The sequence below is a fragment of the Bombina bombina genome, chromosome 1 (genome assembly GCF_027579735.1).
Source record: "Bombina bombina isolate aBomBom1 chromosome 1, aBomBom1.pri, whole genome shotgun sequence".
NCBI lineage: Eukaryota > Metazoa > Chordata > Amphibia > Anura > Bombinatoridae > Bombina > Bombina bombina.
Genome location: NC_069499.1, coordinates 1493765972 through 1493836124, shown reverse-complemented (window position 1 = coordinate 1493836124; position 70153 = coordinate 1493765972). Strand labels below are relative to the sequence as shown.

The 70153-nt window shown below is 40.8% G+C and overlaps 1 protein-coding gene across 1 annotated transcript; it reads left to right on the top strand.

Annotated features, from left to right (window-relative positions):
* The first annotated feature begins 16913 nt into the window (after positions 1-16913).
* TEFM (transcription elongation factor, mitochondrial) lies at positions 16914-33231 on the top strand. Its single transcript, XM_053696395.1, has 4 exons — positions 16914-16977; positions 25854-26305; positions 27011-27160; positions 32783-33231. Exons 1-4 carry the CDS (start codon positions 16920-16922, stop codon positions 33218-33220), a joined length of 1098 nt encoding a protein of 365 aa, XP_053552370.1. The 5' UTR covers positions 16914-16919; the 3' UTR covers positions 33221-33231.
* Positions 33232-70153: the final 36922 nt, after the last annotated feature.

Below are 70153 nucleotides of genomic sequence, written 5' to 3'. Positions count from 1 at the left end.
GAGAGTTGCAAGTTGACAAACTACAAGGGGATTGGGACAATATTTTAACCTTTTTTTTATTTTTCCTGCAGAATGAATAGGGAAGATACATTTGTAGGTTTAAATGCCCTGCATATGGCAAATACAATGCTTAAGCACCAATAAGGTATACTCCTGCAGAGATAGAAATAAATCTTGTACCAGTTATAAACTGAGCATAAAAACACACACATCATTATTTGTAGACTTTATTTTTGCAACCAGTTAAACTGGAATGTGACTTGGTTTTGACTTAGTTTACAGAGGCTATTAAAGGAACATTAAAGTATTTTTTTGTATCTAAAAGTTGATATTTTAAAATGGTTACATGTTTAATGCAGATGTTGTCATTAATCAAGTTACATTATCTTTTCATACTAGTGGAAATGTCTCCCTATTCCCCAACAGATCTGTGTGAGCCGTCTTCATCAGCCAGTGTTCCATCAGTCCCTAGTGTACATTGCATGTTATTTTTAACATGGTATAAGTCTAGTCAAAATTAAACTTTCATGATTCAGATAGAGCATGCAATTTCAAGCAACCCTCTAATTTACTCCTATTATCAATTTTTCTTCATTCTCGTCATATCTTTATTTAAAAAGCAGGAATGTAAAGCTTAGGAGCCCGGCCTTTTTAGGTTCAGCACCGATAGCGCTTGCTTATTGGTGGCTAAATTTAGCCACCAGTAAGCAAGCATAACCCAGGTTCTGAACCAAAAATGGTCTGGCTCCTAAGCTTAACATTCCTGCGTTTTAAATAAAGATAGCAAGAGAACAAAGAAAAATTGATAACAGGAGTAAATTCGAAATTTGCTTAAAATTGCATGCTCCATATGAATTATTACAGAAAATAATTGGGTTTAGTGTCCATTTAACTTTTATTATGCAAAAATAATTTAAACAATACAAATTAATTGTTTAATTGCTGCTTTCATAGAAATGATAAAAAATTATTTTAAGTTTTTGATACATTGCAGGTCATACAAATATAAACTACAATGCACCTGTTCCTATTCATAGCAAAATGTATGAAATGTGTAATTAGATGGTATATCAGGATATAGAATATCTGGAGAAGTGGGACTGGGTGTACTGAGAGAAGGAGCTTGAGGTTCGTTTTCCATGTAAGCCATGAATGGCAATCTACAAATAATTTTACAACCAATTACAAACACAGACAGAGGGTTCACCCAGTAATATCCTCTCATCTGACATCATGTGTCAGCAATATAAAGGCTGTGACACACTGCAAGCGATGTGGCACGAGACGGCACGTCGCATCACTTCTGAAGTTCAAATATTTCAACTCTGAGCCCTCAGCTACGTGACCTGACGCGGCTGAGCGCACAGAGATGAAAACGCAGGACACACTGAGCGTGCAGAGCCGCATCATCACGCTGTGCACCGCTTGCAGTGTGTCTCAGCCTTAAGGGGACACTGAACCCAAATTTTTTCTTTTGTGATTCAGATAGAGCATGCAATTTTAAGCAACTTTCTAATTTACTCCTATTATCAAATTTTCTTCATTCTCTTTGTATGTTTATTTGAAAAGCAAGAATGTAAGTTTAGATGCCGGCCCATTTTTGGTGAACAACCTAGGTTATCCTTACTGATTGGACAGCACTAATAAACAAGTGCTCTCCATGGTTCTGAACCAAAATTGTGCTGGCTCCTTAGCTTAGATTCCTTCTTTTTCAAATAAAGATAGCAAGAGAACAAAGAAAATTGATAATAAAAGTTAATTAGAAAGTTACTTAAAATTGCATGCTCTATCTGAATCATGAAAGAAAAAAAATGGTTTCAGTGTCCATTTAAGGTTAAATTACCATAAATTAGTTTCCTCTTATTGTGTCCCCAATTACTTTTTATTCCAGCTATATAGTATTAAAGACGGGGAAGTTCACCTTTAGGTTTACTCTTGCAAATTAAATAGCTGTTTTTGCTTATTGAAACCACCACCCATATTAAACATTTAAACAGACACTATAGTCAAAATTAAACTATCATGATTGAGACAGAGCATGCAGTATTGAGCCACTTTCCTATTTACAGTACTTCCATTATGAAATCGTGCCCTGTTCTTTTTATATGCACACTTTCTGAACCACTATTGGAAGATAGGAGAAATAGAAAACTAGGACTTTACAAATGCAGATACATACAGGTTAAAAAAAATAGAAAAAGCTAATGGATGTAGTAAGTATCACATTCATAACAATAATATACAGATGCATCAATAAGTCAAAGTAAATAAGCTTTATATTGCCTGTACCCACAAGATCAACCTCCTTTATGCCATATAGTCAGTCAGGTGTTGACCAATAAAAACACAGGTCGCCAAGGTTCTCTTTGTGTAAACTGCACACATGAGAGCAGCTACTAAAATGTTAAGGCTGTCTGACTTGTGATGGAATTAGAACAAAACAGCTCATGGAAGCTAATAATAAAAAGTCCTAATAAACATAATCAAATAAAGACAAAGATATTATTAATCAATATTGCCTATTTGTTTAGGTTCTGCTATTAAGGACTGTGATGAAAGTGGGAAGTGACGTCACCAGATTGGGGGCGGGGCTTAGCTCCGTTTGTCTGTGTCGCAGTTACTTAGTGAAATCAATGCTACCATATGTATGTTTCCATGCTCTACAACAAAATAGAGTTGTACCATCTTTGCTGTGTCCTGCATGTGTCCTGCATCTCATGACATGGTGTCAGAAGTTCTTGCCTGCGCTTCTGTTTCCTGATTGTTTACCCCTCCTGAGCCTTTTGACTTCTCTCAGCCTGCAGCTTGGCCCACATGGCGTCAGCGGTTTCAGCGCTTCAGGATTGCTTCCAAGCTGGACAAGGAGAGTGGTGAAGTACAAGTTAATTCTCTTTTATACTCTATGGGGAAAGATGTGGAGCCAGTGTTCAATGCCTTTACTTTCCAAGAAGGGGAAGAATTTAACTTTGAAATAGTTATGAATAAACTCAGTGCTCACTTTGTGCCCAAAAGAAATGTGATTCATGAGAGAGCTTGTTTTTACAAACATGCTCAGCATGTAGGAGAATCTGTGGAGTCATTTGTGCACAGCCTGTATGAACTAGCTGAATTCTGTGAGTTTGGTGTTGCTAAAGAAGAGCAAATCAGAGACAGAATAGTCATAGGAATTGCAGATGCTGAATTCTCACTGAAGCTACAGTTAAAGTCTGATTTAACATTTGATGGGGCTATTAGGATGGCCCGCCAGAGTGAACTGGTGAAAAAGCAAAGTGCTGAGCTGAGGTCCGAGAGTATTGTGGATGAAGTGCAGCAGTTCAGGAGAGCTGCTAGTGAAAGGCACAGTGTGAGCGGTAGATCAAGGGCAGCAGATAGGCCCAGAAGTGGATGGGTGCAGCATGCCCGATGCAGACGGTGCAACCGTACCCATGATCAGAGTGTTATATGCCCTGCTAAAGACAAAATATTTAGAAAATGTAACAGGATGGGCCATTTTGAAGTGGTGTGTAAGACTGAAAATATTAAGGAGATGCAGGAGGATAGCGACCAGGAGGGTCAAGAAGTGTCCTTTGTGGGGTCTGTTGTTGAACGGCTGGGTTCAGAACAGAAGATGATTGGAGGGTTACTCTTACTGTAATGGGAGCCAAAGTTGCCTTTAAGATTGACACAGGAGCAGACATCACTGTAATGTCTCTTGCAGCATTCATGAAACTGCCTCGACAGCTCCAGCTGGCGAAAGTTACAACAAAAGTCCATAGTCCTGGTGGCCGCATTGATTGTCCGGGGAAATTTCTTGCCAGCTGTGTGTACAAGCAAAGGAAATTCACCACGTGGGTGCATGTGATTAGAGGTCAGTGTGTTAACAACTTATTGAGCAGAAAAGCAGCCTATGGTTTGGTCCTAGTAGCCAGAGTGAATGAAATCTCAGAAGATATGTTTGGTGAATTGGGCCTACTGAATTGCAACCCAGTCCGTATATCACTTAAAGGTGACGCAGTCCCATACAGCATTACCACTCCCCGTAGAATTCCGTTCCCGCTCATGCCTCAAGTGGAGAAGGAGCTTCTGCGTATGAAGAATATGGGGGTTATTGAAGAGGTTGTTGAAGCAACTGACTGGTGTGCCCCCATTGTGCCTGTTGCGAAGAAAAACGGGAAGGTACGCATATGTGTAGACTCGAAAAGGCTGAATGAGACGGTGAAGAGAGAGAGATATATGCTGCCGACACTTTAAGACATAGCTCCGAAATTGGCTGGGGCAAAGTTCTTCTCTACATTGGATGCTTCTAGTGGCTTCTGGCAGATACCTCTAGATCCAAAGTGCCGCAAACTGACTACCTTCGGTTTTGCTTTTGCAGACTCCCCTTTGGGATATCCTCTGCTCCTGAAATCTTCCACAGAGAAATGAGTTCTTTCCTAAGAGACCACGTGGACATGGCAGTCGTCATGGACGACATCTTAGTGTATGGGTCTACATTGGAGGAACATGATCAGCGATTGAGCTGTGTGCTGCAGACTATTAGAGAGTCCGGGCTGAAGCTAAACAAAGAGAAATGCCATTTTAGGAAAGCTGAGTTATGTTACTTTGGGCATATCATCAATGGGGATGGCATCAAGCCAGACCCCGAGAAAATTTGTGCTATTGAACAGATGAAAAGTCCTTCTGATGTACATGAGCTGAGACAAATATTGGGCCTTGTAAAATTATGTGGGCAGGTTCCTTCCAGATTTATCCACAATACTACCCCCTATCACAGATTTGCTAAAGAAAGATGTTGCCTGGGTCTGGGGACCTTCACAGGAAGAATCTTTTATGCAGGTCAAGTCCCTGCTGGGGTCTGCCCCAGTGTTGGGGTTCTACGACCCTTCCAAAAAACATAATTTATGTAAGAACTTACCTGATAAATTCATTTCTTTCATATTAGCAAGAGTCCATGAGCTAGTGACGTATGGGATATACATTCCTACCAGGAGGGGCAAAGTTTCCCAAACCTCAAAATGCCTATAAATACACCCCTCACCACACCCACAAATCAGTTTAATGAATAGTCAAGAAGTGGGGTGATAAGAAAAAAGTGCGAAGCATAAATATAAGGAATTGGAATAATTGTGCTTTATACAAAAAAAAAAAATCATAACCACCACAAAAAAAGGGTGGGCCTCATGGACTCTTGCTAATATGAAAGAAATGAATTTATCAGGTAAGTTCTTACATAAATTATGTTTTCTTTCATGTAATTAGCAAGAGTCCATGAGCTAGTGACGTATGGGATAATGACTACCCAAGATGTGGATCTTCCACGCAAGAGTCACTAGAGAGGGAGGGATAAAATAAAGACAGCCAATTCCGCTGAAAAAAATCCACACCCAAAAATAAAGTTTAAATCTTATAAAGAAAAAAACTGAAAATATAAGCAGAAGATTCAAGCTGAAACAGCTGCCTGAAGTACTTTTCTACCAAAGACAGCTTCAGAAGAAGAAAACACATCAAAATGGTAGAATTTAGTAAAAGTATGCAAAGAAGACCAAGTTGCTGCTTTGCAAATCTGATCAACCGAAGCTTCATTCCTAAACGCCCAGGAAGTAGAAACTGACCTAGTAGAATGAGCTGTAATCCTTTGAGGCGGAGTTTTACCCGACTCGACATAAGCATGATGAATTAAAGATTTCAACCAAGATGCCAAAGAAATGGCAGAGGCCTTCTGACCTTTCCTAGAACCGGAAAAGATAACAAATAGACTAGAAGTCTTTCGGAAATTCTTAGTAGCTTCAACATAATATTTCAAAGCTCTAACTACATCCAAAGAATGCAATGATTTCTCCTTAGAATTCTTAGGATTAGGACATAATGAAGGAACCACAATTTCTCTACTAATGTTGTTGGAATTCACAACCTTAGGTAAAAATTTAAAAGAAGTTCGCAACACCGCCTTATCCTGGTGAAAAATCAGAAAAGGAGACTCACAAGAAAGAGCAGATAATTCAGAAACTCTTCTGGCAGAAGAGATGGCCAAAAGGAACAAAACTTTCCAAGAAAGTAATTTAATGTCCAATGAATGCATAGGTTCAAACGGAGGAGCTTGAAGAGCCCTCAGAACCAAATTTAAACTCCAAGGAGGAGAAATTGACTTAATGACAGGTTTTATACGAACCAAAGCTTGTACAAAACAATGAATATCAGGAAGATTAGCAATCTTTCTGTGAAAAAGAACAGAAAGAGCAGAGATTTGTCCTTTCAAGGAACTTGCAGACAAACCTTTATCCAAACCATCCTGAAGAAGCTGTAAAATTCTCGGAATTCTAAAAGAATGCCAGGAAAAATGATGAGAAAGACACCAAGAAATATAAGTCTTCCAGACTCTATAATATATCTCTCTAGATACAGATTTACGAGCCTGTAACATAATATTAATCACAGAGTCAGAGAAACCTCTTTGACTAAGAATCAAGCGTTCAATCTCCATACCTTTAAATTTAAGGATTTGAGATCCTGATGGAAAAAAGGACCTTGCGACAGAAGGTCTGGCCTTAACGGAAGAGTCCACGGTTGGCAAGAGGCCATCCGGACAAGATCCGCATACTAAAACCTGTGAGGCCATGCTGGAGCTACCAGCAGAACAAACGAGCATTCCTTCAGAATCTTGGAGATTACTCTTGGATGAAGAACTAGAGGCGGAAAGATATAGGCAGGATGATACTTCCAAGGAAGTGACAATGCATCCACTGCTACCGCTTGAGGATCCCTGGATCTGGACAGATGCCTGGGAAGTTTCTTGTTTAGATGAGAGGCCATCAAATCTATTTCTGGAAGTCCCCACATTTGAACAATCTTAAGAAATACCTCTGGGTGAAGAGACCATTCGCCCGGATGTAACGTTTGGCGACTGAGATAATCCGCTTCCCAATTGTCTATACCTGGGATATGAACCGCAGAAACTAGACAGGAGCTGGATTCCGCCCATACCAGAATTCGAGATACTTCTTTCATAGCCAGAGGACTGTGAGTCCCTCCTTGATGATTGATGTATGCCACAGTTGTGACATTGTCTGTCTGAAAACAAATGAACGATTCTCTCTTTAGAAGAGGCCAAGACTGAAGAGCTCTGAAAATTGCACGGAGTTCCAAAATATTGATCGGTAATCTCACCTCCTGAGATTCCCAAACCCCTTGTGCTGTCAGAGACCCCCACACAGCTCCCCAACCTGTAAGACTTGCATCTGTTGAAATTACAGTCCAGGTCGGAAGAACAAAAGAAGCCCCCTGAACAAAACGATGGTGATCTGTCCACCATGTCAGAGAGTGTCGTACAATCGGTTTTAAAGATATTAATTGAGATATCTTTGTGTAATCCCTGCACCACTGGTTCAGCATACAGAGCTGAAGAGGCCGCATGTGAAAACGAGCAAAGGGGATCGCGTCCGATGCAGCAGTCATAAGACCTAGAATTTCCATGCATAAGGCTACCGAAGGGAATGATTGTGACTGAAGGTTTCGACAAGCTGATATCAATTTTAGACGTCTCTTGTCTGTCAAAGATAGAGTCATGGACACTGAATCTATCTGGAAACCTAAAAAGGTTACCTGTGTCTGAGGAATCAATTAACTTTTTGGTAAATTGATCCTCCAACCATGATGTTGAAGAAACAACACAAGTCGATTCGTATGAGATTCTGCTAAATGTGAAGACTGAGCAAGTACCAAGATATCGTCCAAATAAGGAAATACCACAATACCCTGTTCTCTGATTACAGACAGAAGGGCACCGAGAACCTTTGTAAAAATTCTTGGAGCTGTAGCTAGGCCAAACGGCAGAGCCACAAACTGGTAATGCTTGTCTAGGAAAGAGAATCTCAGAAACTGATAGTGATCTGGATGAATCAGAATATGCAGATATGCATCCTGTAAATCTATTGTAGACATATAATGCCCTTGCTGAACAAAAGGCAGGATAGTCCTTACAGTTACCATTTTGAATGTTGGTATCCTTACATAACGATTCAAATGACGCAACTTCCGGCGACACGTATGACGCCGGAAACAGAAAAAAAAAAATTTGCGCCAAAAAAGTCAGCGCCAAGAATGACGCAATAAAATGAAGCATTTTCAGCCCCCGCGAGCCTAACAGCCCACAGGGAAAAAGTCAAATTTTAAGGTAAGAAAAAAATTGATTTATTCATATGCATTATCCCAAATATGAAACTGACTGTCTGAAATAAGGAATGTTGAACATCCTGAGTCAAGGCAAATAAATGTTTGAATACATATATTTAGAACTTTATAAAAAAAGTGCCCAACCATAGCTTAGAGTGTCACAGAAAATAAGACTTACTTACCCCAGGACACTCATCTACATGTTGTAGAAAGCCAAACCAGTACTGAAACGAAAATCAGCAGAGGTAATGGTATATAAATAAGAGTATATCGTCGATCTGAAAAGGGAGGTAAGAGATGAATCTCTACGACCGATAACAGAGAACCTATGAAATAGACCCCGTAGAAGGAGATCATTGAATTCAAATAGGCAATACTCTCCTCACATCCCTCTGACATTCACTGCACGCTGAGAGGAAAACCGTGCTCCAACCTGCTGCGGAGTGCATATCAACGTAGAATCTAGCACAAACTTACTTCACCACCTCCATAGGAGGCAAAGTTTGTAAAAACTGATTTGTGGGTGTGGTGAGGGGTGTATTTATAGGCATTTTGAGGTTTGGGAAACTTTGCCCCTCCTGGTAGGAATGTATATCCCATACGTCACTAGCTCATGGACTCTTGCTAATTACATGAAAGAAAGACTGTGGTTAGTGCTGATGCGAGCAGTTATGGATTAGGGGCCGCCCTCCTGCAGCTGAATGAAAACAAACTACAGACCATCGCCTACTGTTCCCGCACACTGACGGCTGCTGAGTCAAAATAGGCTCAAATTGAGAAAGAGTGACTGGCCGCAGTTTGGGCCTGTGAGCGCTTTCAGCGTTCCCCTTGGGTTTAGAGAAATTTAGTCTGGAGACTGATCATAAACCGCTAGTCCCTCTAATCAACTCCTATGATATTGACAAAACACCCCTAAGATGCCAGAGACTTCTAATGAGGCTGCTCAGGTTTAACGTTCAGGCAGCGCATGTGCCGGTGAAACAACTGGCTGTAGCGGATACACTGTCCAGGCTCCCGCTGGCTGCTGCTGAAGAGTCTTCAACAGAATCGGATGTGAAAGTGTATGTAGATTCAGTTCTGGCCATTTCTTCAGGGAAACTAGAACAAATAAAGAAAGAGACATATTTAGATACAGACCTTCAAGAAGTTATAAAGTACATAAAAGAAGGTTGGCCTGAGAGTCGGGCAGCCTGGATGTCTTTAAGTTCTAACCAGTCAGAGAGGTCGCAGCTCACGGAGCTGGATGGGTTGGTGCTGTTCCAGGACCGCAATGTTATTCCTGTCAGCAGGAGATGTTAAACAGGATTCACGATGGCCACTTAGGCATTACAAAGTGCAGAGAAAGGGCAGCTACGGCTGTATGGTGGCCTGGGATCAGTTCCGACATTGCAAGCCATGTATCTAAATGTGCATTTTGCCGGGAACGCCAGCCTACTCAGAGAAGGGAGCCCTTGATTTCTATTCCGCTGCCTGCAGGCCCGTGGCAGAAAATAGCTGCTGATTTGTGCGAACTGCACAGGAAAAAGTTCCTAGTCCTGATCGACTACTATTCCAGGTATTTGGAAATTGCACCTTTGAATCAAATCACAAGTCAAGCCGTTATCACTCGTCTCAAGAGCTTGTTCGCCCCGGTGGGGCATACCAATGGAGTTGGTGAGTGATAACGGAATGCAGTTCACTTCAACAGAGTTCAGTTCTTTCAGCAGAGAATATGATTTTATACATTCCACGTCAAGTCCACATTACCCACAGGCTAATGGGATGGCTGAAAGGGCAGTTCAAACAACAAAATTCATTTTGAAGCAATCTGAGCGTACCTGGCGCTCTTGTCCTATAGGGCGACTCCCATTCAAGCCATGGGGTTTAGCCCGGTACAGCTGATGCTAGGACGCCAGATTTGCACCACCTTACCCTCTGTGGGTGTCTTCCAGCCAACTAGCTCTATTCCTCGGGACAAAGTCCTTAAAAGGGATGAAGAGGCAAAAAGGGGCTATTGATTCTTCTATGACAGGAGACATTCTGTGAGGCCCTTGCAGGAGCTGAATGCGGGGCAAAATGTCAGAATTAAACTGGATGATGAGAAGAAATGGAAGACGCCTGCTACGGTAATTGGACGCTCTCCAGAACCAATGTCTTATGTAGTCCTTACTGATGGAGGGACAGTTACATGCCGTAATTGAAAACATCTTTAGCCTGTACCTGAGAGTTTGGAACTGGATGCCTCAGTACCACCGCCGGTGGGATCCCCTGTTTTAAAAGTGGTGCCTTTCCCTCAGCAAGATCACAGCGGGGATATGTCTTTGCCTCCAGCAGACTCTCAATCACCTTCTTCTGTATCAGAGGACAGTTCATGTAGAGTTACATCAAGTGGAAGAGTGGTGAAACTTCCGGCCCGATATCGGGATTAACTTTAGTTAGAACAGTGACCGGAAGTATGGGCAGAATAATCCCATGGTCACTGTGGACTAGGGTAGTCTACCCCGATGTTCAAGTCAGGATGTAATTCATGTTGTTTATATTTTCTGTAACTTGTTATTTGTTATATACTATACAAAACTGTTGTTGTATACCTTGTTATTTGTTATATTCAAATGAAAAAAAAAAGTATGCTTCGTCCTTTGAAAAGGGGGAAGATGTGATGAGATTGGGGGCGGGGCTTAGGTCCGTTTGTCTGTGTCGCAGTTACTTAGTGAAATCAATGCTACCAGATGTGTGTTTCCATGCTCTACAATAAAATAGAGTTGTACCATCTTTGCTGTGTCCTGCATGTGTCCTGCATCTCATGACAGGGACTAAGGCCAGTATCATCCCTCATACAGAATTAGGTAGCCTACCTCACAGAATATAAATATAGATGAAGAGAAATGAAAGGAAGACTTCTGCTACAGTCATGGCCAGAAATATTGGCACCCCTGCGTTTCTGTCAGATAATGCACCACTTCGCCCAGAAAATTGTTGCAATTACAAATGTTTAGGCATGCTCATGTTTATTTATTTTGTTTGTATTGGTATGACATAAAAAAGTGGAGACAAAAAAGCCAAATCTGACAAATTCCATGCAAAACTCCAAAAATGGACTGGACAAAATTATTGGCACCCTCAATTTAATATTTGGTATCACACTCCTTGGAAAAAATAAGTCATAAAAATATACATATATACATTAATATACATCTTTAGACATGTATATGTATGTATCTCTATGTTAAAGCCCTTTACCTGCCTAACTTTTTTAGTGCAATATTTTTTAAAATCATTTTATTAGATAATATTATTATGAGTGTAACTTTACTGTAATGTATTTTTAACGTATTTTGTGACACTTTTTTGTTTTGCAACAAACCAGAGCTCTGAGGTCGCGATATCCTGATGCGTTTTTTTATTTCAATTAAGCTCAAGCGATTGCGTTTACTTTCAACTTCTAATACGCGTGCTACAACTGACGCCCAAACATCCGTGATAAACCCGATATCGCTTGCGTGTAACTGTTAGCACATCACTTGTAATCTGGCCCATAATGTTTTGATCATTGCTATGTCCCTACATAATATTAATTTTGAGTCTGTTCACAGTATGGGACATGCAAGATTGTTCTTTACATTCAATGGGAGGCAGATTACATTTGATATATAGATGTATCTATAAAACAATACTAAATTACTAATCAAATTGTATTTATAATTATTTATTTGTGGTTTAATTAGTAGGTTACTGGTTCTGCAAACCCTTATTTGAAGACAGCTAGACTTTCCCACCTTTGTGAGCATACCTGGTACAAGAATGAAGTATTTGATATTTTTGTTTATTTTGTAAGTGACTATCAGTCTGCTAAACAGGTTATGTGTACCCCTTGTCTTTCCCTTTAGTGAACTTCCTTAGTCACGAATACTGAGCAGAGTTCACAGTAGTGATTATCTGTTAGTTAGGCTCTGGTATCCAAGATTTTATCTCAAAGGAATTTACAAATAAATCCAAATATAGAATTTCCCTCTTTATCTTTTAGTTTGTTTATTTTCTTTTGGTTTGTTTTCATTTTGTTTTTTTTTTGTATATGTAACTACCTGTCAAAAAAACTACTGCTCTGCAGAATGCAGGAAATCTAAACCAGTGACATAAAATGAGAGGGAAAAAGTTTATAGGGGGCTGAAGGGATGTAGAGAGGGGGATAGTTGTAAGTTATCTAGGCACCTGGACCCTGTAATCCTCCTGTCTCAGTCTACCTTCCTTGTCACGTGTATTTATTGTACTCCCTGTATAGCGCTACAGAATGTGTTGTTGTGTCATAAAAAAAAGTTAATAAGACGGTGAAATAGAGAGAAAAATGTAAGTGGGAAAAGAAAAATTAAGGAGACAGGAAAAGAAAAATCTTCTATTTCATTAAAAAGATTGTTACAGAATACCATACTTCCATATATTTAACTTTCTAGTTTACTTATATTACCACATTTGCTTTGTACTCTTTATATCCCTTGTTGAATAGTAAACATAGGAAGGCTCAGGAGCATCCATGTGTCTTAAGCACTCTATTAGAGGAGTGTTTGTAACAATGTAAAACGTTGCTACAAACATTTTTGCAAACACTACTTCTATGGAGTGCTAAAGACACATGCACACTCCTGAGCACCCATGAGCCTACTTAGCAAATTTGATAACAGAAGTAAACTGGACAGTTTGGTAAAATTGCACATCTGAATAATTAAAGTTTAATTTTGACTTTAGCATCCTTTTGCATACAGAGTCAAACTCATGCACTAGAGTACTCTGTATACCCATAGAAAAGAATGTGTGCATATCAGCCAATCAGCTGCCATGATGCAGCATCTCATTGGAAAGGTGCATTATTGATTTACTTATATGTTTAAACTGTTATCTATTTAAAGGGACAGTCTACACCAGAATTCTTATTGTTTTAAAAGATAGATAATCCCTTTATTACCCATTCCCCAGTGTTGCATAACCAACACAGTTATATTAATACACTTTTACCAATGTGATTATCTTTTATCTAAGCCTCTGCAGACTGCCCCTATTTCAGTTCTTTTGACAGACTTGCATCTTAGCCAATCAGTGCTGACTCCTAGGTAACTTCACGTGCATGAGCACAGTGTTATCTATATGACACACATGAACTAACCCCCTCTAGTGGTAAAAAACTGTCAAAATGCATTCATATAAGAGGCGGCCTTCAAGGTCTAAGAAATTAGCATATGAACCTCCTAGGTTTAGCTTTCAACTAAGCATACCAAGAGAACAAAGCAAAATTGGTGCTAAAAGTAAATTGGAAAGTTGTTTAAAATTGCATGTCCTATCTGAATCATGAAACTTTATTTTGGACTAGACTGTCCCTTTAAACACATACAGCAGACTTTTTTTTTTAATATTGTTTTTTTGTTTTGTTTTGTTTTTCTACTTTGTCTCCCTTTTAGCAAGCATGGACTGAGATCACCACTATACACATGAAACAGGTCTACAACAGTTGTGTCTAGTCTAAAGCCCAAGGGGCACAATGTGACATTCCACTTCTACAAGCTGAATGCAGTGCATGTATGAACCAAAGAGGAATTTGCCCTTATTTTGACCTTATAAAGCAATATTAGTATTTTAGTGTGTATGTGAAGTTGTAAGAGACCAAATATTACAGAAGATTATGTGTCTGTCTGTGCACAATCACAGAAAAATCAACATGTAACATTACCAGGCAAATTAGTCTTTTTGGGAGCCGTATAAATAGCATATATCTTTATAAAGCATTGCTTATTTGACATTTTTAAATATAAATATACTATATATTTTTTTTAAATTTACCCTTGGTCTGCTGCCCATTAAGAAACATTTAACTCCACTTATCTTGTAGATTTCAGAACCCTGACTCAGCTAGATGTTACACACAGTGATTGTTTAAAAATTGCATGAGATCATTTATATGTGTGGCTGGCCACAGCAGAGGAAATTAGATCGATATACTCATGAGGCTTTTCAAAGGGTATGTCCCTAGACTGCAAATTTGCTAACACAATGCCAGTTTTAAATGCTTTTAAAAAAATGTACCTTGTATAAAAAGCTTCCTTAGTTGCAGATATGCCCTATATGTATATAGTAAACATTTTACTTTAAAGGGATACTGAACCAACAATTTTTATTTAATGATTCAGATAGAGAAGGCAATTTTAAGCAACTTTCTAATGTACTCCTTTATTTGAAAAAGCAGGAATGTAAGCTTACGAACCAGCCCATCTTTGGTACAGCACCTGGGTAGCGCTTGCTGATTGGTAACTAAATGTAGCCACCAATCAGCAAGCGCTATCCAGGGTGCTGAACCAAAAATGTCCCGGCTCCTAAGCTTACATTCCTGCATTTTCAAATAAATATACCAAGAGAACAAAGAAATATTAATAAAAGAAGTAAATTAGAAAGTTGCTTAAAATTACATGCTCTTTCAGAATCATGAAATAAAAAATTGGGTTCAGTATCCCTTTAATGTCCAAACAAAAAATAAATAAAATCTCTCCCCCACCCCAAAAAAAAATAAAAAGTCTTCATTACTTTAATGTATAAAGAGTTTGCAGATAAATTATGTGATCAGCTTTTCTGCAATTAGAAATCTTTTATCTGATCCAAACAATAAAGAAACATACTTCTTAGGGAGTCAGTGGGAGTCGAAGTATCTACAAAGCAGTACTTATAAAAAATGTTATTTATATATATATATATATATATATATATATATATATATATATACTTACCATCATTTTTAGAGGTGAAACTGGGACCATCTGGCGTGGTGCCAGTGGGGTGTGTGGTCATTGTCGACCGGAACTGGTTTTCCAGAGAGGGTTGCTATACAGAGACAGATATGGTAAATAGCCCTATAATTAGTAATTAATCTTTGTGATCACTGCCTATCACAAAGGGATGCTTTTACTAAGCAGTTCCCCAGAACAAGCTCATTATTACACAGCATTGTACCATATAATATGCCAGGTGGGAAATGTCCCCATTACAGAGCAGCACCCGATGCACATATTACAGCGGTAATGCGTAACTTACAACAGGCACCTACCTAGTACACAGTCTCCGCACACGTGTGAACACTTAACCCAGAAGTGATCTGCTAAGGCAAAGGTCATATAAAACGATGGCTGCCCTCTGTCACTGTTGCTATGGAAAAGACTAAGCATACAGTGGAAATGTTTTCTAATGTTCACATAGCTTCATTGTAAACATAACACACCCGTGCACTGTACACACAGGATAAATAACGTTACATATATAGCTATTTACACAGTGTCTGCTACTGAGCGCATGTAGCTGTTGCTATAGTAATGCTTGCTCGGTGATCAGCATTAGCCCTTGGCTTGCAGCCTGATGCTCATTATGTGACCGCAAAGTCATGTGTGGCAGGAAAATACCCTGCCCTAGTCACTGAAACTGCTGGGGTTAATGTGTCACCGGGGTGGACTGTTAGCGTCTTGCTACCATTCAAAGTAGTAATATAGCCGCACCACCAACTGTATTTAAAACATTATTGCTTTATTGTGCCAATTAAAACAGACAACGTTTCGGACCCATGTCCTTATTCATGTCTCAGAGACATGAATAAGGACATGGGTCCGAAACGTTGTCTGTTTTAATTGGCACAATAAAGCAATAATGTTTTAAATACAGTTGGTGGTGCGGCTATATTACTACTTTGAACTGTATATCTTGGACCATGGTGCAGGTCTAATAGCTGGCACACCTGCAAACGATTTGTTGCATACCCACAGGTGGGGATTACCTTGGTGCTTGTGCATTCTTTTGATTCACAGCGTCTTGCTACCATGGCAACAGCATGTCCCATAGTGCTGTGTACCTCACATGCTGCCAACCCTCACGCTTGTCGCACTGACGTCACTCACTTCTGCGCTATTCAGCGCTGCGCTACTAAGGAACCGTTCACAGTGCCACTGACTGTAAACAAAGTTTGTCAGGCAGTCAGTAAGGCACGTGGACAGAATGGACCCAAAACTGTCAGTTTTTAAAAAATAGTATTTTACCAGACAGCAAATAGAAATACCGGACACCTGGCAAACTGGTACAGAATGAACAATCGGGTGGGACACTGGGACAGAATGAACAATCGGGTGGGACACTGGGACAGCGCCTCCAAACAGGGACAATCCCAGTCAAACGGGGACTTCTGGTTTTATATATATATATATATATATATATATATATATATATATAACAGTATATATATATATATATATATATATATATATATATATATATATATATATATATAATGCCAAGGTTGTCAGAGTGCACACAAACACATGAGAGATGGCTCAGATTTAGTGTTAATAAAGGCTAAACCCTTGAATAGTATATTGTATAATATGCTAGGTCTGTACAGTCTCACTATAGATACAATTGACAGGATTTCCATACTCTGCCATCCCATATTACAAAATGTTAAAGCTGCATTCTAGCCTGACGTTAATTTCCATTATATAACACTGTAGGGTTGTGAAACTGTTGCCGTTATTTGTTTACTATTATTTTGTTATGATCACGTAACAATTTGCTATATAGCATTAAAATTATTTTGCCCTTAAAACTACATAGCACTTTGTCCTTTATATTATAAAATATATGATAGTGACTTCTTATTAGCAAATAGCAATGCTAATATAAATAAATGTATTTAGTATTTCCAATAATTCGTGCGGAACCATTGCTGTAGCTCCAGATTTGTGAGGGGAAGAAATGAGACGTTGCACACGAGTTCTATGGATGGTCACATGATTTGGAAGATGATCAGATCTATGCAGCGTGTGTTTAGGGCAGGTAAACTTCCTATATCATTAACTCTTCAGTCCCTTGCAGCCAGGGCTCCACTTCTTGTGTCTCTGTTGCTGAAGCATTTGTTTTCAGGGGTTGCGCTGCTGCAATTAACAAACAGGGGTTATATAATCACCTTCAAACGTCAAATCACTAGTCATAGAGGGAACTGTATGCAACAATTTGAAATATAAATTGATTTACATTTTATTGTGCGTTCTCCTCTTATTGAAATTTTCTTGTATAGTTTAACTAGAAAACAAGCTTTATTTTGTGAAGATTTTCAGCAGTAGGCACTTTACAGGGGCATAGTAGGTATTCAACTTTAGTGACTGAGCTTATATTATATATATTTGTGTGTGTGTTGAGAAACAGACTCTCCATTTTTCTCCTCTAAAGCCCCTTTATTATTATTATTATTTTGAAAGCATTGCTTGAATGACCTTTTAGTATGACCCTTAGACTTCATATGAAGAGTTGTGATCTTTGGTCTGGAGGAGTATGGCAATTATCCTCACAGATAATTCCAACCCCAAGAATGTAATTATTAAAGTTCCTAACTTATAAGCAGAGTCTGAACTTTATTAGAAATACATTAGACCTTGTTTGCTGCAACTGGTTTTGAAACAAACTCCACCCACCACATTCCGTTTCTGGAGCAACCAATCTGGACTTGAGCCTGGATAAAGCAGGGTTTGCCACTCTCATTGTGTTAACAAAATTGTTTGGCTTTAGCAGAAATGATAAGTTAAACTGCAAATTTGTGAGAGATATGTAGTAGGGTAGGACATGTGAAGCCTGTCTTGTTATCTTTTAGTTTTCAGGACTGGACAAATCCACAATTTTCAGACTTAAATTAAAGGAAAAGGGGGCAAAATAAAGAGTATATTGCAAAGTTGTTTTTCTTTGCACAATTAAGCATTTTCCGTCTGATTGTTTACTGTTCCTTTAAACTCTTGCCTGTTTAGAGTACTTGAGGACTAGAATTTAGAAATACTGTCTTAGATTCACTGAGTTCAAACAGCTCTTTAGAAAAGTCCTCTAATTCTTATAGTATCTTTTGACACTGTTCACTAAACTGTGAGGTTGCCCTATAAATTTAGTGAATCTTTTGATCCTGAGCTGGATAAGGCTGGTAAATCAATCAGAAATGAAATATGCACATGGCAAAAAAGAAGAAAGGTCCAATGACACTACACTATAAATTGATGAGGACAACTGCCTAGTAAATGGATACTCAAGTGATGTCACTTTATAATAGAAACTAGTATTAAGGGAATTTGTGGAGAGTAAGAAACCCTCCACAAACAAGTATACACAGATAGCACTCCAGAGTCCTAAGAGGTGGGTTAATCCCAATACAAGTATAACGTGTCACAGAGAAAAAATGTCACCCTAATAGCCCTAACATGTTTCGCCGCTTGTCGGCTTTGTGACCCTTTGACAAAGCCGACAAGCGGCGAAACATGTTAGGGCAATGGTGAGGAGTCCAGTGAACTCCTGTGTTTTAGGAAGCGTGTAGAGGGGTACGATCAGCGTGTCCCTGTAGATGATATTACTAGCAGCAGTAACGATAGTCTAATAGCGATTTACCCGCTCCGGAAATTGTGAGCAGCAGGGCTATTAGGGTGACAGTCAATGGTATAACGCTGTGTGGAGACCCGGTCTGGCTGTCGCTATTTAAACTTTATTCATATGAGATTACTATGTTCAGTATGACAACCATTCCGGCGCCTTCACCTGTTAACCCTCTTTAGCCCTCACGCATATTTGATTTACCAAAGTGGGTCTTTATTTTCTAACTTACTGTGCAAAACTATACTTTATTTCATAAACAGCAAGGCATTAAAGGTAAGGTAAAGTTTCTAGTTATTAAATCCATATATTGAAAGTAATTTTCAAAAATAAGGTAGTCGCTAACTTAGTTTTGTGTTACATTATTTATTTTACCTGTAATCCAAACTTTTTATTTCAAACCGTTCGATTAAATTCTCCTCCCCATGCCACTTCCGTGTTTATCTCTCTGATTACACCAAGCGTTCTCACCCCTTTATTTTCGTCAGCGCAATGCGCGTTCACAGAGTCAATATCGTATGCGCATGCGCCACTTCCCCCGCTGCCAGATACATTGTTCCGATTGTTTCAATTACAGCAATAATTTTCTCCAAAAAAAAAGATATTTATTCTTTATGTCGCGGTTGATTCTAAACATACAGAGCTTGATATCTTACCCACACTTGCGGCGCGATCTTTGAACTGCTTAGAATGAATCAGAACAAAACGATCGCTACACCGCTAGCACTGCGCATGCGCTACTCGCGAACGAGCACAGGTTGAAGTGGGTTGTGTCGAGTCCGGCGCATGCGCACAGTCGGCGAGTGACGTCGGAATTGATGGGCTAAACCCCTGAAGGGGAAACTGCCGATTGGAGAGTAAGATAGCAAGCGGATGTCAATCAAATAAACAAAAATGTCGGGCGGACAAAAGATTTGAGTATGGACAATGTTTGAAAGGTAGAGAAAGGTAGATTTCGGGTTGATAATTTCAAAATGATGAATGAAACTTATGTTTGTTTTTTTATACTAGTACACATAGCGTTAAGTAGTGTGATCAACTTTACCTTACCTTTAAGAGGTATTTGCCACAATCAGTATTGTGATCATTTAATACTGCAGCTGCTACCCCAGTTATAAACACCAACAATATATACAGAACACTGTTCGTAGCTAATTACAGGCATTTATTTTACAAATGATATGCAGTCAATTGGCCATTTGATTGTGGGCTTCATCTAGTGCTGTTACTACTTAGGTGTGCAATCGTTTTTTAACGATCAGCTCAGACTTACTACAATCAGCTACTTTTGTGTCAAATAAAGAAATCATCACACTATATGACCTAGCTTATGCTTAAGTGAATACTATTGTTATGTATAACCTACTGTGTAATACTATACCTTATTTCACAAATAGCAAGGCAGTAAGAGGTATTAAGAGGTATTTGCCACAATCAGTATTGTGATCATTTAATACTGCAGGTGCTACTCCAGTTATAAGCACCAACACTATATATAGAACACTGTAGCTAATCACAGGCATTTATTTTACAAATGATTGGCCATTTGATTATGGGCTTCATTTAGTGCTGTTACTACTTGGATGTGCAATCGTTTTTTTAATAACCAGCTCAGACTTACTACAACTAGCTATTTTTGTGTCAAACAAAGAAATCATCATATTAAATGACCTAGCTTATGCTTAAGTGGATACAAGTGTTATGTACCGAGTTTAACCTTGTGTGTGCCATCACTATTTAAATATCTTTTGACCAATCTTATATTCCAAGTAATCAAGGGTTCTCTTGAAAGTGGGGGTCTGCTAAGATACAAACATACTAGCTTAACTTATTAATGTACTGTTTGTTGCTAGAATCAAATGAATGAATGTTCCACTGGGGACAACTTAATTGCAACATTAGTTACCTTGTTCTCTTATAAGCTAGAGGCTAAGTTCAGGTCTATTTAGGATTATATTTATGGTGAATAGGACTATACTAGCATTTATATTAACCCACTATATACCTTAATTTAACATAATTAGGATATAATAATATCTTACGCTATTTATATTTTCCTTGTTCCATCACAAGCACATTCCTATACTAATTTGTTAGTAATTCTATTTGACACGTAGCATATCTTTGTGGGCTTGCATAACATATAATTGCATTTTACTGTTAACGACTTGCAAAAACAAAAGATCCGGCAAACCTCAAGGCGTTTTTTGAAAGAAAGTCTCTTTTATTGCAGGAAAAGGAACAGGCTTAAAACAAATATAAAACAAAAAAAGTCACAGCAGGACTAGTAATGTAGTCTCACGCGTTTCGGCTTCCAACTAGCCTTACTCATAGACATAATCACTCTCAACCATTCAGGGCTTAAATAGCCCTAAGCTGATTGAAAATCCCAGTCCTGCTGTGATCATGAACATATTTAAAGGGACCACACCATAGTACATTGAGAGGCAAATACCCTTATGACACAAATCACAATACTGCATATTTACAAAAAGAAAAGGTAAACATAAGGTTATAAATTTGTGTAAAATACAATGGTTACGTAAAAGGGTATATCTTATCCCTAAGCATAACTGTATTAATTCTATACTTGGAATAAAGCTATATTAGGGTCACGTTGGAATCCTTACAATTACACTCTGGATATTTGGGGGTGTTTTTGAAAAACATTATATGAAATGCTACTATTTCAAAATAAATCCAACCCTTCCTTCCTAAATATTCAAATATATACTCAACTGTTAACCCTGTTAATTTTACCTACATATTATTTTACCTAAATATTTTAAAGTCCACCATAATGTACCATCAATATGCAAGTATGTGTGCACAACTTTATAATTCGCAACCAAACTACTCTATGGTGCTGTATTTTTTATTATATACACATATCTCCTAGCTATAATCAATGAATTGACCCTAAGCTAAATGTGAGGAACATAATGTCTTTAGATTAAATACTTAAATCATCTTCTTTGCCAGAAGTTAATGACATCGTGATCTATATTCAGACCTCCTGGTCTGCGAGTTTTTAACTGGAAAATCCAGTAAGCTTCTCTAAACAAAACTCTCTGTGCTCTGTCACCCCCCCTGAAAGAGGGTCTTACATACTCAATGATCTGCCATTTTAAACTGCTCACATCTTGATTGTGCACCTGTATAAAATGCTGTGTCAAGCCTGAGCATTCAATTGATAGTTCAATATTTCTTAGGTGCTCACGTATACGTATCCGTGCTTCTCTCGTCGAGCACCCAACGTATTGCTTGTCACATAAAGAGCATTCTACAAGATACACAATATGTGTGGTTCTACAGTTGGTCAGATCAAGAATATTATACACTCTCTGAGTCATTTTGGACTGAAAGGTGCGTGTAGTCTTTGCGTAGCTGCATGCTATGCACTTGCTATAGTGACATTTGTAATGACCTTTTACTTGAAGCCAACTACTTGTAGATGTTTTATCAATCTTTAACATACTCGGTGAGAGTATATTCCCTAAGGTGCAACCCCTTTTGGTAACAAATTTACATCCTTCTGAGGTATAGTTCCTCAAACTGTCTTCTGCCGACAGTATGGGAAGATGTTTATTTACTATTTCACAGATAGCCCAAAACTGAGGACTAAATGTGGTAACAAAAGTAGGTTTATCCTTATCAAACTTATTAGTAACTTGTCCATGGCAATTTCCATGTATCAAGTCACTTCTGAGCATCCTGCTTACTTCAAGGTAAGCTCTGTTAATTACCTTGTTTTTGTACCCTCTTTCTCTTAGTTGTTTTTTTAGGATAATGCTCTCATTTTCAAAGTCAAGATCCCTCGAGCAGTTCCGTTTAATACGGATAAACTGACCCTTGGCAATACCAAATCCCGTGTGTGAGGGATGGTTGCTACGGGCATGCAAGAATGCATTAGATGCAATTGGTTTACGATACAGAGTTGTATCAATTTGACCACTAGACACATCTCCCATAAGGATAATATCCAGATAAGGAATTTGAGAACCATGGTATTCAAAAGTAAATTCCAGATTAACTCTGTTGTCATTCAAGAAGCTCACAAATTCTTGTGCTTCAGCTTGTGTACCCGTCCAGATCAACAGCAAGTCATCTATGTATCTTTTATACACTTTTATGTACTTCCTGTAGGGGTTTCTCTCTGCATAGACGTGGGACCGCTCCCACCAACCCATAAAGAGGTTGGCGTACGCTGGGGCAAACTTTGACCCCATAGCGGTCCCACGTCTCTGCAGAAAGAATTCACCACTAAATTCAAAAAAATTATGACTGAGCAAAAACTCAATAGCTCTTAATAGATAACTCTTTAATCCATCATCATAATCACTATACATGTTCAAAACATTTTCAATGGCAACTAAACCACAAGAGTGCGGGATAGCAGAATACAATCCGACAACATTTATTGTTAGCCATGAGCAGTTTGCATCCCATTGAACTTCCTCCAATGTCTTTAGGAGATGTTTTGTATCCCTAACAAAAGAGGGCAACAAATGTACAAATGGCTGCAGTAGAGACTCGACCCAGCCGGACAATTTTTCAAATAATGAGCCTATTCCTGAGACGATAGGTCTTCCACGCACCTCCTCCAAGGATTTGTGTACCTTGGGGAGGTGGTGGAAGATTGAGATGATCGGTCTGGCCACAAATAAAAAGTCTCTGGTATCTTGATCGATTATACCCATATGCAAGCCATCATCCAACAAATCCCATAATTGATTCTGATAAGTCACAATCAGGTTACCCATCAATTTGTCGTATACATTTACATCATAAAGCTGCCTTCTTGCTTCTGCTATATAGTCACACTTATTCATAATGACTATACTTCCCCCTTTATCAGAGTTCTTTATGATAATATCCTTTCTACTCTGCAAATGTGTGAGGGCCTGTTGCTGTGATGTACTTAAATTGGGAAAAACATGTTTGTGGTTCTTACTCAGATCAATGAGGTCTTGTTCTATTCTGTGGTGGAAAGCTTCTAGGAAGGGTCCCCGTTCTCTAGTAGGGTAGAAAACTGAACGGGGTTTAAAACCTCCATGTGTACTTCTCATGTTATGGGGAGTATCAGAGACACAAGATTCATGAAGAAGGTCATGCAATGATAAATAGTCACAAGTATCAGCAAAATCTGTGATGTCAGAGGGATTGCATACGCCACTCTTACCAATATTCATCACTAAATCAGTTTCATCACATATGGTGGCTTCACCTTTATTTTTATTCCAAAATAATTTTTTTAGTGTTAAGTCTCTAACGAGCCTATTGACATCAACTATTGTTTTAAACAAGTCAAAGTTACACGTTGGTACAAAGCCCAGCCCTAGACTTAATACTTCCTCTTCTTCTCTAGAAATTGATACATCAGATATATTTATTATTTTCATATTCTGTACTTGTTGCGACCCCCTCTTGCTCTCCTGTACCCTCTTCTTCCTCTTACGTCTCTTCCTCTTTCTCCTCCCCCCTCTCTTTCTTTGGGGTCCCCCTGAAAAACCTGCTTATCATTAGTTTTGATACATGATTTACCTGGATGGCTTAAGGGTCTAATATCTCCTTCTTTGTCACTCAGAAATTCCTGTCTTCTATCATCAAGAAGCTGATCAGTGATATTTCTCTCTGTACTGATTGATTTCTGTGAATTTCTGGTGACAACAGGATCTATCCTAGTGGAACTATTTGTCTTAGGTCTAACTACAGGTATCTCTTCATCTGATAATCCACTAGACTCTCCTCTATTGGCTATTTCATTTGTGTCATCATCAGAGGGTTCTGTGTCACTGAAAGTTACTCTCTTTTCCTGTATTAAACCATTTCCCCTAAATCTTTGACGTGATCTAGAACGTCTTTGTTTAGAGCTAGTGGAGATAGAGTTATTATACCATACATAGACTCGATTCGTTGCATAATCTGTATTATCCCTATTAAATTTCTTAAGTTTTAAATTATCTAGTTCTGTTCTGAACCTATCCACTGTTTCTTGCAATTGTTTATCTAAATCCTCAAATTTGGGGTGATCTACAAATTGTTGTAATTGACTCTGTATCTTAGTCACTTCCTCTCTTATAGTTACAAGCTGTGTAGTCTTAAATTTCCCAATCATATTCATTAGCTTTTTAGAACAATCACTTAAAATGGCATTCCACTCATTAATAAACTCCATGTCATCAACCTGAAAGGTTGGAAATTTGTTTAATCTCAGTCCCCGTGGGATTAAGTCCATCAGCAGATATTTCTCCATGGCCCTTTTATCCCACCAAACTTTATATTCCTTCAGAAGCATTTTCTCCATCCATAGAAAAGTCTCACTTATATTAAGCGTTGCTTGTTGCTTAATAAAAGTATCATCCAGGGTCAGTCTCTCAATGTCTGTTTCAATCAGTGGTTTTAATGAAAATGAGCCTGTTCTCCCTGCTTCCATTTTTAGCTCTAATGTATTCAGTAATCAAACCCAAACACAAACCACGGAAAAGCAGATCTGTCAAAACTTGCTTAATGTATTAGTTCCGTGTAGCTTCAGAGTAAATGACACTATGTGTCTTAAATATCTTTGTGGGCTTGCATAACATATAATTGCATTTTACTGTTAAGTAGTCTTTTAATGTATTAGTCAAATCTCTGTTTGTACCATACCAGTGTTTGATCATATGGTCACTTCTACTTTAGCAATCCATCGGCCTGCCCCTCTGATATTAATACATTACCCCATGAGTAGGAGTTACTATCCATACTCATTTAACCTATTACTTTAGGTAATATTTAGTTGAGCACACTAGTTATCACTAGCGACTCCCCCTTTTTTTTTACAATATCTATCTATCATACACTACTGTGATATTTTGATGCTATATTGATAGCATCTATTAATTTTTGACACGCTGTACTGCCCCCTATTCGTAGTTTATGTGTGGTAGTAATTTTAATTAATTATTAAAAGTTATATTTTATCCATTTTCACTACTATCTAACCCATTTTTTGTCATTTATTTTCATTTGACGTTTTTTCTCTGTGACACGTTATACTTGTATTGGGATTAACCCACCTCTTAGTACTCTGGAGTGCTATCTGTGTATACTTGTTTGTGGAGGGTTTCTTACTCTCCACAAATTCCGTTAATATGAAATATGCACATATCTGCTAGATCACCTGCCATGTCCTGTTTAGGACCTGAGTTATTTTACAGGTGGACTGTTGCACACTTGGTACTAAACAGATTTTTAATTACAGTGGGTTCTAGCGTACATTTCTCACTTATTAGCATGAGAACTAACAGAATATTTGTTTTATCTAGGAACAGGTATATTCTTACGCAATTGTCACACATCAACTGTGAAACACAGATCTCTGCATTGTTCCAGTTTTTTGGGAAAAGCATTAGTCGATGGGGAATTGATTGAGCAGCAAGAGAATGAGCCAGAAGGAACTTTAAATGAAGTATATACATCTGAGCAGAGCGATACGATCCTAGAAACTCTTAACACGGCTACAGAGAGCGAGCTGGCCAACATTAAACTGTTAAGAGGCAAAAAATCAGCCAGCATTGTGCAATACAGAGAGACGCATGGGCCATTCCTAGATTTGGATCAGGTGTTGAATGTCCCTTACTTTAAATATAAGATGACGGTAAAAGTGTGTGAATCCATTCTAAACCCTGTAGAGAGAGGACCTAAAGGAGAGAGAAAACTAGAGAGCAGGACCAGCCTCAGATTTTTTAAACCAGAGGTAACAGAAGATAGACTGGAGGTGAGTGGAATAAAGTGCATTCCTTTGATCCTGTGCAGGTCACAAGCGCCAACAGTGCAAATCACAAGCAACAATGCCCCATTCCTCTGAGAGGTAGCCAATAACAATGCGATTTAAACGGATATTAAAAACTTTGAGATGGTAATATAAAATAATTTTTGTATATGTGTGTGTGTGTATATGTATATATATATATATATATATATATATATATATATATATATATGTAAAAACTCTACAATATACTTTCACATTTTGTCCCCTCTTCCTGTAATTCCATTTTGAAATTGTGAGCATTTCAGTTTCTGTTAGAAATGGAGGTGCTGAACACTGTTATATTCCACACAGCCATTGGCTGCACACTCTAGTGACCTATTTATAACTGACCCTAATTGGCCACAGCAGAGAAAGTAACCTAAGTTACAAAATGGCAGCTTCCATTGTTTTATAGACATTAAAACTTATTTTGTCCCTATTTAAACAACTAATGAATCTTTAAGAAATACATCTACATGTTCTTCTTAGACTAATCTTTTCTTTGAATGGATCATTCTATCTAGCATTTATTTAGTGTTTAATGTCCCAATAAGGAAGACCTTACAAAAAGTGATGCAATTTTGCTGAGAGTTTCAGAGATAGGGTTCTTAGATGAATATCTTATCTATAAACTATAGAAAAACTACTAAATACTGTTTTGCTTTTTAGGCCACAGAAAGCATTGTATCTATTGTGTTTGGTATCCGTAAGATAGCATGGGCTCACGTTGATCGTAAAATGACTGTCCTTGACTGGAAACAAGAAGAGTGGTACAGATTCATGAAGGGAGCCTACCATGCCCATGTATACTTGGAAGATGTAAGTGCAATATACTGACTACATAGTCAATTGTTAAAGGGATATAATAATTTCTGCATTAATAAACTGGATTGTATTGATGATATTCATTTTTAAGCCTAAACAGGCAATCTGAAGATAAGGGAGCAACTCTGAGGTGACAGAGATTTGTTATGTTTCTATAGTGCTTAAGATATGTGCACACTCCTGAACCTACCTAGGTATGATCTTCAACAAAGGATACTCAAAGAACAGTCAATTTTCAAATTACTGGCGGTATCATGAAAGTTTTTATTTTGAGTCCCGTGTCCCTTTAATATATAAAGTATATGTGTAATTACTGCCATCTTCTGGATAGAAATCAAAATGCATTACTTTAGTGCAATACTTTCTTGCAGCTTTGGAAAAAGATTATGTATTTTACGCTACCTTGTCCGGTAGTACTACATGATAACGTACATTACCTTTATACAAAGTGTTACAATCCATATTTTACACTTGACAATAAAAATTAATATAGTTGGAGGAGGTCCATGATGTTGATTTGAAGAGCTCACAAACTTGTATATAATTTAATTATAAAATCAGAATTCTTGAATAAATGTGTCCCTTATTGAAAAGTTGCATAAAAAAATATTAAACTCTTGTAGGCAAAAAAAAGTTTACATGCAAAAATATTTTAACATTTAATTGCTGATCTTTCCTATATGCAAAGATGTCAGCTGAAATAAGCAAGGACTGCTTTTTACATATTTATTGCTGAAAAAGGTGGAGCTTTACATATTCTCTGTACCTCTTAAAGGGACACAAGTCAAAATAAACTTTTATGATTCAGAAAGCGCATGCAGTTTTAAGTCACTTTCCAATTTACATCCATTATCGAATTTTGCACAGTCCTTTTTATATTCATACTTTCTGGGTAACAAGGTACTACTGAGCATGTATGGGTATACGTATACTAATCTGTGATTGGCTGATGTCTGTCACATGATATAGGGGCCCGAAAAATGGGAGAGAAAAAAATGAAAAAACTGCTTATTTGAAATTCAGAGTATGAGTTATTGGATGGGTTTTTTTTTAGTACACACTTGTTAATTATGTAAATTCTACTGCACCAAGTGGTCCTTTAAAATGACATAAAGCTAAAAACTGAAATGCATATGCAGTTTTTAATAGAAGAATTTTTGTTTTGGCAAATGTTTTTAGAGAATGTTATCACTGTTATGTAAATATACCATGTGCATCCTCATTCAAACAGTGCACCAGCTCAGAGACCAGTGGTGGCGGCATGTGTTTATTAGCAACACTGCAATACACCTTCTCTGAGCAAAGATGATGTTTGAATGCTGATGCACAGTTCATATGCTCCATGCACAGTGGAAGCTATCACTGAAACACGTACGTTTTACTAGAAATATATCTGGACATTCTTAGTGACCCAAGCTAAGTAAAGTTCATTATGATCATTTTTTTATTTTTAAATTGAAATTGACAATAAAAGGTTTTGATATTGACAGTTCAATAAAAGACAACTCTGTATTTTGTTATTTTAGCTGGTAACATTTTAAAATCTTTACTTTGCTGTGTTAGAAAATATTCACAAATTAATATCAAAATACAGTTTTTAATTACGGTGGAGGTATCACAGAATTTTTTTTTTTATCTGTGTATCTATATAGATAATTATTTTATTAAAGACACACTGTGCTCAAAAAATCATGTCATCCAATGAAAGGGCAGCATTAAAACTTTATTTTTTGCAATAGATGATTAAATATAATTAATATACCACTTCCTGATACAGCTATATTATATTTAAATTAAACTTAAAAAGCTCTCCCTTTAATTTTTCCAACTCAACATATTTAGATGCTGCTCTTTTATATAGATCAGGAATGACCAACTGGAGGCTTAAGGGCTATATGCCGACCGTGGCACTAGTTTATGTGGCCCTTCAAGAAAAGTAGAACTAAGCACGCGTTCCATAGTTTTGTGGCTATAGGGAAAAGTGCAACGAAGAATGTGCGTTTTGGCTTGACCACAACTCAAGAGCCCTCTGGATGGTGATCAGCAGACAGAGGGTATCCTGCAACTTGACCTAATTCTGGCCCTGTGCCCCTGAACATTTTGTAGACATATATTATTTAAGATCCGTAAATCTGTTTGTGTCCATTAAAGGGATAGTCTACTCCAGATTTTTTTACTTTTATCATCATATTTGCTTTGTTATCTTAATATTATTTTGTTGAAAGCTAAACCTAGGTAGGCTCATATGCTAATTTCTAAGCCCTTGAAGGCCGCCTCTTATCTCACAGCATTTTGATAGTTTTTCTCAGCTAGACAGCACTAGTTCATGTGTGCCATATAGATAACATTGTGCTCACTCCCTGGGGTTACCTAGGAGTCAGCACTAATTGGCTAAAATACAAGTCTGTCAAAAGTACTAAAATAAGGGGGCAGTCTGCAGAGGCTTATATACAAGGTAATCAGAGGTAAAAGGTATATTAATATAACAGTGTTGGTTATGTAAAACTGGGGAATGGGTAAATAAAGGGATTATCTGTCTTTTTAACCCCTTAATGACCACAGCACTTTTCCATTTTCTGTCCGTTTGGGACCAGGGCTATTTTTACATTTTTGCGGTGTTTGTGTTTAGCTGTAATTTTCCTCTTACTCATTTACTGTACCCACACATATTATATACCGTTTTTCTCGCCATTAAATGGACTTTCTCAAGATACCATTATTTTCATCATATCTTATAATTATTTACTATAAAAAAAATTATAAAATGAGGAAAAAATGGAAAAAAACACACTTTCTTACTGTGACCCCAAAATCTGTTGCACATCTACAACCACCAAAAAAACACCCATGCTAAATAGTTTCCAAATTTTGTCCTGAGTTTAGAAATACCCAATGTTTACATGTTCTTTGCTTTTTGTGCAAGTTATAGGGCCATAAATACAAGTAGCACTTTGCTATTTCCAAACCATTTTTTTTCAAAATTAGTGCTAGTTACATTGGAACACTGATATCTGTCAGGAATACCTGAATAGCCATTGGCATGTATATATTTTTTTTTAGAAGACATCCCAAAGTATTGATATAGGCCCATTTTGGTATATTTCATGCCACCATTTCACCGCCAAATGCGATCAAATAAAAAAAAATTGTTCACTTTTTTACAAACATTAGGTTTCTCACTGAAATTATTTACAAACAGCTTGTGCAATTATGGCATAAATGGTTGTAAATGCTTCTCTGGGATCCCCTTTGTTCAGAAATAGCAGACATATATGGCTATGGCGTTGCTTTTTGGTAATTAGAAGGCTGCTAATTGCCACAGCGCACCACACGTGTATTATGCCCAGCAGTGAAGGGGTTAATCGGGGAGCATGTAGGGAGCTTTTTGGGGTAATTTTAGCTTTAGTGTAGTAGACAACCAAAGTATGGATCTAGGCCCATTTTGGTATATTTCATGCCACCATTTCACCGCCAAATGCGATTAAATAAAAAAAAACATTCACTTTTTCACAAATTTTTTCACAAACAGGTTTCTCACTGAAATAATTTACAAACATCTTGTGCAATTATGGCACAAATGGTTGTATATGCTTCTCTGGGATCCCCTTTGTTCAGAAATAGCAGACATATATGGCTTTGGCGTTGTTTTTTGGTAATTAGAAGGCCACTAAATGACGCTGCGCACCACACGTGTATTATGCCCAGCAGTGCAGGGGTTAATTAGGGAGCTTGTAGGATTAATTTTAGCGTTGCTGTAGTGTAGTAGACAACCCCAAGTATTGATCTAGACCCATTTTGGTATATTTCATGCCACCATTTCACCGCCAAATGCATTCAAATAATAAAAAAAAAAGTCAACTTTTTTCACAAACTTTAGGTTTCTCACTGAAATTATTTACAAACAGTTTGTCCAATTATGGCACAAATGGTTGTATATGCTTCTCTGGGATCCCCTTTGTTCAGAAATAGCAGACATATATGGCTTTGGCGTTGCTTTTTGGTAATTAGAAGGCCGCTAAATGCTGCTGTGCATCACACGTGTATTATGGCTAGCAGTGAAGGGGTTAATTTTAGCTTTAGTGTAGAGATCAGTCTCCCACCTGACGCATCACACCCCCTGATCCCTCCCCCACCCCACTATTGTCCCTGCCAGTACTAAAATAAAAGGAATCTTTGCATTTCAATTGTTGGTTTTTTTTAATAGCATATTTACATATGCTGTTGTGTAGGGTCCCCCCTTAGCCCCCAACCTGCCTGATCCCACCCCCCAAACAGCTCTCTAACTTCCCCCTCTACCTTCTTGGGAGCCATATAGGGTACTGTACCCTGTTTACTATATAATAGATTTTTTTTATTTTATTATTTTTTTTCTGTAGTGTAGCTTCCCCCCACCAAGACCACCCCTACCTCCTCCCAGATCCCTTTTTTTATTTCAAGGGGCATTCCCTGCCCCCTTTCTCCCACTTACAAAACCTTTTATTTTCTGCAGTGTAGCGGTTCCCACCCGCTCCCTCCCCGTGCACGCGCCCGCCCTTCGTCCCTGTGCGCGCGTGTCTATGCGTGCCCCCAATCCCGCCCCCCCTCTCTGCCTTGGAACCCATCGATGGCCGCCCACCCGCCTCCCACTTCAGCTACCACCCACCCGAATGCGGCCATCGATGTCCGGTGCAGAGAGGGCCACAGAGTGGCTCTCTCTGCACCGGAGGGGTAAAAATGGTTATTGCAGGATGCCTCGATATCGAGGCATCCTGCAATACCTGGAAAGCAGCTGGAAGCGATCAGGATCGCTTCCAGCTGCTTTCCAGACCGACGACGTACGCCATACGTCCTCGGTCGTTAAGTGTATTTTTTCTCAGGACGTATGCGTACGTCGTCGGTCATTAAAGGGACAGTAAACACCAGAATTTTTCTTGTTTAAAAAGGTAGATAATCCCTTTATTACCCATTCCCCAATTTTGCATAACCAACACAGTTATAATAATATACTTTTTACCTCTGTGATTACCTTGTATCTATGGCTCTGCAAACTGCCCCCTTATTTCAGTTCTTTTGACAGACTTGCATTTTTAGCCAATCAGTGTTTGCTCCTAGGAGCTTCACGTGCCTGAGCTCAATGTTATCTATATGAAACACATGAACTAACGCCCTCTAGTGGTGAAAAACTGTCAAAATGCTTTCAGATTAGAGGTGGCCTTCAAGGTCTAAAAAATTAGCTTATGAACCTCCTAGATTTAGCTTTCAACTAAGAATATCAAAAGAACAAAGCAAAATTGGTAATAAAAGTAAATTGGAAAGTTGTTTAAAATTACATGCCCTATTTAAATCATGAAAGTTTTTTTTTTACTTGACTGTCCCTTTAAGGGGTTAAACAATAACAATTCTGGAGTAGACTGTCCCTTTTAAGGATTCTAAAATACTGATTTGCAGCCCCTATGTGATAGGAAGTTGGCCATAGTTAAGATAAAGGTTCTTCTGTCTAAAGTCAAATAATTTTTAAAGCATACCAAAAATATTTATTAAATCCAATCATACAGCTAGAATACAAAAATGGATTTTATAACAACATAAATGTATTCTCTGGCTTTATTCAGTAACACTTTTTCCTTTTTCTTGTAGATATCTTCAGCTGTTGACAAACTCCCTAAAGCAGACTTGTACATCCTGGAAAAACCTGGAATATCCATTCAGAACAGCAGTTTATATCCAGTTATGTTACATTTGCGCACAGTAGAAGCAATGCTGTATGCTCTGTTGAATACACAATATGCCACTGACTGGGAACATCGGGTATTGAGTATAGGTCGAAATACAGTTGGGAAACACTTTGAACTTATGCTGGGGGAATCTCGCACAAGTGGCATTGAAATTCTGACGCAAATGTTTACAGACTCTTTTATCCATGGACAAAAAAGAATTCATTTCCCACAGGACATGGTTTTCCGCTACAGAAACCAGTTTCAATCCAAAGGGCAGAACAGAAACGAGGAGTTGTGTGATGCTTTATTGCAAGCTATTGCCTTCTATGAACTAGCATTTACTACTCAAAATAAATAGATATAAATACATGCCAGACTCTTATTTTAAATAACATTGTCTTGCTATCTTCCGACAGCCCCCTGATCACGTCTTTTTATTTATTATCTATTGAGTTGCATTTAGTACTGTGTTGTGCTAAATCTTAAATAACTCCTAGGGCGTGAACACATTGTTATCTATGTGGCCCACATGAACTAGCAGTCTCCTGTTGTGAAAAGCAAATAAAAAAGCATGTGATAAGAGGCTGTCTATAGAGGCTTAGAAACAGGCAGAAATTTAGAGGTTTAAAAGTTATAAAGTAAATTAATATATGTTGGTTGTGCAATATTTTTGTACAGAGCAATTGATATACAAGTCACCAATCAGTTTATTCAGAGTTCATACATTCGTTAATTCTAGATGCTTAGTTTTTCTTCACTTGTAGTAATGTAGGAACATATTTTCCTTTTAAGTATTGTCCCTATGATCTATTAGGCAGCAAATATGCACAGATATCTTGGCTCACCCTAGTAATACTCCTCAAGACTGGACATTGTTTTTAGGTGGCTAGACTAAAACTCCACCTTTTCTGGTGGCTATAAGACACTCTAACTTTCTGCTATATACCATTTTTTTTTATTCTGTCCCCCTTTAAAGGGCCATAATACCCAAATGTTTAAACACTTGAAAGTGATGCAGCATAGCTGTAAAAAGCTGATTAGAAAATATCACCTGAACATCTCTATGTAAAAAAGAAAGATATTTTACCTCAAATGTTCCTCAGTAGCCACCTCCCATTGTAAAGGATTTCTAAGCAGCATTTTAGTGTGTTTGTCCTGGGACATCTGAAGGGACTAGCATCGTGCACTCTCATATTATTTCACCAATCAGGTAAAGGAAGCTTACTATGAAATCTCATGAGAGTTAAGTCAAATCTCATGAGATCACAGTAAGAGTTCATGACCTCAGCACTGCTGATGCTGATTGGCTGCTGTTCATTTCTTCATTTTTTTTAAATTTTTTACCTGCAGCTGGGAGCAGCTGAGTATAACTTTTTACACAGAACTTACTCTGAGCTGAGGAGATTGTGAGGTAAAATATCTTCCTTTTTTACATAGAGATGCTCAGGTGATATTTTCCTGTCAGCTTTTTACAGTTATACTGCATCAGTTTCAAGTGATTTAGCATATGAGTATTATGTCCCTTTAAGCACCAAGTGTACATATATTCAGGAAACTGCAATTAAATATTGTTTGACAAGTGTGGGCAATCTGGTTACAATGCACAACAACTTGGGAAAGCAAAGACAGACCAGAAAACATGAGATGACTCTAAAACCTGCAGCATCTCAAAAATGAACTAAACCTCCTTCTATCACTGATGCATTGCTTCACACATAACGTCCTCATACAGAACTATTACTCTAGTGCACCGGTTCTCAGACCTGTCCTCAGGTCACATTTTGTGTATATCTGAACTGGAGCACAGGTGAAATAATTAGCTGATTAGTAACCATGGTTATTTTACCTGCTCTCATACAAGGTAATCCTGAAAACCTGGCCTGTTGGGGAGGACAGGTTTGAAAACCAGTGCTCTATTGTAATACAAACACATTTTTATTTTCTTTACCAATTATTTGTGAGCTTTGATTTATAATTTATTTTTACAACCTCATGTCTCTTTCACTAAAGGCCACGGGCATGTTCATATTATATATTATCTGTTTTTGAATCAATATCACAGGAATGATTTGAATGGGCATGTTCATATTTTATATTAATATGTTTTTAAATTAAACTCCTAAAATATTATTGTTTAGAAAGTTACATAATCCCTTTATTACTCATTCCCCAGTTTTGCATAACTAACAGTTATATTAATGTACTTTTTACCTCTGTGATTACCTTGTATCTAAGCCTCTTCTGACCACTCCCTTATCACATGACTTATCTATTGACTTGCATTTTAGCCAATTAGTACAGTGTCCTACACAACTCCACAGGCGTGCAGTGTTAATTTTGGCAGCAAATTTCTATTTAGTCTTAGTTTTAGTCTTTTGACTTAAATTCCATTTTAGTTTTAGTCGTATTTTAGTAATCTGAATTGTTTTAGTTTTAGTCTAGTTTTAGTCGACTGAATCTCCAGTAGATTTTAGTCGACTAAAATCTAAGTGGTTTAGTTATGGTGTAATGCATTATTTAAGCATTTCTCTATCATTTGCAAACTGATTATATACTCCAGAAGTAAACATAACACCTGTTAATATTTATGGTATTAAGGTTTAAACATGCAATAAAGACACAGATTTAGCCGTTGTGATATGTAACATCTTTATTAAGCTTAAAATTAAATAAAACCAAGTTTCATAAACAAACAGAAGTGCAACTTTAAAATATAAAAAAACAAAACCTGTAAACTGTATTGCACAAATTACCCAATATAAAAACTTTAACAGTTCTTTGTTACTAATTAAAACAAGTGTTAAGTAACTCAACACAACAAAAAGTTTCTGCAGCTAGCACAGGCACAGCATAACTTAAACCCATATTCGTGGGTTATGCTTATTTCTATAGGAAGAATCAATTCATTGTTCACAGATTCGAAAACAATTTGGCAACGATATTAGAACTGCTCTAGAACTTCCAAACTCATTATATACTCCTGGAGTAAAGGTTTATTAACCTGTTTCTATTTATGGCATTAAGGTTTGAACATGCAATACAAATTTAACAGATTTACCTGTTGTGGTATATAACATGTCTTTATTTATCTTAAAATTTAATAAAATTAAGTTTTGTAAAATTTACAAAAAACAGTAATTGGATATGGATTGATTATAACACCTTGCATAAAATGTTTTTGTCAGCAAATTTTGATTTAGTTTTAGTCATAGTCTTTTGACTAAAATGTCATTTTGATTTAGTTTTAGTCATAGTCTTTTGACTAAAATGCCATTTTAGTTTTAGTCGTATTTTAGTCACCAGAATTTCATTAGTTTTATAGTCATTTTAGTCTAGTTTTAGTCGACGAAATTAACACTGCAGGCGTGAGCACAATGTTATCTATATAGCCCACGTGAACTAGCAGTTTCCTGTTGTGAAAAGCTAATAAAAAAAGCATGCAATAAGAGGCTGTCTGTAGTGGCTTAGAAACAGGTAGAAAGGTTTAAATGTTATAAAGTACATTAAAGGGACACTGAACCCAAATTTTTTCCTTTGTGATTCAGATAGAGCATGCAATTTTAAGCAACTTTCTAACTTACTCCTATTAGCAAATGTTCTTCATTCTCTTGGTATCTTTATTTGAAAAGCAAGAATGTTAGTTTAGATGCCAGCCCATTTTTGGTGAACAACCTGGGTTGTTCTTGCTGATTGGTGGATACATGTATCCACCAATAAACAAGTGCTGTCCAGGGTGCTGGACTTTCTTTTTCAAATAAAGATAGCAAGAGAACAATTAAAAATTGATAATAGGAGTAAATTAGAAAGTTGCTTAAAATTGCATGCTCTATCTAAACCACACAAAAGAAAAAAAATTGGGTTCAGTATCCCTTTAATATAACAATTTTAGTTGTGCTGAAGAATGGGTAGTAAAGGTGTTATTTATCTTTTTAAACAATAACAATTTTGGTGTAGACTGTCCCATTAATATCACATGGATGACTGAAGACTGCACACCATTTTTTTATTGGTACAATTTTACATTCATGACCCAAATGTCTGAAACAGGTGCTCCCCAGATAGCCTGAAACAATAGGGCATACTCCTCTACTGTAGAGGCCTGGACAGGCAAAACTTCTTCCTGACTTTGTGATCCCTCCTGAATCTTTAGCCGTTATTGACACAAGCTGATGAGCATATTGCATTTTAGCCTCAAAAGATAACAAATATTTGTCTTGCAGCCAGTATTGGCGATCCTGTTTTTAACAAAAACACTTTAATGACAATACTAGCTGCTAACATTACATTAACCCCAATTCAAATAGAGCATAACATCTTTAAACTAATTTCCAATTTATTTCTATTATCAAACTAGCTTCATTCTGTTAGTATTCTTTGTTGAAGGAACTTCAATACTCTACTGGGAGGCAGCTGAACACATTGGGTGAGCCAATGACAAGGAGCATATATTAGCAGCCACCAATCAGCAGTTAGTCCCCAGAATGCATTTCAACAAAGGATATCATAAAAACAAAGCAAACTAGAGCAAGGAATTTTAAACAACTTTATCTGAATCCTAAAAGAAGAATCTTGGTTTTCATGTCCCTTTAAAAGCTTAATAGGTCTGCTGTAGCTTCCGCTTTAGGTTAGAGAGCAAACCTTATGCCGAAGCCATGTCCAACATTAATTATGACTGTATGCCTGCCATAAGGTAAGTATTTTCCTAAAACTGTAGAATGTTGGTCAGCAGAGGAGACAAAACAAATACATTGATAAATTACATATATTTAATTAGTGTATATTTTTTACATAAGGATTCTAAACACATCAGCATAATAGGTTGGAAAACAAATCATATTTTTAGGTACAGGCATACCTCTGAGATATTGTGGGTTTGGTTCTAGACCACAGCAATAAAGCAAATAATCGCAATTAAGTGAGTCACACAATTTGGTTTCCCAGTGCATATAATAGCTGCATCAACTTCAGAGGGAGAGTATTTTTTAAAATAAAAACCCAGGATGCCATCACCAAATGTGTAACTAAGCTGGTTGCCACCAGAAATGTAAAATTATGAGTAGGTAATAGTATCAGGTTATGGGTATTTGTCTATCTCCTTCCTAAGACATTGATACAGAATTTAAAGGGACAGTCTACACCAGAATTTTTTTCTTTTTTTTTTTTCAAAATAAAGCATACATATATTTCAAACAATGACAAATGAAAACAACACAGTGTTTGCATAAAACAAGACAGTGTCAAGCTGACAATGAATACATCAAAAAGTAAGTTTAAAAAGAATAATGTACTAGCAGTATGCCAAGTGATGAGCGCACCTCCTAAGAAACACAAGAGGCCACTCTTGGGCCCCAGAAGTATAGAACAAAATCACAGGAGGTTACCTTTGATCAAAGGAGACCACTCTTGGGTCTCATATGGCTAACCTCATTTTTCAATTTTTATATATGTTCTATTATGGTGGATCCCCCAAGAAATATGACAGGATATCAAATAAAGTAGTGGTTTCCCCCTGACATGTAAGGGGGCCTCTTTTGGACCTCCTGGACTAAATTAATTAAAGCAAGGGGGACTTTGGGGAGAGAAAATGAAATAACAAACCGGGCCACTTTTGGACCCAAGGTATTTTATAAATTTATGCCAAACGAACTGCATAAGGGGCACTAATGATTGGTATAAGAAATACGTATCAGAAAGAATGAATAAATGTTACCAATGTTACCGCGCATTAAATACTAGGGAGCTAGGGGGTATCTGCAAGATGTACAAGGTTACTACAAGTCACTCAGGAGGAATATAGTACTGTTCTAAAGTGAGTAAAGTTGAAAAAGCATTGATACATTTTAATATTTAAATGAAACATTACTCCCCTCTATTGGAGAGACCTGGTGTCTGCATTTAGACTTATAGTAATATTGAAAATACATCATCCTAGAAGTAGAAGTTTTTATGTATTTCAACTTTAAACTTAAGAAGGTGTAGGTATCAATAAATTAGTAACATGACACCTAGGTCTGAGATTTAAGCGTGAAGGAATCATAACATGAGTATACATATATGCAGAAGGCTAGGAAAGAGATTAACATATTTAAACAGCAACCTGACCTGATCTGGAGTAGCCAGCGTTTACTTCAAGATTTACTCTTACATACTGAGGAATGGTGGTATTATTGCCCTATACAGGATAAGCGCTCATACACTCTCCAATACTTGTCAGGGCCAATGCTAGGGTAAAGCCAGTAAGCTTAGTTGATAGTATGGTTCGCAACAATAACAATTACACCACAAACAGCAACCAAATAACCCCAAACCCATCCACATATCTGAAATAAATCCAGGAACTAATACTTCAGACTCTGGGGCCGTCATATAGAGTTCCAAGTGTTATGTAAGAGTCTCTGAAGTTCGAGCGAATTTCCATCAGAACTGGTCGATGTGAGCTTTGCAAGGGGTGGCTTAGTATCCAGCCCCCCATCTGCGCTCCCTAGTCATTAGCCTCCTGGGTCAAAAGGCCTGCAATAATGAAGTGTGTCTGCATAAACCACGGGCTGGTAGCAAGTGTCCTGGTAAATGCCCCACACTGATGTTCTGCCTCTCAGTCTCATTCTTACCGGAGGAAGGCGGTGATATGCAGCTGCAAGTCCCATTGCCATGGCCAGATCTTCCCCTGTAGGGCTCTTCCTGCAATTAGCGGACGTCAATTTGCCTATGACTGGAGCGCCGCTATTTGGCCCAGGCCCAATCGAATCAACCTCGCTACCCTCCGCGCTACCCGGCGACACGCCTCTCCACTTCAGACTAGCCAGCCGCTTCATCCGTTCGCCCGATGGGTCACTCGCAGCCGCCATGACTGTGCTCGGGTAAGGTTCCGGTGTTAGGAGAAACTTTTCTGCTGGCTTAGATGCGGGTGTTTGGATCGGGTATGGAGGGGGTTTGGTGGGAAGCTCTAGCGAAGGCTGCTTGTCTCCCCTAGCCTTGATACATGTAGCTTTTAGGGATGCAAATTCCTCTCTAAATATTGTGCACATTTCATTAAAGTGTGCATTCAGCATGTCTTTCATTTCCCTTAAAATCAGCGTAGTATCCAGCGCCATTTTAGAAGTATGATGCGCGATATTTGAGCAGATATGATATGTGCCTTATCACGTAAGGTAATAGAATGGAGATTCCAACTGTAGTTTTTGCTGTTGTTTTACTTCTCCTTAGTCTGCCACACAGGGCATTGGCCACACAATAGGTGCGGCAGTGGTGAGGACAAATTGAGGCTTCAAGTATAGGGGAAGGCCTCAGAAGCAAAAGTCCGGTACTGAGGGCTAGGGAGCCGCGCCACAAACCAAAACCCTAAATCTTGGGTCAGAGTGCCTTCAGTCGAGATTCACCACCTTATGAAATAGCTTATCGCCAATATTTCACCTCAATTGAAGTAGTAAGTGGTGGATGAGCCAGGAGCTAAAGCTCAGTGCGACCATCAAGATGGCCACCGCCCGGAAGTCCCCTACACCAGAATTTTTATTGTTTTAAAAGATAGATAATCCCTTTATTACCCATTTCCCAGTTTTGCATAACCAACACAGTTATAATAATATACTTTTAACCTCTGTGATTATCTTGTATCTAAGCCTCTGCAAACTGCCCCTTTTTTCAGTTATTTTGACAGACTTGCAGTCTAGCCAATCAGTGCCTGCTCCCAGATTACTTCACGTGCACGAGCACAGTGTTATCTATATGAAATATGTGAACTAACACCCTCTAGTGGTGAAAAACTGTTAAAATGCAATCTAAAAGAGGTGGGCTTCAAGGTCTAAGAAATTAGCATATGAACCTCCTAGGTTAAGCTTTCAACTAAGAATACCAAGAGAACAAAGCAAAATTGGTGATAAAAGTAAATTGGAAAATTGTTTAAAATTACATGCTCTATCTGAATCATAAAAGTTTATTTTGGCCTAGACTGTCCCTTTAAAAAAAATATGCTTATCTGATAAATTAATTTCTTTTATGATGGTGAGAATCCACAAGCCATCACATGGGGGATTAAAATCCAGTCCACTAGGAGGACGCAAAACACCCAAGATAAGAGATTTTAAGCCCTCCCACTTTGCCATGATCCAACAGACGTCCATAAAGCTGGGTAAGTAAATTGCAAACTAAGTCTGCTGCCCACTGTATAGAAAACAAGATGCGGGTCTCATGTACTCATTAAATAAATTAATTTATCAAATAACATACATTTTAATTTTTCATAAGATAGTAAGAGTCCACTAGCCATCACATGTGGGATCCTATAGCTGAGCTGGGAAGTCCACAAGACCACCATGAAATAGGGAAGAAACAATAGATGAGGCAGGAAAAGGCACTTAACAGGCATAGCGACCTGCAGAACTTTCCTACCAAAATCTGCCTCAGAAGAGGCAAACAAGTAAAAATAGTACAATTTGGTAAAAGTATGCAAAGACAACCAAGTAACTTAGCTGCCTTACAAACTGTCCAATGGAAGCTTTATTCCTGATCGACCAAGAGGTGGCAACTGCTCTTGTAGAATTAGCAGTAATTTGCTCTGGGGGAGACTTCCCCACTGCCAAATATGCTTGTAAAATCAAAGCTCTAATTCAAGCTGCCAAGGTAATTGCTGTAACTTTTTGTATCTTGTGGGGACTAGACAAGTGGATAAGCAAAGAAGAATAATTAATAAATTCTTTTGTTTCCTGAATGTAAAATTTCAGGGACTTTACAATGTTCAAGTTATCCAGCAATCTCTCTTTAGTATTTTTTAGAGCTGTACAGAGAGACGGAACCACAATTTTCTGATTGATGTTATTCCAAAAATACAACTTTAGGAAGAAAAGACTAGTTGGTTCTCAAAACTGCCTTGTCCTGATGAAATATCAGGTAAGGGGAATCCCCGGAGACAGCAGAACATTCAGATACCCTTCTGAACAAGGAAATGGCTAAAGAAAAATAACTTTCCAAGATAACAGTTGAATATCCAGACCATGTATAGGTTCAAAAGACTTGTAACCAGGTTAAGGTTTCTCAGAGAAGAAGCTGGTCAGATAACTGGTCTTATCCTGACCAAAGTTTGAACAAAGGCTTGAATGTCAGGGAATCTAGAAATGTATTTGTGATACAAGACCAATAATGCTTACATTTGGCGTTTAAGACAACTGGCTGATAAACCCTTTTCTAGAACATCTTGCAAAAACTGTAACTTTAGTAGATTGTGATACCTTTGAAGGGACTAACAAAAACAAAATTTATGCTTACCTGATAAATTTCTTTCTTTCCGGACATGGAGAGTCCACAACGTCATTCCAATTACTAGTGGGATATTCAACTCCTGGCCAGCAGGAGGAGGCAAAGAGCACCCCAGCAAAGCTGTTAAGTGTAATTTCCCTTACCCATAATCCACAGTCATTCAGCCGAAGGAAAATGGAAAAAAAAAGAAACACAAGGGTGAAAAGGTGCCTGAAGGTTTAGTAAAAAAAACCTGCCGAATTATAATTAAAAAGAGGGCGGGTCATGGACTCTCCATGTCCAAAAAGAAAGACATTTATCAGGTAAGCATACATTTTGTTTTCTTTCTTATGACATGGAGAGTCCACAATGTCATTCCAATTACTAGTGGGAACCAATACCCAAGCTAGAGGACAAGGAATGAACAGGGAGGGAGAAAAAATGCAGGAGGACCTAAACAGAAGGCACCACCGCTTGAAGAACCTTTCTCCCATAAGAAGCCTCAGCCGAGGTAAAAGTATCAAATTTGTAGAATTTGGAAAAAGTATGCAAAGAGGACCATGTTCCTGCCTTGCAAATCTATTCCACAGAAGCTTCATTTTTAAAAGCCCAAGAAGAGGAGACAGTCCTAGTGGAGTGATCCGTAATTCTCTCAGGAGGCTGCTGTCCAGCAGTCTCATTAGCCAAACAAATACTTCTTAACTAGAGGGAAAGAGTAGTAGAAGTGGCCTACTGACCTTTACGCTTTCCAGAGAAAACAACAAACAGGGCAGTTAAGTAAAACTTAAAGCACGCACAACATCCAAGTTACGCAAAAGACGTTCCTTATGAGAAGGATTAGGACAAAAAGGAGGAACTACAATTTCCTGAATAATGTTTTGATCCAACACCACCTTAGGGAGAAAACCCAATCTAGTACAAAGGACTGCCTTATCTGCATGAAATATAAGGTACAGGGAATCACACTGCGGAGCAGAAAGCTCAGAAACTCTATGAGCGGAAGAAATAGCAAGGAGAAACAAAACCTTCCAAGATAACAATTTGATATCAACAACATGCATTGGCTCAAATGGAGCCTGCTGCAAAACTTTAAGAACTAGGTTAAGGCTCCAAGGAGGAGCAACAGATTTAAACACAGGCCTGATTCTGACCAGGGCCTGAACAAAAGCTTGAACATCTGCAAAATCTGCCAGATGTTTGTGCAAAAGAACAGACAGAGCAGAAATCTGACCCTTCAAAGAACTGACTGACAACCATTTCTCCAGACCATCCTGAAGAAACATAAAAATTCTGGGAATCCTCACCCGACTCCAGGAGAAGCCTTTAGCTTTGCACCAAAATAGATATTTACGCCATACCTTATGGTAAACCCTGCGAGTAACAGGTTTACGAGCATGAAGCATAGTATCAATGACCGCTTCCTAAAAACCACATCTAGATAGAACTAGGCATTCAATCTCCAAGCAGTTAGCTTCAGAGAATCCAGATTTGGATGAAGGAAAAGACCCTGAATTAGAAGGTCTTTCCTCAGATGTAACCTCTAAGGTGGAAGAGATGACATCTTCACCAGATATACAAACCAAATCCTGCGAGGCCAGGCAGGAGCTATTAGAATCACAGACGCTCTCTCTTGCCTGATACAAGCAATGACTTGTGGAAGGAGAGCAAACTGAGAAAACAAGTATGCTAGACCGAAAACCCAGGGAACCGCCTAGGCATCTATCATGGCGGCTTGAGGATATCTTGACCTTGAACCGTACTTTGGAAGCTTGGCACTCTGACAAGACGCCATCAGATCCAACTCTGAAACCCCCCACATGAGGGTTAACCTGGAGAACACCTCCGGATAAAGAGCCCACTTCCCAGGATGAAAAGTCTGTCTGCTCAGAAAATCCACCTCCCAATCCACTCCTGGGATGTGGATGGCAGATAGGAGACAATTGTGAACTTCCGCCCACTGCAGAATGCGAGTCGCCTCCTTCATAGCCAAGGAACTCCGAGTTCCTCCCTGATGGTTGATGTAGACCACTGAGTTGATGTTGTCCGATTGGAATCTGATAAGCCGGACTAAAGATAATTGAGGCCATGCTATGAATGCATTGAAGATTGCTCTCAACTCCAAGATGTTTATGGGGAGAGAAGACTCCTCTCGAGTCCACAGGCCCTAAGCTTTTAGAGACTCCAAACTGCTCCCCAGCCTAATAGGCTGGCATCCGTAGTCACAATCACCCAGGATGGTTTCAGGAAGCAAGTGCCCCGAGCCAGGTTCTCCTGAGAAATGCATTATAAAAGAGAATCTCTTGTCAGGGAGTCCAGATTTATCCGCTTTGATAAGTCTGAATGATCTCCGTTCCATTGACTGAGCATGCAAAGCTGACCATAGAAGCCACCATCAGAGCAATCACCTCCATGCATTGAGCCACTGTTGGATGAAAGGCAGACTGGAGAGAAAGCCAAGCAGTAAGAAGTTCCTCCTTCAGGAAAATCTTCATGGAAAGGGAATCTATGATTGTCCCTAGGAAACACACTCTTGTAGCTGGAACTAGAGAACTCTTTTCCAGATTCACATTCCACCCATGGGTACATAGAAAAGATATCATCTCTGTATGAGATTTTGCAAATTGAAAAGATGACGCCTGAATAAAGATGTCGTCTAGATAAGGCGCCACAGCAATTCCCTGGGATCTAATCACTGACAATAGAGCTCCGAGAACCCTTGTAAAAATTATGGGAGCTGTAGCAAGACCAAATGGAAGTGCAACAAATTGAAAATGCTTGTCCAGAAATGCATACTTTAGAAACTGGTGATGATCCCTGTAAATGGGAATATGAAAATATCCGTCCCTCAGGTCTATGGTCGTTATGAACTGACCTTCCTGATCCAAAGGAAGAATAGCACAAATAGTTTCCATCTTGAAGGACAAACCCTGAGGAATTTGCTTAGACAATTGAGGTCTAGGATGGGTCGGAAAGTTCCCTCCTTTTTCGAAACCACAAAAAGATTTGAATAAAATCCTTGACCTTGTTCCTCTAGAGGGACTGGAATAATAACTCCCAGGGAGGATAGATCCTCTACGCAATTTAAAGAAGACCTCCCTCTTTACCTGGTTTGTAGATAGTGTTGACAGGAGAAATCTGCCCCTTGGAGGACAAGATTTGAATCCTATCTTGTAACCCTGGGATACTATGTCCACAGCCCATGGATCTGGGACATTGCGCATCCAAGCCTGCTGAAAAAAGAAAGTCTACCCTCTACTTGATCCAAAGTTGGATTGGGGGCAGACCCTTCATGCCGAATTAGAATCAGTGGAAGGCTTCTTGTTTTGCTTCCCCCTATTCCAAGGCTGACTGGACTTCCAAGAGGTCCTGGACTGCTCTGGTTTGGAAGAGGAGGAGGATGCCTTCTGTCGATTACAGTTTCAAAAGGAAAGAAAATAGAATTCTGACGACCTTTAGGTCTATTTTTCTTGTCCTGATGTAGGGAAAAAAGAAGCGGAATAAGAGAAGTATCTCCTAATCCAAGGATACAGTTTATCATCAGGGGATTAGTAGACCAACCCAGGGCACTAATCAGAAAAACTAAAAGCCTATAAGAATTCTGAAAATCTGTCTCATGCATCAAATAAATATATAGGCAAAAACCAGGTACAAATTCTGCTGATTTGTAACCAATGACTTCGTAAACAGACAGGAGGTCCGAGGTAATCCTATATACTTGAAGCATATATGAGAAAAGAATATATACTTCCTAGAAAACTAAAAAGGTAAAGGTTTAATTATCAATGTAAATGTATGAAGCATCAATGAATCACAAATACTTATGTGAAAAATCATCACCATGCCCTAAAAAATTAACCCTTCATAGAAAAAGGTCAAATTAACTGGTTAACTAAACAAAATTAACTAGATACACAGAAAAGGACATCTTTAGCTATCGATGCACCCTCACAAACTCCCCCTTTCCTCTTTCTGACCACCATCTCCGTACTTGCAACATATCATCCCTCCCTACAACTCTCCCTCCTTCTGCTCCACACACCAAACTTCACAGAAGCATTATGTCATTAGATCAACAACAGCTTTCTAATTCCCTCAAATCTCTCCTCTCATCCTTCTCCTTTTCCTGCCCTGACCAATCTATCTGCCACTATAATTCCACCCTTACATCCGTCCTTGACAATCTCGCCCCTCTTACCATAGCTCGGAAATCAAACACTCATCCTCAGCCCTGGCATACTCCTCTGACACGATACCTACGCAGATGTTCCCGTACTGTTGAGCGGCACTGGAGAAAATCTAGGAGTTCAGCTGATTTTCAACATTACAAATTTATCTTGAAATCCTACTACTCTGCCCTTAATTTCCATAAGCAACACTACTTCTCTACTCTTATCTCTAATCTTTCTTCAAACCCAAAACGTTTGTTCTCCACTTTCAATACTCTTCTCCTCCCTCCCCCACCTCCTAATACAACTTCTCTGTCAGCTCAAAACTTTGCCAACCACTTCAATAACAAAATCAACTCCATCAGAAATTAAATCAGCTCTCAACATAACTCCATTCTCTCACCCCCTCAAATGCTCTCAATCAACCACAACCCACATAACCTTAAACTTAGCTCATTCTCCCCTGTTACTGAGGAAGAAGTTTTGGCACTTATACTGCGCTCTCATCTCACTACCTGTCCCCTTGACCCTATCACCTCACAGCTACTCCCCTCCCTCTCTGTCACCCTTACCCCTATACTCACACACACTTTCAACCTCTCCCTCAGCACCAGTATATTTCCCTCATCGCTGAAACATGCACTGGTCACACCTATCCTCAAAAAACCTTCCCTTGATCCTACCTCCCCATCCAACTACCGCCCTATTTCCCTCCTCCCTCTTGCATCAAAGCTTCTAGCTTATTCACGCCTATCCCATTTCCTTACAATAAACTCCCTCCTTGACCCATTGCAATCTGGATTTCGTCCGCATCACTCCACAGAGACAGCAATTGTTAAGGTTACCAATAACCTACTTACAGAAAAATCAAAAGGCCACTTCTCTCTGCTTATCCTCCTTGATCTATCTGCAGCCTTTGACATTGTTGACCACCCTCTTTTGCTCCAAACCCTCCAATCTTTCGGCATCTGTGACACAGCCCTCTCGTGGCTCTCTTCCTACCTGTTAAACCGTACCTTTAGTGTAGCCTTCTCTGGGGCCTCCTCTGCCCCGTCAACACTTTCTGTCGGAGTACCGCAAGACTCTGTCCTTGGTCCCCTTCTCTTCTCAATCTACACATCATCACTAGGTTCCCTAATAAAGTCCCACGGTTTACAATATCATTTGTATGCCGATGCCGTAACCCGTGTCATTAACTATCTTTCTCACATCTCCAACTGGATGTCCTCTCACTACCTCAAGCTAAATCTCTCCAAAACTGAGCTCCTTATTCCCCCCCCCTCTTCTAAACTCTCCACCCCCAATCTCTCTATAACTGTCGACAACTCCATCATTACCCCTAATGCGATGTCTCGGGGTCACATTTGACTCAGATCTTTCTTTCACTCCTCACATTCAGTCATTGGCTAAAGCCTGCCGCTTCCACCTTAAAAACATCTCTAAAATTAGACACTTCCTTACACAAGACAAAACTAAGATTTTAATCCACTCGCTCATTCTCTCCCGCCTCGATTACTGCAACTCTGTCCTCTCTGGTCTCCCCACCTGCTGCCTAGCTCCTTTACAATCCATAATGAATACCTCTGCCAGACTCATCTTCCTTACACGTCGCTCTTCATCTGCTGCACCTCTCTGCCAATCCCTTCACTGGCTTCCTCTTGCATCTAGGATGAAACACAAAATTCTCATTCTGACATACAAAGCCCTCAACTGCACTGCTCCCCCCTATATCTCAGACCTTGTCTCCAGATACTCTCCCTCCCGTCCCCTTCGCTCTGCTAACAACCTCCTACTCTCCTCCTCTCTTGTCACCTCATCACACTCCCGTTTACGGGACTTCTCCAGACTGGCTCCCATCTTGTGGAACTCTCTGCCTCGCTCCACAAGACTCTCTTCTAGTTTTAAAAGCTTCAAGTGCTCCCTAAAGACTCTACTGTTCAGGGATGCATACAACCTACGCTCTTTCTTTATACCAGTTAATCTCCTCCATTTCTATCCCCTGAACCCCCTTAGCATGTAAGCCTAAGAGTCCAGCTGTTTGTAGATCACCTTCTTAAGAGCTGACTACAACAGTGCAACTCTTGGCAGGGCCCTCTACCCATTTGATCCCTATAATTGTTTTGTTGTACTTCGCCTTTGTTTATAGCGCTGCGGAATCTGTTGGCGCTCTACAAATAACTGATAATAATAATATTAATAATAATAATGGTGTAATATTATAAAGCGACCCCCAGATGGCAGCAAAACTCCATAAATCGTCATAACAGGAAATAGTCTATATCCTGTTTCAAAATGAAAATACCTCACTGCAGAAATCAGGGCCGGCCCTAGCCATTGCGGGGCCCAAGGCAGGATGACAAAATGGGGCCCCCCTTATCCCCGCCTCCAACCCATCCAGTCTCCGCCCCAAACCCCGCCCACCCTTTTAACAAATACAAAAAATGGGAGAAAAATCATATAAGGTAATGCACAACATTTTAAATGAAAAAAGAAAAAATATGAATCCACTAAAGTGGAGGACTATAACATTGTATATATTGCAATATACCATTTTTACTATTGGATCAACGGTTTATGCATATAAAGAATTATGCTGACAATTAGAAACAGTTGAGTTGAACTGGGCCTTATTTTTATGTGTTTTCTTATGATAACAAGAACATTACAGAGATGCCAGGGCCGCCTCAGCAAGTGCAGGTCCCTAGGCAGAATGACAGCGTGGGCCTCTACCCAGAACAAAAAAATACTTAAAGGGACAGACTAGGCCAAAATAAACTTTGATGATTCAGATAGAGCATGTAATTTTAAACAATTTTACAATTTACTTTTATCACCAATTTTGCTTTGTTCTCTTGGTATTCTTAGTTGAAAGCTTAACCTAGGAGGTTCATATGCTAATTTCTTAGACCTTGAAGCCCACCTCTTTCAGATTGCATTTTAACAGTTTTTCACCACTAGAGGGTGTTAGTTCACGTATTTCATATAGATAACACTGTGCTCGTGCACGTGAAGTTATCTGGGAGCAGGCACTGATTGGCTAGACTGCAAGTGTGTCAAAAGAACTGAAAAAAGGGACAGTTTGCAGAGGCTTAGATACAAGATAAAACACAAATACAAGTTAAAAACATAATTTATGTAAGAACTTACCTGATAAATTCATTTCTTTCATATTAGCAAGAGTCCATGAGCTAGTGACGTATGGGATATACATTCCTACCAGGAGGGGCAAAGTTTCCCAAACCTTAAAATGCCTATAAATACACCCCTCACCACACCCACAATTCAGTTTAACGAATAGCCAAGAAGTGGGGTGATAAGAAAAAAGTGCGAAAGCATATAAAATAAGGAATTGGAATAATTGTGCTTTATACAAAAAAATCAAAACCACCACAAAAAAGGGCGGGCCTCATGGACTCTTGCTAATATGAAAGAAATGAATTTATCAGGTAAGTTCTTACATAAATTATGTTTTCTTTCATGTAATTAGCAAGAGTCCATGAGCTAGTGACGTATGGGATAATGATTACCCAAGATGTGGATCTTTCCACGCAAGAGTCACTAGAGAGGGAGGGATAAAATAAAGACAGCCAATTCCTGCTGAAAATAATCCACACCCAGAATAAAATTTTAATGAAAAAACATAAGAAGAAGATTCAAACTGAAAACACTGCCTGAAGTACGTTTCTACCAAAAACTGCTTCAAAAGAAGAAAACACATCAAAATGGTAGAATTTAGTAAAATTATGCAAAGAGGACCAAGTTGCTGCTTTGCAAATCTGATCAACCGAAGCTTCATTCCTAAACGCCCAGGAAGAAGAACTGACCTAGTAGAATGAGCTGTAATCCTTTGAGGCGGAGTGTTACCCGACTCAACATAGGCATGATGAAATAAAGATTTCAACCAAGATGCCAAAGAAATGGCAGAAGCTTTCTGGCCTTTTCTAGAACCGGAAAAGATGACAAATAGACTAGAAGTCTTTCGGAAAGACTTAGTAGCTTCAACATAATATTACAAAGCTCTAACAGCATCCAAAGAATGCAATGATTTCTCCTTAGAATTCATAGGATCAGGACATAATGAAGGAACCACAATTTCTCTACTAATGTTGTTAGAATTCACAACCTTAGGTAAAAAATTCAAAAGAAGTTCGCAGCACCGCCTTATCCTGATGCAAAATCAGAAAAGGAGACTCACAAAAAAGAGTAGATAATTCAGAGACTCTTCTGGCAGAAGAGATGGCCAAAAGAAACAAAACTTTCCAAGAAAGTAATATAACGACCAAAGAATGCATGGGTTCAAAAGGAGATTTGTCTTTCAAGGAACTTGCGGACAAACCTTTATCTAAACCATCCTGAAGAAACTGTAAAATTCTCGGTATTCAAAAAGAATGCCAAGAAAAAAGATGAGAAAGACACTAAGAAATATAAGTCTTCCAGACTCAATAATATATCTCTCTAGATACAAATTTACGAGCCTGTCACATAGTATCAATCACAGAGTCAGAGAAACCTCTTTGACCAAGAATCAAGCGTTCAAACTCCATACCTTAAAATTAAGGTTTTGAGACAGAAAGACTGGTCTTAACGGAAGAGTCCACAGCTGGCAAGAGGCCATCCGGACAAGATCCGCATACCAAACCTGTGAGGCCATGCTGGAGCTACCAGCAGGACAAACGAGCATTCCTTTAGAATATTGGAGAATACCCTTGGAAGAAGAATTAGAGGCGGAAAGATATAGGCAGGATGACACTTGTAAGGAAGAAAATAATGCATCCACTGCCTCCGCCCGAGGATCCCGGGATCCGGACAGATACCAGGGAAGTTTCTTGTTTAGATGAGAAGCCATCAGATCTATTTCTGGGAGTTCCCACATTGAACAATCTGAGGAAATACCTCTGGGTGAAGAGACCATTCGCCCAGGTGCAACGTTTGGCGACTGAGATAATCCGCTTTCCAATTGTCCATACCTGGGATATGAACCGCAGAGATTAGACAGGAGCTGGATTCCGCCCAAACCAAAATTCGAGATACTTCTTTCATAACCAGAGGACTGTGAGTCCCTCCTTGATGATTGATGTATGCCACAGTTGTGACATTGTCTATCTGAAAACAAATGAACAACTCTCTCTTCAGAAGAGGCCAAGACTGGAAAGCTCTGAAAATTGCACGGAGTTCCAAAATATTGATCGGAAATCTCACCTCCTGAGATTCCCAAACCCCTTGTGCCGTCAGATACCCCCACACAGCTCCCCAACCTGTAAGACTTGCATCTGTTGAGATTATAGTCCAGGTTGGAAGAACAAGAAGCCCCCTGAACTAAACGATGGTGATCTGTCCACCATGTCAGAGAGTGTCGTATAATCGGTTTAAAGATATTAAGTGAGATATCTTTGAGTAATCCCTGCACCATTGGTTCAGCATACAGAGCTGAAGAGGTCGCATGTGAAAACGAGCAAAGGAGATCGCATCTGATGCGGCAGTCCTAAGACCTAAAATTTCCATGCATAAGGCTACCAAAGGGAATGATTGTGACTGAAGGTTTTGACAAGCTGATATCAATGTTAAACTTCTCTTGTCTGACAAGGACAGAGTCATAGACACTGAATCTATCTAGAAACCTAAAAAGGTTACCCTTGTCTGAGGAATCAATGAACTGATTGGTAAATTGAACCTCCAACCATGAACTTGAAGAAACAACACAAGTCGATTCGTATGAGATTCTTCGAAAATGAGAGGACTGAGCAAATACCAAGATATCGTCCAAATAAGGAAATACCAAAACCCTGTTCTCTGATTACAGAAAGAAGGGCACCGAGAACCTTTGAAAAAAATTCTTGGAACTGAGGCTAGGCCAAACGGTAGAGCCAAAAAACTGGTAATGCTTGTCTAAAAAGAGAATCTCAGACACTAAAAGTGATCTGGATGAATCGGAATATGCAGATACACATCCTGTAAATCTATTGTAGACATATAATGCCCTTGCTAAACAAAAAGCAGGATAGTCCTACAGTAACCATCTTGAATGTTGGTATCCTTACATAACGATTCAATATTGATAGATCCGGAACTGGTCTGAAGGAATTGACCTTCTTTGGTACAATGAAGAGATAAAATAAAACCCCAGCCCCTGTTCCAGAACTGGAACTGGCATAATTACTCCAACCAACTCTAGATCTGAAACACATTTCAGAAATGCTGAGCCTTTGCTGTGTTAACTGGGACACGGGAAAGAAAAAAATCTCTTAGCAGGAGGCCTTAACTTGAAGCCAATTCTGTACCTTTCTGAAACAATGTTCTGAAACCAGAGATTGAGAACGGAATTGATCCAAATTTCTTTGAAGAAAACGTAATCTGCCCCATACCAGCTGAGCTGGAATAAGGGCCGCACCTTCATGGGTACTTAGGAGCTGGCTATAGATTTCTATAAGGCTTGGATATATTCCAAACTGGAAATAGTTTCCAAACTGATACCGCTCCTGAGGATGAAGGATCAGGCTTTTGTTCCTTGTTGTGAGGAAAGGAACGAAAAAGACTATTAGACCTAAATTTACCTTAGATTTTTTATCCTTTGGTAAAAAAGTTCCCTTCCTTCCAGAAACAATTGAGATAATAATTTAATACCCTGGAAAGAAAGGGAAAGCAAAGTTGACTTAGAAGACATATCAGCATTCCAAGTTTAATCCATAAAGCTTTTCTAGCTAAAATAGCTAGAGACATATACCTGACATCAACTCTAATGATATCAAAAGATGGTATCACCAATAAAATTATTAGCATGTTATAGAATAATAATAATAATGCTATAAAATTATGATCTGTTACTTGTTGCGCTAAAGCTTCTAACCAAAAAGTTGAAGCTGCAGCAACATCCGCTAAAAATATAGCAGGTCTAAGAAGATTACCTGAACATAAGTAAGCTTTTCTTAGAAAGGATTCAATTTTCCTTAAATAAAGTACTATCTGCCGTAGGAACAGTAGTACATTTAGCAGGAGTAGAGACAGCCCCATAACCTTAGGGATTTTGTCCCAAAAAACTCTAATCTGTCAGATGGCACAGGATATAATTGCTTAAACGTTTAGAAGGAGTAAAAGAATTACCCAAATTATTCCATTCCCTGGAAATTACTTCAGAAATAGCATCAGGGAGATTAAACACTTCTGGAATAACTACAGGAGATTTAAAAACCTTATTTAAACGTTTAGATTTAGTATCAAGAGGACCAGAATCCTCTATTTCTAATGCAATTAATACTTCTTTAAATAAAGAACGAATAAATTCCATCTTGAACAAATACAAAGATTTATCAGTATCAGAATGATGATGTTCATTTAAAAATTCATCTGAAAAAAGAGAAGTTTTAAAAGACTTTTATGTAAACTAGAAGGAGAAATAACAGACATAGCCTTCTTAATGGATTTAAAAAAATAAAATCTCATATGTTTATCAGGAACACTCAACAATTAGATGTTGACGGAACAGCAACAGGTAATGTAACAGTACTAAAGGAAATTTTATCTGTATTAATAAGTTTGTCATGACATGCAATACAAACAACAGCTGGAGAAACAGATACCAAAAATTATAGCAGATACACTTAGCTTGGTAGCTCCAGCACTAGACAGCGATTTTCCTGTAGTATCTTCTGACTCAGATGCAACGTGAGACATCTTGCAATATGTAAGACAAAAAAACAACATATAAAGCAAAATTGATCAAATTCCTTAAATGACAGTTTCAGGAATGGGAAAAAATGCCAAAGAACAATCTTCTAGCAACCAGAAGCAATAAATAATGAGACTAAAATAATGTGGAGACAAAAAGCGACGCCCATATTTTTTAGCGCCAAATCAGACGCCCACATTATTTGGCACCTAAAATGCTTTTGGCGCCAAAAATGACGCCACATCCGGAACGCCGACGAAATTTCCGGCGACACGTATGACGCCGGAAACGGAAAAGAATTTTTGCGCCAAAAAAGTCCGCGCCAAGAATGACGCAATAAAATGAAGCATTTTCAGCCCCCGCGAGCCTAACAGCCCACAGGGAAAAAAAGAGTCAAATTTTTGAAGGTAAGAAAAAAATGATTAATTCAAATGCATTATCCCAAATATGAAACTGACTGTCTGAAAATAAGGAATGTTGAACATTCTGAGTCAAGGCAAATAAATGTTTGAATACATATATTTAGAACTTTATAAACAAAGTGCCCAACCATAGCTTAGAGTGTCACAGAAAATAAGATTTACTTACCCCAGGACACTCATCTACATGTTTGTAGAAAGCCAAACCAGTACTGAAACGAGAATCAGCAGAGGTAATGGTATATATAAGAGTATATCGTCGATCTGAAAAAGGAGGTAAGAGATGAATCTCTACGACCGATAACAGAGAACCTATGAAATAGACCCCGTAGAAGGAGATCACTGCATTCAAATAGGCAATACTCTCCTCACATCCCTCTGACATTCACTGCACGCTGAGAGGAAAACCGGGCTCCAACTTGCTGCGGAGCGCATATCAACGTAGAATCTAGCACAAACTTACTTCACCACCTCCATCGGAGGCAAAGTTTGTAAAACTGAATTGTGGGTGTGGTGAGGGGTGTATTTATAGGCATTTTAAGGTTTGGGAAACTTTGCCCCTCCTGGTAGGAATGTATATCCCATACGTCACTAGCTCATGGACTCTTGCTAATTACATGAAAGAAAGTATATTATTATAACTGTGTTGGTTATGCAAAACTGGTAAATGGGTAACAAAGGGATTATCTATCTTTTAAAACAATAAAAATTCTGGTGTAGACTGTCTCTTTAAGAAATGGTGCAATACACATACATCCACACCCCCACATACAGATAGCCCCCCCACACGCGCACAGATAGCCCACACACACACACACACACACACACACACATGCATAGCCCCCCCACACACACGCATAGCTCCCCCACACACACGCATAGCCCCCCCCACACACACACAGATAGCCCACAAACACACAGACACAGATAGCCCACACACACACACAGATAGCCCCCCCACACACACACAGATAGCCCCCACACACACACAGATAGCCCCCACACACACACAGATAGCCCACACACACAGCCCACACACACACAGATAGCCCCACACACACACACACACACAGAGAGATAGCCCCCCCCACACACACACAGATAGCCCCCCCCACACACACACACACACACAGATAGCCCCCACACACACACACACAGATAGCCCACACACACACAGAGATAGCCCACACACACACACACACACAGAGATAGCACACCCACACACACAGATAGCCCCCCCCCACACACACACAGATAGCCCACACACACACATACAGATAGCCCACACACACACATACAGATAGCCCACACACACACACATACAGATAGCCCACACACACACACACATACAGATAGCCCACACACACAGATAGCTCACACACACAGCCCACACTCACACACGCAACCCACACACACAGCCCACAGATAGCCCACACACACAGACAGCCCACACACACAGACAGCCCACACACACAGACAGCCCACACACACAGACAGCCCACACACACAGATAGCCCACACACACAGACAGCCCACACACACAGACAGCCCACACACACAGACAGCCCACACACACACACACGGATAGCCCACACACACACACACGGATAGCCCACACACACACACGGATAGCCCACACACACACACGGATAGCCCACACACACACACACACAGACAGCCCACACACACACACACACACACAGATAGCCCCCACACACACACACACACACAGACAGCCCACACACACACACACACACAGACAGCCCACACACACACACACACAGACAGCCCACACACACACACACAGACAGCCCACACACACACACAGACAGCCCACACACACACACACAGACAGCCCACACACACACACAGACAGCCCACACACACACACACAGACAGCCCACACACACACACACAGACAGCCCACACACACACACAGACAGCCCACACACACACACAGACAGCCCACACACACACACAGACAGCCCACACACACACAGCCCACACACACACAGGTTAGCGTAGGATGCATACAACCTACGCTAACCTTTCTTTATACCAGTTCCTCTCCTCCATTGCTATCCCCTGAACCCCCTTAGCATGTAAGCCTAAGAGTCCAGCTGTTTGTAGATCACCTTCTTAAGAGCTGACTACAACAGTGCAACTCTTGGCAGGGCCCTCTACCCATTTGATCCCTATAATTGTTTTGTTAGCCCACACACACACACAGATTGCCCCCCCACACACACACAGATAGCCCCCCCCCACACACAAAAGCTTCTAACCAAAAAGTTGAAGCTGCAGCAACATCCGCTAAAAATATAGCAGGTCTAAGAAGATTACCTGAACATAAGTAAGCTTTTCTTAGAAAGGATTCAATTTTCCTTAAATAAAGTACTATCTGCCGTAGGAACAGTAGTACATTTAGCAGGAGTAGAGACAGCCCCATAACCTTAGGGATTTTGTCCCAAAAAACTCTAATCTGTCAGATGGCACAGGATATAATTGCTTAAACGTTTAGAAGGAGTAAAAGAATTACCCAAATTATTCCATTCCCTGGAAATTACTTCAGAAATAGCATCAGGGAGATTAAACACTTCTGGAATAACTACAGGAGATTTAAAAACCTTATTTAAACGTTTAGATTTAGTATCAAGAGGACCAGAATCCTCTATTTCTAATGCAATTAATACTTCTTTAAATAAAGAACGAATAAATTCCATCTTGAACAAATACAAAGATTTATCAGTATCAGAATGATGATGTTCATTTAAAAATTCATCTGAAAAAAGAGAAGTTTTAAAAGACTTTTATGTAAACTAGAAGGAGAAATAACAGACATAGCCTTCTTAATGGATTTAAAAAAATAAAATCTCATATGTTTATCAGGAACACTCAACAATTAGATGTTGACGGAACAGCAACAGGTAATGTAACAGTACTAAAGGAAATTTTATCTGTATTAATAAGTTTGTCATGACATGCAATACAAACAACAGCTGGAGAAACAGATACCAAAAATTATAGCAGATACACTTAGCTTGGTAGCTCCAGCACTAGACAGCGATTTTCCTGTAGTATCTTCTGACTCAGATGCAACGTGAGACATCTTGCAATATGTAAGACAAAAAAACAACATATAAAGCAAAATTGATCAAATTCCTTAAATGACAGTTTCAGGAATGGGAAAAAATGCCAAAGAACAATCTTCTAGCAACCAGAAGCAATAAATAATGAGACTAAAATAATGTGGAGACAAAAAGCGACGCCCATATTTTTTAGCGCCAAATCAGACGCCCACATTATTTGGCACCTAAAATGCTTTTGGCGCCAAAAATGACGCCACATCCGGAACGCCGACGAAATTTCCGGCGACACGTATGACGCCGGAAACGGAAAAGAATTTTTGCGCCAAAAAAGTCCGCGCCAAGAATGACGCAATAAAATGAAGCATTTTCAGCCCCCGCGAGCCTAACAGCCCACAGGGAAAAAAGAGTCAAATTTTTGAAGGTAAGAAAAAAATGATTAATTCAAATGCATTATCCCAAATATGAAACTGACTGTCTGAAAATAAGGAATGTTGAACATTCTGAGTCAAGGCAAATAAATGTTTGAATACATATATTTAGAACTTTATAAACAAAGTGCCCAACCATAGCTTAGAGTGTCACAGAAAATAAGATTTACTTACCCCAGGACACTCATCTACATGTTTGTAGAAAGCCAAACCAGTACTGAAACGAGAATCAGCAGAGGTAATGGTATATATAAGAGTATATCGTCGATCTGAAAAAGGAGGTAAGAGATGAATCTCTACGACCGATAACAGAGAACCTATGAAATAGACCCCGTAGAAGGAGATCACTGCATTCAAATAGGCAATACTCTCCTCACATCCCTCTGACATTCACTGCACGCTGAGAGGAAAACCGGGCTCCAACTTGCTGCGGAGCGCATATCAACGTAGAATCTAGCACAAACTTACTTCACCACCTCCATCGGAGGCAAAGTTTGTAAAACTGAATTGTGGGTGTGGTGAGGGGTGTATTTATAGGCATTTTAAGGTTTGGGAAACTTTGCCCCTCCTGGTAGGAATGTATATCCCATACGTCACTAGCTCATGGACTCTTGCTAATTACATGAAAGAAAGTATATTATTATAACTGTGTTGGTTATGCAAAACTGGTAAATGGGTAACAAAGGGATTATCTATCTTTTAAAACAATAAAAATTCTGGTGTAGACTGTCTCTTTAAGAAATGGTGCAATACACATACATCCACACCCCCACATACAGATAGCCCCCCCACACGCGCACAGATAGCCCACACACACACACACACATAGCCCCCCCACACACATGCATAGCCCCCCCACACACACGCATAGCTCCCCCACACACACACATAGCCCCCCCCACACACACACAGATAGCCCACAAACACACAGACACAGATAGCCCCCCCCCCACACACACAGATAGCCCCCACACACACACAGATAGCCCACACACACAGCCCACACACACACAGATAGCCCCACACACACACACACACACAGAGAGATAGCCCCCCCCACACACACACAGATAGCCCCCCCCCACACACACACACAGATAGCCCCCACACACACACACACAGATAGCCCACACACACACAGAGATAGCCCACACACACACACACACACAGAGATAGCACACCCACACACACAGAGATAGCCCCCCCACACACACATACAGATAGCCCACACACACACATACAGATAGCCCACACACACACACATACAGATAGCCCACACACACACACACATACAGATAGCCCACACACACAGATAGCTCACACACACAGCCCACACTCACACACGCAACCCACACACACAGCCCACAGATAGCCCACACACACAGACAGCCCACACACACAGACAGCCCACACACACAGACAGCCCACACACACAGACAGCCCACACACACAGATAGCCCACACACACAGACAGCCCACACACACAGACAGCCCACACACACAGACAGCCCACACACACACACACACGGATAGCCCACACACACACACACGGATAGCCCACACACACACACGGATAGCCCACACACACACACGGATAGCCCACACACACACACACACAGACAGCCCACACACACACACACACACACAGACAGCCCACACACACACACACACAGACAGCCCACACACACACACACACAGACAGCCCACACACACACACACACAGACAGCCCACACACACATACAGATAGCCCCCACACACACACACAGACAGCCCACACACACACACAGACAGCCCACACACACACACACAGACAGCCCACACACACACACAGACAGCCCACACACACACACACAGACAGCCCACACACACACACAGACAGCCCACACACACACACAGACAGCCCACACACACACACACAGACAGCCCACACACACACACAGACAGCCCACACACACACAGCCCACACACACACAGGTTAGCGTAGGATGCATACAACCTACGCTAACCTTTCTTTATACCAGTTCCTCTCCTCCATTGCTATCCCCTGAACCCCCTTAGCATGTAAGCCTAAGAGTCCAGCTGTTTGTAGATCACCTTCTTAAGAGCTGACTACAACAGTGCAACTCTTGGCAGGGCCCTCTACCCATTTGATCCCTATAATTGTTTTGTTGTACTTCGCCTTTGTTTATAGCGCTGCGGAATCTGTTGGCGCTCTACAAATAAACGATAATAATAATAATGGTGTAATATTATAAAGCGACCACCAGCTGGCAGCAAAACTCCATAAATCGTCATAACAGGAAATAGTCTGTATCCTGTTTCAAAATGAAAATACCTCACTGCAGAAATCAGGGCCGGCCCTAGCCATTGCGGGGCCCAAGGCAGGATGACAAAATGGGGCCCCCTTATCACCGCCTCCAACCCCGCCCAGTCTCTGCCTCAACCCACCCAGTCTCCGCCCACAACCCTGTTCAGTCTCCGCCCACAACCCCACCCCCACCCTTTTAACAAATACAAAAAATGGGAGAAAAATCATTTAAGGTAATGCACAACATTTTAAATTAAAAAAGAAACCATATAAATCCACTAAAGTGGAGGACTATAACATTGTATATATTGCAATATACCATTTTTACTATTGGATCAACGGTTTATGCATATAAAAAATTATGCTGACAATTAGGAACAGTTGAGTTGAACTGGGCCTTATTTTTATGTGTTTTCTTATGATAACAAGAACATTACAGAGATGCCAGGGCCGCCTCAGCAAGTGCAGGTCCCTAGGCAGAATGAAAGCGTGGGCCTCTACCCAGAACAAAAAAATACTTAAGAAATGGTGCAATATACATACATCAACACACACCCACACACACCCACACACAGATAGCCCCCACACACACACACAGATAGCCCCCCCCCACACACACACAGATAGCCCCCCCACACACACAAATAGCCCACACAAACACACATAGCGCCCCCCACACACACACACAGATAGCCTACACACACACACACAGATAGCCTACACACACACACACAGATAGCCCACACACACACACAGATAGCCCACACACACACACAGATAGCCCACACACACAGACAGATAGCCCACACACACACAGATAGACCACACACACACGCAGCCCACACCCACACACACAGACAGCCCACACACACACAGATAGCCCCCACACACACACAGTTGCCCACACACACACAGGTTAGCGTAGGATGCATACAACCTACGCTAAACTTTCTTTATACCAGTTCCTCTTCTCCATTTTTTATCCCCTGAACCCCCTTAGCATGTAAGCCTAAGAGTCCAGCTGTTTGTAGATCACCTTCTTAAGAGCTGACTACAACAGTGCAACTCTTGGCAGGGCCCTCTACCCATTTGATCCCTATAATTGTTTTGTTGTACTTCGCCTTTGTTTATAGCGCTGCGGAATCTGTTGCCGCTCTACAAATAACCGATAATAATAATAATGGTGTAATATTATAAAGCGACCACCAGCTGGCAGCAAAACTCCATAAATCGTCATAACAGGAAATAGTCTGTATCCTGTTTCAAAATGAAAATACCTCACGGCAGAAATCAGGGCCGGCCCTAGCCATTGCGGTAATGCACAACATTTTAAATTAAAAAAGAAACCATATAAATCCACTAAAGTGGAGGACTATAACATTGTATATATTGCAATATACCATTTTTACTATTGGATCAACGGTTTATGCATATAAAGAATTATGCTGACAATTAGGAACAGTTGAGTTGAACTGGGCGTTATTTATATCTGTTTTCTTATGATAACAAGAACATTACAGAGATGCCAGGGCCGCCTCAGCAAGTGCAGGTCCCTAGGCAGAATGACAGCGTGGGCCTCTACCCAGAACAAAAAAATACTTAAGAAATGGTGCAATACACATACATCAACACACACAGATAGCCCCCCCCACACACAGATAGCCCCCCCCCACACACACACACCCATCCCCCCCCCCACACACACACACAGCCCACACACACACACAGATAGCCCACACACACACACACACACATAGCCCACACACACACACACAGATTGCCCCCCCACACACACACAGATAGCCCCCCCCCCACACACACACAGATAGCCCACACACACACACAGATAGCCCACACACACACACACAGCTAGCCCCCCCCCCACACACACACAGATAGCCCACACACACACACAGATAGCCCACACACACACAGATAGCCCCCCCCACACACACACAGATAGCCCACACACACACACACACACACACACACACACACAGAGAGATAGCCCCCCCCCCACACACACACACACAGATAGCACACACAGATAGCCCCCACACACACAGATAGCCCACACACACAGATAGCCCATACCCACACAGACAGCCCACACACACAGACAGCCCACACACACAGACAGCCCCCACACACACAGACAGCCCCCACACACACAGACAGCCCCCACACACACAGACAGCCCCCACACACACAGACAGCCCCCACACACACAGACAGCCCCCACACACACAGATAGCCCACACACACACACAGATAGCCCCCACACACACACACAGATAGCCCACACACACACACAGATAGCCCACACACACACACACAGATAGCCCACACACACAGATAGCCCCCACACACACACAGATAGCCCACACACACACACAGATAGCCCCCCACACACACAGATAGCCCACACACACACAGATAGCCCGCACACACACACAGATAGCCCGCACACACACACAGATAGCCCCCCCCACACACACACACACAGCCCACACACACACAGCCCCCCCACACACACACAGATAGCCCCCCCCCACACACAGATAGCCCCCCGCCCCCCCCACACACACAGATAGCCCCCCCCACACAGATAGCCCACACACACACACAGCCCCCCCCAACACACACAGATAGCCCACACAAACAGATAGCCCCCCCCCACACACACACATAGCCCCCCACACACACACACAGATAGCCCCCCCCACACACACACAGATAGCCCCCACACAGATAGCCCACACACACACACACACACACACAGATAGCCCACACACACACACATAGCCCCCACACACACACATAGCCCCCACACACACACACACAGATAGCCCACACACACTCACACAGCCCACACCCACAGCCCACACCCACACACAGAGACAGCCCACAAACACAGACAGCCCACACACACACAGATAGCCCACACACACACAGAGTTAGCCCACACACACACACAGATAGCCCACACACACACACACACACACAGATAGCCCCCCCCCCACACACACACAGATAGCCCACACACACACACAGATAGCCCCCACACACACACACAGATAGCCCCCCCACACACACACACACAGCCCCCCCCCACACACACAGATAGCCCCCCCCACACACACACACACAGATAGCCCCCCCACACACACACAGATAACCCACATACACAGAGATAGCCCACACACACAGCCCCCCCACACACACACACAGATAGCCCACACACACACAGATAGCCCACACACACACACAGATAGCCCCCACACACACACACATAGCCCCCCACACACACACACAGATAGCGCACACACACACACACACACACACAGATAGCCCCCCCCCCCCACACACACACAGATAGCCCACACACACACACACAGCCCACACCCACAGCCCACACCCACACACACAGATAGCCCCCACACACACAGATAGCCCACACACACACAGATAGCCCACACACACACACAGATAGCCCACACACACACAGATAGATAGCCCACACACACACAGATAGATAGCCCGCACACACACACAGATAGCCCACACACACATACAGATAGGCCACACACACACACACAGATAGGCCACACACAGATAGCCCACACACACACACACACACACAGATAGCCCCCCCACACACACACAGATAGCCCACACACACAGATAGCCCCCCCACACACACAGATAGCCCCCCCCACACACACACACACTCACAGAGATAGCCCCCCCCACACACACACAGATAGCCCACATACACAGAGATAGCCCCCACACACACACAGCCCACACACACACAGATAGCCGCCCCCACACACACAGATAGCCCACACACACACACACACACACACACACACACACATAGCCCACACACACAGATAGCCCACACACACACACACACACAGATATAGCCCACACACACACACACACACACACACACACACACACACACAGATAGCCCCCCCACACACACACAGATAGCCCCCCCACACACACACAGATAGCCCACACACAGCCACAGCCCCCACACACACACAGATAGCCCACACACAGCCACAGCCCCCCCACACACACACACACAGCCCACACACACACACAGATAGCCCACACACACACAGATAGCCCACACACACACACAGCCCACACACACACACACACACAGATAGCCCACACACACACACACAGCCCACACACACACACAGCCCCCCCCACACACAGATAGCCCCCCCACACACACAGATAGCCCCCCCACACACACAGATAGCCGCCCCCACACACACACACACACATAGCCCCCACACACACACACACACATAGCCCCCACACACACACACACACACACACACACACACACACACACATAGCCCACACACACACACACACACACAGATATAGCCCACACACACACACACACACACACACAGATATAGCCCACACACACACACACACACACACACACACACACACAGATATAGCCCACACACACACACACACACACACAGATATAGCCCCCACACACACACACACAGATAGCCCCCCCCCCACACACACACAGATAGCCCCCACACACACACAGCCACAGCCCACACACACACAGATAGCCCACACACACACAGATAGCCCACACACAGCCACAGCCCCCCCCACACACACAGATAGCCCCCCCCCCCCACACACACACACAGATATAGCCCCCACACACACACACAGATAGCCCCCCCCCACACACACAGATAGCCCCCCCACACACACACAGATAGCCCCCACACACACACAGCCACAGCCCACACACACACAGATAGCCCACACACAGCCACAGCCCCCACACACACACAGATAGCCCACACACACACACACACACACAGATAGCCCCCCCACACACACACACAGATAGCCCACACACACACAGATAGCCCACACACACACAGATAGCCCACACACACACAGATAGCCCACACACACACACACAGATAGCCCACACACACACACACAGATAGCCCCCACACACACACACAGATAGCCCCCCCCCCCCCCCACACACACACAGATAGCCCCCCCCACACACACACACAGATAGCCCACACACACACACACATAGCCCCCCCCCCACACACACACACACACAGATATAGCCCACACACACACACACACACACAGATATAGCCCACACACACACACACACAGATAGCCCCCCCACACACACACACAGATAGCCCCCCCACACACACACACACAGATAGCCCACACACACACACACACAGCCACAGCCCACACACACACAGATAGCCCACACACAGCCACAGTCCCCACACACACACAGATAGCCCACACACACACACACACACACACAGATAGCCCACACACACACACACACACAGATAGCCCCCCCCCACACACACACACACACAGATAGCCCACACACAGATAGCCCACACACAGATAGCCCACACACACACACAGATAGCCCACACACACACAGAGATAGCCCACACACACACACAGATAGCCCCCCCCCACACACACAGCCCACACACACACACAGCCCCCCCCCACACACACAGCCCCCCCCACACACACACAGATAGCCCCCCCACACACACACAGATAACCCACATACACAGAGATAGCCCACACACACAGCCGCCCACACACACACAGATAGCCCACACACACACACAGATAGCCCACACACACACACATAGCCCCCCCCCACACACACACACAGATAGCACACACACACACACACACACACACAGCCCACACACACACAGATAGCCCCCACACACACACACAGCCCACACCCACAGCCCACACCCACACACACAGCCCCCACACACACAGATAGCCCACACACACACACAGATAGCCCACACACACACACAGATAGCCCCCCACACACACACAGATAGCCCCCCCACACACACACAGAGATAGCCCCCCCCACACACACACACAGATAGCCCACATACACAGAGATAGCCCCCCCCCACACACACACACAGCCCCCACACACACAGATAGCCGCCCCCACACACACACACACACACATAGCCCACACACACAGATAGCCCACGCACACACACACACACAGATATAGCCCACACACACACACACACACACAGATAGCCCCCCCACACACACACAGATAGCCCCCCCACACACACACAGCCACAGCCCACACACACACAGATAGCCCACACACAGCCACAGCCCCCACACACACACAGATAGCCCACACACACACAGATAGCCCACACACACACACACAGATAGCCCACACACACACACACACAGATAGCCCACACATGTTTCTCATAATATATGCAATTGAGTTTTTATATTTGCCAGTACATATCATATAGACGGATATATATTTACAAGATCATGCTATTAGTTAGAACTGCAGAAATGCAAAACTGCTGTTATTATTCCAGAAAAATACATGCTGTAGGGATTTTTCAAATTTGTTTCACAATGCAAAGTACTATAACAAATAAATCCTTATTAATTTGCTGTATTACAAACCAGAACTTAAAATTGAAGCGGTTCCACAAGTCAAGTTACTTTACACAAATCCATTCCGTCTACTCACTCACCAGAAGGATTTTAGCACAAAAGATATAGGATTTAGGAATTTATGTCTAATAAAAAAACAAATTAAAAATAAATACCTTCATTTACAATAAAATACAGGCACAGTGATTATCTATTGCACAGATTTTGTAAATGTCTATGAAAACACAGAAATAGGTCCAAATATTGTTTACTTTGCCTCATTGACAAAGACAGAGATATTTATAGTTTGTGTTACACCCAGCACAGCACAGGTAAAGTTACCACCTGCCGCCTAAACCTGCCCACAGAGACGTTTCTGACAGTGTCTATGACAGGGTCTGTACAGAAGAATACATGCAGTGAATGGCAGAGATCTGTGTGCCGGGTGGCAGGGGTCTCTATACTGGATTGCAAGGAATTATCTGTGCTGGGTGTAAGAGGTGGTCTATAAGCTGCCCCTGCCCTGCCATTAACTGCAGATGTTTGTTTGATGGCAGGCAGGTAGTGTATGTTATGTACTGGATTGATGAGCCATCTATGTATAGTATAACAGGGGAGTCTGTGTTATAGAGCAGGGGGGACTCTGTGCTGCATGGCAGAGGGTGTATGTAAAAATGGCAGAGGATCTATGTAATAAATGGCAGGTGGTCTACTCTGATACCAGATTCTCTGTGCAGTAGTAAGGAAGTCAGTGTTATCTAATCTGTGCTTGTTAAAGGGTGTTTTCTGTGCTGGATGGAAGTGCTTTATGATGTCAGTGCGTTTTATGTGCTATATAAAGTTTTCTCTATCATGGAGGACATAGGATCTAAGCATTAGATAGCTGCGGTCTATGGATGTGTGGAATGGGTGGTCAGAGTGTTGGATGGCAGTGGGTTTGCTTGGGGAAGACAGCGTTTTTTTCTATAGCAAGCAGCTGGGCTTGGAGGAATTATTTAGGCTAACTTAGCCTAAACAATTCCTCCAAGCCCAGCTGCTTGCTATAGAAACAAACGCTGGCTTCCCTTCCCCAAGCAAACCCACTGCCATCCAAAACTCTGACCACCCATTCCACACATCCATAGACGCAGCTATCTAATGCTTAGATCCTATGTCCGCTTGGCTAAGGTGAATTATTTGTGCCATTATGCACCAGGCCCCATCCATCAGGATATGCCTTACAATGTGTGCCAGCTACCCTCCTGCAGACTAATCACTTATCACTCTGCGGTGTTACGTCTCTCCAACACTGGGGCTGGGGGGCCTGGGGCCAAACAAAGCAGGGCTCCGTCCTCACCTGAGCTACTACGATGACGACCTGCGTCACTCAGCTCTGCTGCCTACTGCGCACTGAAGCCCAGCAGGTGAGCAGGCAGCTATGCCCCGCCTCTGGTGCCGTGCTCCGCCTCCTTCCCTCAGTGACAGCACCGAATGATTGGAGATAAAAATATATCTTCCAATCATTCAGTGATGCTGTCACATGGACTGGCTTCTCTCCTCTCCCCTGCCTGCAAAAAAATTGTGGATTTTTTTTTTTTTTTTTAAATAATATTTTTTTTCCACCTTCTGCGGGGCCCCCCAGACTGCGGAACCTGAGGCGGTCGCCTTGCCCAAAGGCCGGCCCTGCTTTACAATGTAAGGCCCTTTCAGTACAAGAGGTACACAATGTAAGAGGGGGTTCCACAATAGCTTCTAAACACATAGAACAATGAGAATCCTCAATGTCAGACATGTTGAACAGACTAATAATAGCCACAAAAGTCGTTTAAACACTTTATTTATTGTTTTAAATAAAACTTTGAAAAACGTGTACTGTGCCTTTAAGAAAGAAAAAGTGAACAATTTTTCCAAAACTGCTTAAATAACGTTAATTTGATACCAAAATTCACTAAAACTAATTAGTATATCCAAAAATTATTGCACCCTATGAAAAAGGTGAAAAAATAAGGCTCTAATGTGAAAAAGATATCAGTTTACACAAAAGCACCCCTGCACCTACCTGCCCCCAGGGTACTTCGGAATCAATAGCCAACACTCCAAGCCAGAGACTACTGTCCAGGAGCAACCGGAGTTACTGCTTGCTTCTCCTCTGTCAGAAGGAAGTGCGCATCTGAGCGCACGAAGACAAGCCCCGTCCCTTATGGCCGAAGTTGGAGTAGGCCCAAACACAACCGCATGGGAAGCGGTTTAACAAGCTAAGTGGAACATAAAAACACACCCCAAACACATCCCAGCAAGTCATGCTGGACATATAATAAAAAATAAATTGTTTTAACAGTTTATCGATTAAAAGTTCTTATGCCTCTCCCAGAGTGTCATGTTATGCCCTTATGTCAGAAATATAAAATAATAACAGGGGACTCTAGTAATACCCTTCTGTGAAACAGGTCTACTGCTTACCCCATTCCCATATAGGGAAATAAATGCCAGCCAGTTCTGATATAACAAGTCTCTTCAGAAAATAAAAGGCTGCACATACTTTAATGCTGCTTGTAGCATGAAACCGGTCTCCACACTGAAGATGTCTCATGTGTTACCTTCAGAAGTCTTGTGGGAACCAGCGTGGATCTTAGTTACAACTGCTAAGATCATTAACCTCAGGGCAGAAATCGTCTTCTATAACCCCCTGAGGAAAATAGTACTCACCGGTACCATTTAAAATAAAAAAACTTATTGATTGAAGAAAATAAAACTAGCACCTCACCTTACCTCTTCCTAGTATAACACAGGCACAGAGAATGACTGAGGGTGGAGGGGAAGGGGGGGGGGCTATATATACAGCTCTGCTGTGGTGCTCTTTGTAACTTCCTGTTAGCAGGAGGTTAATATCCCACAAGTAAGGATGAAATCTGTGGACTCGTCATATCTTTGTAAAAGAAAGCCTGAGTTTTTGTAGGATATTTTGGAATATGGGTGAGAAAAAACGTTCCTGTAGGTCTTATTCTGAAACCAATTCGATATCCCTGAGAAATAATGTTTAGAATTAAGGGATTTTGGACAGATAGTAACCAAGCTTTCTGAAAAAGGTTTAATCTGCCCCCTACCAGTGATACTGGGTTGGGGGCCGTACCTTCATGAGGTCTTAGAGGCTGAATAAGGTTTCTTATTCTATTTGAATTTGTTCCAATTTGAAGTGGGTCTCCAAACTAAGCCTGAGGGTTTTAAGGGAGGAGTCGGTTTTCTATTCTCTATTATGACTAAAGGAACGGAAACGATTGGGAGCTTTACTTAGTCTTTTGACTTTTTGTCCTGAGGAAGAAAAACTTACCTCCCATAATAGTAGAAATAATAGAATCCAGTTGAGACCCAAACCATTTCTTTCCTTGTAAAGAAAGGGATAGTAATCTATTTTTAGATACCATGTCAGCATTCCAGGATTTAAGCCATAAAGCTCTTTTGGTAAGGATAGCTAAAGACATGTTTTTTTATGTTAATTT

Coding starts and splice junctions, on each gene's coding strand:
- TEFM (XM_053696395.1), top strand. CDS start 16,920: ATGGATGGTCACATGATTTGGAAGATGATCAGATCTATGCAGCGTGTG. Junction 16,978..25,853: donor GCAGCGTGTGTTTAGGGCAG/GTAAACTTCCTA, acceptor TGTTTTATCTAG/GAACAGGTATATTCTTACGC. Junction 27,161..32,782: donor CCCATGTATACTTGGAAGAT/GTAAGTGCAATA, acceptor TTTTTCTTGTAG/ATATCTTCAGCTGTTGACAA.